This window comes from Citrus sinensis, chromosome 8 (genome assembly GCF_022201045.2).
Source record: "Citrus sinensis cultivar Valencia sweet orange chromosome 8, DVS_A1.0, whole genome shotgun sequence".
NCBI lineage: Eukaryota > Viridiplantae > Streptophyta > Magnoliopsida > Sapindales > Rutaceae > Citrus > Citrus sinensis.
In genome coordinates this window covers 13915395-13985007 of record NC_068563.1, presented here as the reverse complement: position 1 = coordinate 13985007, position 69613 = coordinate 13915395, and the positions used below count along the sequence as shown (strand labels likewise).

The window sequence follows — 69613 nt, the reverse complement described above, 5'->3', positions numbered from 1 at the left end:
TATTAAGTGCAAAACATCGATATTAAGGGAAGTAAACAATGCAAAACTAGTCCATAAATTGCACTCTAACAAATTCCCCCACACCAAGATGATGCTTGTCCTCAAGCATATAACTCAAGCCTAATCCCAAATCTCCACTCAATTTTCATCTCAACTCATCCAAAAACAATCTTAAGCAAGCATACCTCAAGAATTTAAGTTGATCAACAGTCGAGAGACAAGGATTTTAAAGCATAGAATCTCATAAGCTAGAATAAAAACATTCAACCACCAAGAAGATCCATTCAAAATTCAAGTGCAAAAAGAATTAATGGCCCTCTCATTGACTTCACTCCATGCACTCAAAGTGTTTAGGGTGTCATTTATGCACTCAAATCAAATCAAAGAATGCTATTACCATAAGCTTGCTTATATATCACATCTCAATCCACAAAACATGAATTAAATGCAAAAATCTAAGGGTCTTAAAAAGGTTGTAACGGGGTTAAATGGGTTAAATGAAAAAGAAAGGTTTGTGAAAGAAAAAGAGATCAAAATGAGAAGAATGAACTCATTAAATGAACCTTATGATATCGAAACGCTTATTTCTACTCAAGTCACCAAGAATGTAAACATTTTTTCTTTTTTTTCGATTTTTCTTTTTCTTTTTTTTTCTTTTTCCTTTTCTTTTTCTTTTTTTTTTTGAATCAAACAAAAGAAACAAACCTTGCACAATTTAATTCAAGCATAATGCTTGTTGATCTAATTGAGAAACTTTAATACAAGGTAGAAAAAGCAACAAAATATATACAAAATATATCCACACAATGAGTCCAAAAATCTCCTTAAATTGAGGCTCAAAAAGAAGAAAAATGGTTAAGTAGACGGAGAGAATTAGATGGGTAATGGTTAAGGCTCAAACAAAGATAGCAAGTAAAGGTCTTTGGGTAAAGAAAAAAAAATGTGAGAATAGAAAAATGGAAAGTGGTTTGCCTTTATCATTTTAATGCATAAAATCCCGTAATGTGGCTTCAACATGCATAACAAAGTAAGTTCTAGAATAAACAAACTAAGATTGATATTCACATAACAAAAATAATTAGAGCAAAGTGGTTGCTCATAAGTTCAAATCCTCACAAAGTTGGTAAATTTGCCATGAAATCATGTACACTCTTCAAATGAATCAACCATCAATAGTGGTGTAGAATGAGAAGAAGGTATGAGTGATATATAAAAGGAAAGGTAAAAAGGATTATAAGCGAGAAAGATGTATGTAGAAATAAAAAAATGAAAGATAAAATGTGAGTGATGAAAGAATATGGTAAAATAAAAATAGATATGAATAATTTGAGATAGATGGGAAAAAAGTAGTGAGAAAGAAAAGAAAAGAAAAATAATAATATATGAAGCATACTAACTCCAAAATCATTTAAGAATGAGTTGAGTGAAAATAATATTTTCAGAAATCAATAATGCAAAAATTCCTCCCCCACACCAAGAACTTACATTGTCCTCAATGTAAGATAATCAAAGCTCACATAAAAATTAAAGCATAAGGATAAAAGATTAAAGGCAAAAACTTCCCTGAATTGTGAGCTTTGATCCTCATAACATCTATGGGCTTGGCGGAAGTGGTGGGATAAATCCCATACTCTCGAAGTATGCGGCCGAATTCTGCTCCATCTTGTGCTCCATTTTCTCTAACTGAATGCTCAAAGGTGGTGCGGATGTATAAGGAATAGTTGGCGAGGCAGCAGTGTCGTCGTCAAGTTCGTCATCAGAGGTAGCACCACTTCTAGCATAGAGCTTCTTTGGAGGTTAAGTGGGTCATGGTTCAGTAAACTTTCTTTCTCTTGTTGAGTCGTGAATGCGAGGCACCCTCTGAGATTGGATTCCGCAAGTGGCAAAACACTCATGCCTTTTCCATGTTTCGATATTTGTCTCATAGCTTGGCGTGAATCTAAAACTGTGTTCCATGGAACCGTAGTGGGAGCGGCAATCTTGGATTTCTTTGCGACATGTGTCTTTTTAGATGACTTGGAAGTTGATGCTTTCCTCTTCGGCATTGTTACAATAATTTCACTCATGGATTTCGATTCACCCGGCTGGAATACAAGGCGTAGGCTGGTTGTGTTACACTTGCTGCTTGGCTAGAGCTTATTGCGTGGGTTGGGGCTGGTTGTGCGCGCTGGTGACGTTGGTTGTGCGCTGCTGGGTTGATTTGCACTGCGCGCGCGGGCTGGGGATGGTGGATCTGCACGTTGGAGCTTGCTGCGCGATGCTGCGCTTTGGGGCTGGTTCTTCGCTGCTGGTTGCACTGGTTGCGTTGCGCTGCGCGCGCGAGACTGATGCGCTGCGTGATGGTGATGGCTGGAGCTTGCTGCGCGTGGGCTGGCTGCGTTGCAGGTGGGACTGATGCGGCTGCTGCTAGTTCTGCTCGCTGGAGCTGAGGGTTGCTGCGGGAAAACGATAATCAGCAGTAAATTTTTTTAAATTAGGGATTTGTGAACAGTGGTTTGTGATTTTTGTTTTTTTTTTCATTTTTTAAATAAATAAATAAAAAATATATATATATATAAAGAAAGAAAAGAAGGAAAATAAAAAAACATAAATAAATAAATAAATAATTTTTTTTTTAGTGATGAATCACTTTGAGGCACTAAAACTTTTAGAAGCACTTTTCTAATAAGCACGTGGGCACACCTTAAAACTATTTTATTTTAAAAATTAAAGAAGTACTTATTAGTTAAGACGTGGGCACGCCTTATCAAAAAATTTCTTCTGACCAAAATAAGCAAACATATTATTTAAAAAAAATATGAATCAAAATTAAAAGAAGATATAACAAAAACCAAAATAAATAAATCATTTGGGTTGCCTCCTAAAAAGCGCTTTTGTTTTATGTCTTTGGCTAGACACATTTATGTATCAATCTCTATAAATAGGACTCTCGAGAGCCACATCCTTCACAATATTCACTGAAAAACCTTTATAAAAAGTTTTAAGCGATGACCATTAACTTTAAAAACTTTGTCAGATGTCGGACTCCGAATCTCAACTGCACCATGAGGAAAAACATTAGTAACAACAAAAGGTCCAACCCAGCAAGAACGTAATTTACCCGAAAAAAGTTTAAGCTTAGAATGAAAAAGAAGAACTTTTTGACCAACAAAGAACTCCTTTCTCAAAATCATTCTATCATGAAATGTCTTCGTCTTTTTCTTATAAAAAACTTCATGCGCTATAGGGTTAATAACATCCACAGAAAATACCGAATGTTCCTCACTAGGATATTTCATGGCATCATTCATATTGAATTCTATAACCTCTCCATCAAACTCCATAGTGAGAGTCCCTTTATGTACATCCATTTTAGTCTTAGCAGTCTTAAGAAAAGGTCTTCCTAGCAAAATTAGGACAGAATTAGAGGAGTTATCCTCTTCCATATCAAGTACATAAAAATCAGAAAGAAAAACCAACTCATTAACTTGTACTAAGACATCTTGTAATACCTCATCAGGATATGCATTAGACCTATCAGCTAGTTGAATTATCACGCCAGTTTCTTTTAATGGACCAATATTCAAAGATGAATAAATAGAACGAGGCATGACATTAATAGAAGCTCCTAGATCTAACAAAGCCTTTTCAATTCTAACACTACCAATTTTACAAGGGATAGTAAACATACCTGGATCCTTGCACTTAGGAGGTAATTGTTTTTGGAGAACTGCTGAAACATTCTCCCCCATGTGAACTTTTTTATCTCCTTTTAATTTTCTCTTAGAGGTGCAAAGTTCCTTAAGGACTTTAGCATATCGAGGTATTTGTTTTATAGCATCTAATAAAGGAATATTTACCTCAACCTTACGAAATGTCTCAAGGATGTCTTTCTCTTGTTCTTCCTTCTTGGATTTTGCAAACCGGCTTGGAAAATGAGGAGGTATCACAATAGGTAGGGGTTTCGCCCTGGTGGGTTGCGCATCTTAAGATTTAGGCATCAATTCATTCTTCTCAAGCTCATCTTCTACATGCTTTGTCACTTTCTTACTAGGCTCTTGTAACTCCTTCTCACTTCTAAGGATGACAACACTGACGTTTTGCTTTGGATTCACCTCAGATTGTGAAGGCAGTCTCTCTAATACTTGAGACTCCAGACGGCTCACTGTAGTCGCCAATTGACTCATTTGGTTCTCCAAATTCTGAATGCTTGCTGTAGTTGCCTGCTGAAATTGTTGAGTGTTAGTCGCAAGTGATTTAACAATTTCTTCAAGAGATATACCTGACTTAGAGTTTGATTGTGGAGGTGCTAGTTGTCCTGGTGGATACTGTTGTGGGAATCCTGACGGCCTAACTCCATAGCTGAAGTTGGGATGATCCTTCCATCCCGGATTGTATGTTTGTGCATAAGGATCATACCTCCTCTGAGGCATGCCTAGAAATCCTCCAACTGCATTGGCTTGTTCAACAGGTTCTTCTTGAAGTGTAGGACACATATCAGTTGAATGACTCATATTGTAACAAATGCCAAAAGTCTTCACCTGTTGGACATTACCTACAACAAACTTTTCCACAAGAGAAGTAAGTTTATCTAAACGTTGTTCAACAGAAGAAATATTTACCTCATTCACCTTCCTTGAAGTGGGATCTTGCTTGCTGCCAAATTGTTGTGCATTGGCAGCTATATTTGAGATCAACTCTCTTGCTTGAGTAGGGGTCTTGTTCACCAACACGCCTCCACTAGCAGCATCTATCATACTCCTATCCATCAATGACAGTCCTTCGTAAAAATATTGAATAAGAAGTTGATCAGAAATCTGATGCTGAGGACAGCTGGCACACAATTGTTTGAATCGCTCCCAATACTCATACAAAGTCTCCCCAGGAAGTTGTCTGATCCCACAAATATCTTTCTGATGTTGGCAGCTCTTGAAGCAGGAAAGTACTTCTCAAGGAACTGCTTCTTCAAACCATTCCATGTTGTAATCGATCCAGGAGGCAAGTAGTACAACCAGTCTTTAGCTAGCCCATCTACAGAGAACAGAAAAGCACGCAGCTTAATCTGCTCTTCAGTTACGCCTTGTGGCCTCATACTTGAACACACAATATGAAACTCCTTGATATGTTTATGAGGATCTTCACCTGCAAGACCATGAAACTTGGGTAATAAATGAATAAGACCAGACTTTAATTCAAAATTTACCTCAAAGTCTACATAATGAATGCAGAGTGGTTGCTGATTCAAGTCTAGTTCAGCTAACTCTCTAAGAGTTCTTTCTACAGGTGCAGCTCTATCCATCACTTGTTCTTATGAATCGCTAGATGATTCAACCAAATCAGGCACTGTATCTGTTTCAGAAAGCAAAGGCGACAAAGATCGTTGCTTAGCTCGCTTCGTCTGCTGTCTCAGCTGGCGAGTTGTCTTCTCAATTTCAGATCTAACGAAAGTGTACCTATACGAGAAGAACGAACCATACACCAAGTAAAACGTAAAAATGATTAAATAAATGACACCAATCCCCGGCAACGGCGCCAAAATTTGATGGTTGTCGAAGCCACCAAAAATAAATACCTATTCTAAATAAATTGTGTATAGTGATTGAGCAGGGTCGTGTCCACAGAGATCGGTAATTATTTAAATCCTTTTGAAACGTAAAACGTAAAATGGGGGAATTGTTGACAATAATAAAAATCAAATTAAAATAACAAGAATGCAAATTAAAGTTGTAATTCAAATTAGAGAAAGTTCTGGTTGAAGGAATTAACTCAGCTTGATTCGACTACTGATCATTGATTCAAATATAGATTATTATTACTTATGAATAAACCGGTTATAGCTACTGAGACCCTCTAATAGCCAATCTCTCCTTAACTAGTTGATAACCAAGGTACGACTGTTGGTTATTTTCCTAATCAATAGACAACCCTAGATACGATCATAGGATTTAATCAATTGACAGCCTGAAAGACCAGAGAGACCCAAATCCTAATCAACACATACGATGATTCATTTAAATTGGATTGTTTCTTCTCATAACACAACTCACTACTATGTTATTTGTCACAAACATTAAAATCTTCATACGATGAATCCTTTAATTGACAATAGATTAAGTTGATAATTAAATAGTAGCCAGTTATCTAATTAACAAACATAATCATGAAAATAATTCAGAGAATAAACAAATACCCAAAAAGCAATAAAACAATTAAAGCATAAGAAAGATCTCACAATAGTGATGAATCAAAGCTTCATTAACCTTTAACCAGAAAAATAAGTTTAGTTCTTCATAGAGAGAAGAGAAAAGTTTAGATCTAGGGTTTCTTTTTTTTCTCCCTTCTCCCCCTTTTCACAATAGATTCATCCCTTAAATACTCTCTCTCTCTCTTCTCTTTTAGAGTTCTATTTAAAATAAAATACTAATATCTGAAATATTAAATGCGTAATTACAAAAATAACTAAAAATACAAAACACGTTAAACTAAAAACTGCAGGTCCGTAGTTGACAACACGTGCCCACGCCTTATCAATACAGTTCTTCTGACGCTCTAAATTTCTCCAAGAGAACAATCATCTTTAAACATCATCTTATAGCTCAATTTTATCACAAATCAATAGAATTGCACCTACAAAAGTAAAACACATGTAAATCATTATTATTAAGTGCAAAACATAGATATTGAGGGAAGTAAACAATGCAAAACTAGTGCATAAATTGCACTCTAACATCTATCTTATTCAATAATAATATAAAATATAAAATAATTAAATAATTAATAAACAAATATAACGTCCTAAACAATAAAAATTCTAAAGTTAAAATTTGTATTATTATTCTATTTTTTTCAAATTGAAATTTTTCTATTGTCTTACATGTACAAAGATTTTGGGAGTTGACAAGAATATATCTCATGAGGCTTGATAGTATTTGATGGGATAGTAAGTAGGGGTAAATATTTATCAATAATTTTTATTAAACAAAATATTTTTATTTGTTATTTATTTCAATTATATCTATTTTGTTCGGGTTAAAATACAAAATACAAATTGGAGGTGGACATTTTGACAAATCATCCAAGCTCTCAAGTTTCAACTTTTTTATAGACTTGAATTCATAATTTTAGTGAATTCCATATATTGATCAAAACAAATGAGATTTTTTTTTTCTTTTGGGTGTGTTATATTTTGAAAGTTTGAATATATTATTCTAGCAATATTCAAACAATTAATTTTATTTAAATCTTATTCAATTTTGACTTTTATTGGTAGTAAATTTATTTTTCTATTAGATTTTTTATTTAATTAGGTCGTGGATTTTACAAAATTAAAAACTTTTAATTCATAAAATATTCGATTGGATATAAATTGGGTCAAATTTGTATTTAATCTACAAACATATATATTAGATTTTGATTAAATTTATCAATCTGTAAATTGGATTGAAAATTTATAGTCTGCAAAATTATAGATCAACTATTGATTGATGTCCAATCTGTAAAATCCAACCTATAAACAACCTTACCTAATATTCAATGCTCCAAGTATAAGGGATTTTGTTTAGATATAGTACAATTGTACAACCACTGTAGCAATTATTGTACTATTTACTGTCAAAATTTCAAATTAAAATTCACAAACGTTACATTTTAGATTCTCAAATTTAATGTTAAATTTATCAATTTGGAGTTAATTTCAACTCACGTGACCACGTAGAATGCAGTTATTATGTACTAAAACAAAACACTCATGGTATGTTTACTTACAATTTATAGGAATAGAGATTCTGGAATAGAATAAATAATGTGTTTACTTGTAAATTTGAAGTTAGAGTCGGAATAAAATTACTACAGGATCCACAATTTTGATGATTATTATTAGAGTTTCCATTCCCAAAGGGAGATTGGGACTTAGAACTCTATTCTCAGGTTTGTCATTTCTACCCCACTAAATTTTCATAATTTTCGTTTTATCCTCAATTCAAAAATTAAAAAAAAAAACAGATCTAGTTCTTGACGTCGTTGATTCTACTATTTTATCCTTACTATTGCACATGGTCGATTATGTTACTATTGGTCAATGTCACTTTTGTGCTACTGGTCATTGTTGTTGCTACTGCTACTGATTGTTGTTGCTATTGTGCTGGTAGTTGTGCTATCAATGCCACCAACGCTTTCTGCAAACAAGTTTTTTGTGATTATTATTATCATCATCATCGCCGTTGTCGTCGTCACCATCATCATTATTATTAGGATAAATTTCGAATTATTCTCTTGTGAATTGTTTGTCTTCAATTCACTCCCTTACTTTTGAGCCTAAAATTACCACTATATTTGGTCAAACAAGATTGATGAATTTTTTTGGTCTTCCTAACAAAAATGAGGGGTAAATTAATGCTTCAAACGTAAGGGGCCGATTTGAAAATAGTCAATTCACGATGAAGATAATCTAAAATTAATCCACTAGTATAAAAATAGTCTTTGCTGATACCATTTTAGTGTCTGCAATATATTTCGCTGACACTGAACTTTGGTGTCATCATAACCCATACCAGTATCACAATGATACTAGAAAATAGTATCAGTGATTTTATGTCACTATAGTACCAAAACCATTTTTATTCTAGGACACATATATAACGATACTATGGTATCAAACAAATATTGACACAAGGGTATTGCAAAGATAATAATACCATAGTATTAATAGTTATTCGAAAAAAATTTTAAAAAAAAGAAATAGAAATTTAAAGTTGGAACTTGAATTGAAATATTCATTGAATAATCTAAAAATTTATTACATTGTGTAGAACTACATGAAAACATTGTGTCAAACTCGGAAGAGTAAGGAGTTTACAATAAAAACTACTCTAAGAATCAACCATCACCAGCTACAATCTTGTATTTATTTCTGTCATCATGCTCGATCCTGAAAACCTATTAAAAAAATGTTAACAAAAAACTAAAATGTTTTCTAAAAAACCAAATCTTAAAAGAGTGAAAACTCGCAAAACGGGTTTGGATTCATCATCATGACCAGCAACAAAAGCAACCTGTTTAGCGAGCTCAGCTGGGAGCTCATCAGTTATCAAATTATTTTGCATAACCAAATAATCAATACTTGTACTTCATTTAACTCTTTCTTTTTTCTTTTTTCTTTTTCTTTTTTTGGAAAAGAATTCAACTCAACTAAAAAAATTTCATTAATTTCAATGTACTGTAAATAATCTAGTCCATGATTTAAATGATTATTGCAACACTAAAATGCCATTAGCTAATCTTGATGCTGAAGTAAAGAGCAATTTTAAGCATAAAGCATAGTCACAAAGTCATTTACATTAAAGCCAATGCTTGGCAGCAAACATTTTGTTAAGACACCACATACATGGAATATTATATGGATTTAATTTGTTCATTAGATTATTTATTCTCCATCAACATTAATTATATTTTCTAAAGAAGATTCACCAAAGGTCAATTTTTTCAAAAATATTTGTTTTTGTGTTTGATCTTGTTAGGGATTGTTCAATCAGAGAAAATATGCAAAAGCAAAGAATTAGGAATTTACAAGATATTGTGATCTTATTCTACCATTGCCTAAAAACAAAAATGCGTTCAATAAACAAGCCAGCCCCGATTATGCAAATATATTTTCCTGATTATCCAATACTCAGCATAATGGCTTTGGTGTAGACTCATAATATGCAATAAATGGAATCTAACAAAAGAATAAAAGAAAATTCATTCAAAATTTAAGCAGTAATGTTAGTTACCTCAACATCATATGACCTTCAACTGCCCCTGCCATGTTTCCCAAGTATGATGGAATAAACATGTCACTTTCGACAGATACAATGTAGTCAAGTGCAACCATTTGAGATGCATGACTGAGAAATTATTCCAGCTCCTCAGCAGATGCTAACGTTTCCTACAAAGAAAGCAGTCATAAACACAAATCAACATACTAACTAACAAGATAAAAGTCATTTCATCTCTTTTGTTTATTGTAAGCAAGAAAGAGAGAGTCAAGACAATTTGTTAATGATTAGAAGCAAATTGTGAAATTGAACACTACCACAATGACTTCCCCAATTAGCTAATAACTGACGTTGATTATAGAGAGGTCCTTCTATTATAATTGACATTACTTGCATGGTTATGAGACTCATGGGCAAGATCATATGACTAACTGGATTATAATCTCAGATGAGTTGCACATCATGTTTAACAGAGCACACATGAACATTCTAATGCATTTTCTGTTTTGAGGTTTCACAAGGTCATTTTCAGTTTTGAGTAATTTTTAAAATTCTCTCTTGAGGTTTGGGGTTGTTGCTAGAAGATGCCAAGATCATTATATTCGTCAAAAAAAAAAAAACTATGTTTTTCTCCGTTTGGTAGCTATTTGGTTTGTTGGGGGCATTATTGACATTTTACAAATTTATCAAAGACTTTGCAACTTCTGTGGCAAGTAAATGCTAAGATCGTTATATTTAGAAAAAAAAAAACTATGTTTTTGCTCCGTTTTGTAGCTATTTTAGTTGTTGGGGGCATTATTGACATTTCGTAAGATTATCAAAGACTTTGCAACTTTTGTTGCCTTGAGCTTGTCAATTTAGTTACTATGCTTGACAGAGATAAAACCCCAAACTTACAAAAGAAGTTTGGGTCTAAAAGGTGTTTGAAATAAATTTTTTATTTTTAAATAATGCTCTCAATTCCTCTCTTGCTCAAGCTCTTTCGAGAGCTTGGTGCAATATGAATTAGTAAACTATGTTTTGTTTCCAATCTTTATTTCTGCAAAGTTACTTTGTTGATTGTTTTTACAAACCACCGTCTTTATCCTTCACAATGTACCACAATGAGCTTTGTCGTCCGCCTACAAGCACGGATTTCTATGTTTCAAAGGTGAACTTTTTGTAAACTCACTCTTGACTTTCTTTATTTAAGAAATGATAAATATTTTTTAGTCCTTACATTTTGATTAAAGTATCTATTTACTTCCTATATTTACTACCCTTGTCGTTTAATATATTATATTTCTACACTTACTTTTTCTTTTCTTTTATAATAACACCCTTACAACAATATTTTTGGGATATTAATGAAAGAAAAAATGTTAATTTATCAAATTAACCTTACAAGTAATATTAAAATTGTTCAAACTTTTTTATCATTGTTTTATTTTTAGAATTAATTTTATAAAATAATTATTGGTAAGATTATTCTAAGAATATTAAACATTGCTTTGGTAAGATTATTCTAAGAATATTAAACATTGCTTTACTTATAAAAAAAAAACATTGCTTTAAGTTGGTTATAAATAATTATTGATAAGATTGTTACATAGGTGCAAAAATACTAGTTCTTTTCTATTGATATTTATTGGTTAATTTTCTATTTTATTTTTTATAGATAAATTAATTAATGTATTCTTGTTGGAAGGGTATTAATGAAAAAGAAAAGAAAAAGTGTAGGTAAAAACATAATATATTTAACTACAGGAGTGTTTTGAGTTATTATTTTAATATATGTGCGGACTAAACCGGCATTTAAATCAACATGTACGGACTAAGCGAACATTTATTCTTTAGAAAATATCAATGATTTAAAGGGGATAAAGTAGTCATTTTATTTACTTACAATATTGTAAATATTTGAAATTAAAAATGTCAAAAAAATAGAATTGTGATTTTCGCGCTAAGAATCTCCATTTTTTTTTTTTTGTAGTTCTGTCAGGCCTATAAACTATTACTAGGGGTAGTATTATCTTTTTAAAGTCAACTATTGGTTAATAAAAAAATTAATTGAAGATAGGAGATTTTTTTTAAAATAAAACAATCTTGGCCTGTTGGTTGTTTACTTTTAACAGCCTCAAACCTCGGGGAGGTTTTTACAAATCACGATTCACGCGTCATGATTTCACTTTTCAGTCCAGGACTTATATAAAAAGCTACAAAGTTAAAGGCCATATTTACAAATACGAAAAATATGTGGACCCAATAATTTCTCTTCTTCATGTCATTCATGCGCAAGCGGCACAGACGAGCTGCTTTTCCGGGCAGATCGGCACTCACTGGAAAATAAGTCTTCATTTTATCCAAATTAAGTAATTAAACCGGCCATATTGAAACAAAATAATTTTAGGCCATATTATAAAACCAACCATTTATAAATTAGAATTCTTATAAACAGGTCATCATATCATGGCCAGCAACCAAAACAATCCTGTACATCTCAGCAATAGTATCACCTCGATGTCTCGGTATTACCCTCTTAGTTCAGCAAATTTGTGTTGATAACATGTCGTAAATGTATATAAAAATTGAACGTAAAAGAGAATGGCACAGTTTTAAAATTTTTTTAGACTTGTTCACATTTAAAAATTCTGAATTAAAATTTAAATCATATTTCCTTATCTAGACTTTTATGTGATAATATCAAAAAGTGTGGGACTAATTATCAATTTACATCATTTTTTTCTTTTAGTTTTTTAGAAATTCACTAGCGGTGCCATTTGTTAAAAAACAAACAAACAAATAAACTCAACCAAACCTAATTGGTTTAAAACTAAGATTGAATGTCAATATTTTTTTAATGATTTTGCTTTTCTTATTCAAAACTCAACCAAATTAAACTATATTCAAACTGATTGGTTTTAAACTTTTGAAATCAAACTAAAATTGAATTCGAATTAAACCAAATGAGTTTAGTTTAATTCAATAATATCAACATTTTTCCCTTTTTTTTGTTACTTAGGTTCTTTGAGCATCATTAACCGTTAAAGTTGGTAAAGTAAAGATAATTTAACTATTTTATCCTTACAAAATAAAGTGCTCAAACTATTAAAAAAAAGTCTGTTTTTGTACCATAATATTTCAGTTATTTAGTTTACAACTTATATAATTTAATGCTTCTGAATAAATCCTATGATGTTCAACAATATATTTCATGAGATATCACCACCGGAAATAAATACTTTTTAGTTCAATTATGTATTTATAATCACATTTGTAAAGTAGAATTAATAACATTAGGGGTAATGAAATAATTTTATTCATTTACCGGCGTATTGATAACAACTTAACAAGGACCCACTATAATGGGTCTTCCTAAATTACACTAACTGCTAGTAACAAATTAACCCATAAACTCGCAGCATATGGCCTACAGGGGCAAATAAATATACTTGATGAAGGGTTATGATCCAGTATCGGGGTTGGGAATTTTCAAAGGGATGGGGATATTTTCACCCCACTATTTTTGTAAATTCACTCAATTTTAGAAAATAATTATAATGAGTTCACAATATTCTTAAAAAATATATATTAATAAAAAATTTGTACAATTAATCAATTAAATCCTTCTATTAATTTTTTTCTTAGGTTTTTTGACCATTTTTATCATAAAATTTAATATATATTTTATTTTATTATTTTATTATTATAATATAAAAAGATAAAATTATCCTCATAAAACATGAGTTATTGTATCTAGTTATTGTATCTAATAATTTAAGTATATAATTTTGCGACTTATAATCTAATATTTTTAAATGAAACCTAATTATTATTTCACTACCATTATGTGTAAATAACATAAATTTGACAATCTAATAATTGATATGAGAATTGTGCCATAAAAACACTATGTTAATTTAATTAAAAAATAATAATCATATTAATAAAGTAGTATTAGAAACAATGAGTTTGGTACAAATTAGAAAAATATTGAAGTTAAAGTAAATTCTTGATAATTTTACTTTGTAAGAGTGAAATAGTCAATTTAAACTTATATCAAAGCAATCTTTGTAATCAAATATACTTAAAAAATCTAAGTAACAAAAAAGTGAATTAAGATAAATTTGATTAATTAATTCTCCAAAGTTCTTCTTGATTTGAAAATTTTAAAAATAATGTGCAGTTTTAATAATTATGTTTTAAAAATGGGGTGGATTTATAAAAAAAATGTGGGGTGAAGATATCATCACTCTTTTCAAAATCTTAGAACAACAAAGACTAAACTAAGTGAATTTGCAATTCAAGGACGAAATGAGCTTGATTTCATCATTAATTTAAGGGAATAAAAAAAGCTAGATTTCATCATGTATGTAAATTTACAAATTTAAAAATCTATACAAAAAATTTAATTACTTCATCCACTATTATGATCAACAAGTATCTTCTACCTAATAAAGACTTATTTTAAAAACTGATCCATATTATAATTCTTAAAACTCTTAATTTTTTTCTATTTTAAGAACAGATCTACATAGACCAGTGTTTAGTCTTACAGTATGTCATAATTATTTAATTTTTATTTAATTACTAACTCATTACGATCAATAACTTCTAATTCTAATCAAAGCAATTACGTTATAATTTCTTTGATAATATATAGGGAGGTTTGTTTGTTCATTAAAAGGGGTGGGCGTTCGGGTTAAACGCATGAAAACGGCAAAAAGTAAGCACACTGCACTAGGCCACTAGGTGCAGCAGTCCAGCACGAAAACTAGATCACAAAACAATTTCACAAAGACAAAACTAAGCCCCAAACCCAATCAGCTAACCCCAACCCAAATTCAAACCCTAACAGCTGTCGATCATCCTCCACGCATACCGCGTCTCGTTGTCTTAACCCATTACTTCGATCCCCAAATTTCCAAATTCACAAAACAGAACAAACCCTAACAGCCGCATCCTCTCTCGTACGGTTATCCTTCTCGGTTTGGCAGTTCGTCTACGCCGCTCCACGTTAGCTTAACTTATAGTTGCAGCCAACAGCTTCAGCTCACGACTCTCTCTCTCTCTCTCTCTCTCTCTCCTTCTCCCTCTCCCTCTCTCAAATTGCCGTCGCAACCAACGATTTCGGCTCACAACTCCTTTCTCTCTCAAATCACCATCGCAGCCCCCGACTTCAGATTGGCCACGACTTCAGCTCATCGTCGCAACCCGCCGTCAACTCTTCATGATAAGTTAGCTCCTCACAGCCTGTGTATATACTCTATAGTGTGCACGTGTGTACGTTTTATGTAGAGAAACAAAGCATTAGAATTCGGTTGGTTATATGATACAATATTATAATTCTTGCCCAAGAATGACTATGACGTATAGCTAATCGGCTAATCCTATTCTCAATTGAAACTCCAAATTCTACTTTCGACGATTTTGTTGTAGACATTCCCTTACTGCCACAAATCAAAAATAGCACTAAAACAGGAATTTAGTTTGTTGGGGCTGTGTGTTAATGATTTGCAGCAAAGGAATTGAAGAGCAAAGAGCATGTAATTGGGAGGAGAGCAGTAAATTATAATTGATCGGTATCAACCCAAACCCGATTTATAAACCCAAACCATTTTGTAATCCAAACTGTATTGCAACCTGAAATTAACAACCCGAAATTGAACCGAATTATGAAGCCAAGCCAACCGAAATTGAACCCACTGAACTGAACTAAAATAATTTTCTGACCCATTTGGGTTGAATTGTTAAACCCGGATTGCAAACCAAAAACCTTAATGCCCACCCCTTGTTCACTCAGTGTGGTATGGCTTATTTAAGAGTCATAAATACTTATTTAATCGTATAAGTATTTTTTAAAATTTTTTATGGTGTTTGGTTATTTTTTTAGTAGAGTTTTTTAGCTTAAATAAGCTAATTTATTTAGTTCTACTAGCAAAAGTCTAAAATTTGAGCTTTTGGAAGTAGAGGTTATAGAGCTTTTTTAAAAATATATTATATAAAAAATATCACACAGTTTAATGGTTTAAAAGTATTTTTATTTATTGACAACCAAACATCCAATGACTTTTTGTCCAAAAGCTCTATAAGTATAAACTCTACTGCTATAAGCTCTACTGTTATAAGTTCTATTTAATAAGTTGTACCAAACGGAGCCTTAATACGTTATGAATTGCTTTATATATTAGTGCAACCTTCAATCAAATCCAAGATTTTGCATGTTTATATCTGTTTTACATGCTCTTTCATCAAATAAATAATTGAAAAAAATGATATACACTATGATGTTGAGATTTCAAAGAAGAATTAAAAAAAAAAGTGTATATGAATGAAATTAAGGATAGGTCTATTTGCACCATAATTTTGAATTTATTCAAATTTCTACCTTTGTAATATGAATCAATCATCTACCAAAATATTAATACAGTTATGGTGTATTTACTTTGAGGATTGGGGAATCGGAATCTGAAATCGAAATAACTGACGACGTTTACTTCGTAAATATGAAGTAGGAATCAAAATCGGAATGGTGGGGCCCACCACTATTTGGGAATGGGGAATGGGATATTGATTCCAATGGGGGAGGTGGGAATGAGTCTCTCATTCTCAGGATTGATCATTTTGCCCTTTCTCAAAATTAAAAATGCCCACTTTGTCCTCTTTTATAATTAATTAATTTTATATTATAATTAATTAATTAATATATTATGATTAATTAATATATAAATATATTATTAACTATAATTATTAAAAATCATAGTTCTTGAATAAATAATCACAATAATTAATATATTATTATTATAGTTAATTAATTAATATGCTATTATAGTAATTATTAATATTTTTATTATAATTAATTCATATATTATTATTATTAGTAATTAATATAATTGTTACTATTAATTAATATATTAACATATTATTAATAATTATTATTTTTGAATAAATAATCACAATAATTAATTTATTATTATTGTTATTTTAATTAATTAATATATTATTTTTGAATAAATAATCACAATAATTAATATATTATTATTGTAATTAATTAATCAATATACTATTATAATAATTATATTATAATTAATTCATGTATTATTAATAATAATTAATTAAACTTAATTAATTAATATTATTAATTAAATAAATAATATAATTATTACTACTAATTAATAAATTAATATATTATTAACAATAATTATAATAATTATAATTTTTGAATAAATAATCACAATAATTATTATAAAATAATTAATATATTATTTTAATTAAGTAAATAATATTAATATTAATAGTTAATGTATTTTTATAATAATTGTTAATATAGTTATTATAATTAATTAATTAAGTTTTTTTACAATTAATTAATATATTAGTTAATAATAATTATGACAATAATTATTAAGTACTTTTTAGTAATTTGTTACAATTTAACTCATTCCGATTCCGATTCCAAGACAAAGTAAACACATTAATGGCAATCCAGCTCATTCCGATTTCGATTCCTACATTTCAAGTAAACAATTTATTTTGATTCTCATTCTTTATTCCCATTCTAGCCCATTCACATTCCTGCCCATTCCGATTCCAACCCATTCTGATTCCAATTTAGTAAACGCATCATTATAATATGTAACAAAATCCAAGTAAATGACAGTTTTACCCTAAATTCAAGGGCATTTTTAACTTGGTACCAAAAATAATAAAATAAAATATCAAAACCAGACAAAGCCAACAACCTCTTTGCTTAAAAAAAAAAAAAAATCCCCCAACGACATTGATCCTAACCATAATTTGTATCAATTACTTCATCGACCACATCAAATCAAAAACAAAATAAAATACATCTTACAATCTTCTTCCTAATCTTCTTTTGTTATAATTTTTTAGCGTTCACAAGATCAATAAAGAATTTGTATCAAATCGATAATTATAGGCTAGATTAGGCTGCTAAAAAAAATCATTGATACACCCTTATGTTTTATTAATTTTATAATAATATATAGTTTTTATTTTGATTTTAAGTATGTCCCTAATTCAATTATTTTTTTTTTCATTTGAGTTAGTGACTTACTTTATAAAATAATTAACTTATATATTTAAGCAGTAAATTGAAATCATTAGGGGACTAAAAATGTTATTATACTTTAACTTTTTTTTTTGAAAGGAATTTCATTAAGCAAAAAAAAATTACAAATTGTTTAGCAAGGTGGAACAAAACTCCACACTCGAGAATCTGTCATAGAATTTCCTTCCCTCGCAACAGAGTGAGCAGCAAAATTTGCTGATCTACGAACAAACGAGAATTTCACTTCTCCTATAGCTAGAGCTAACTCCCGGCAATCCTCAATGATGAGGCCAAAGCCATTGGGTCCATAAAAACCCTCTGTCAGAGCTTGAAAAACTTGAAGGCAATCCATCTCAACAATAACACATGGAAGCTGGTACTCCTTTAGCCAGTTAAGAGCCTCCCGAATACCAAGAGCTTCAGTCTCCCTCACACTAAATGTTCCAAACCCGCCAACACATCTTGCAGCCAAAAATCCACCATCTAAATTGCGAATGATACAACCAAGCCCAATCCTTCCCTGAGATGCAAAGACAGCAGCGTCTACATTGCACTTAACCCAACCAACCTCAGGCTTTTCCCAGCTCACAGCCCCATGAGCCACCTTATGAACCTCAGCATCTACATAGTACAGTTGCTTCTTAGCTGCTTGCCACTGATAAAGAAACTGGCCAGCTAAATTAAGGACTTGCTGAACAGAGCCATTATTCTGGTTCCAGATTTTATCATTTCGATGGATCCAAATTCGCCAGCAAATCATCATAGCTATGTTACAATCATCTTCACCGCAGCGTGTAAAAATGTGCTCCAGCCAACCTAAGAAAGAAGTGCAGGTACCAACAAAACCAACAGGAGAAGAGAACCAACAAGACCTGGCAAAGCTGCACTCTATTAAAGCATGCATGACAGTTTCCTCATTGGCGTTACACACAGCACATGTGGAGATAATATCCACCATTCTAGATAGTAAGCTAGCTGCAGTAGGCAATACATTCTTTGCTACCCTCCAAATAAAATTCTTAACTTTGCTAGGAACATTCGATCTCCACAGTTTCCTCCACACACCATCAAATGAATAAAATACAATAGGATTTAATAACTTATAACATATACATACCGTATAGCATCCGCAAGGATTGGCCTGCCAGTACCATGCATCATTATCTCTTCGGGAACTGAGAGGGATTTGTAAAATTAACGCCTTATCCCTTGCATTAAACAGGTCCGACACAGCATCATAATCCCAGATCTGTTGATTAGGCATCATCAAGTAGCTAACAGTTGCTGCAGCAAGCTCCTCATTGAGTTTCATAGAAACAAAACCATCAGTACTGTTTGGAAGCCATGGGTCATTTCCAATGGAAATATTGTGCCCACTGCCAACTTGCATCCTACAACCTTGCACTACCACATCCTTGGCTGCTAAAATAGACCGCCACACAAAGCTCAGGTTATGCCCCAAAGAAGCTTGAAAGACAGAATTGCGAGGAAAGTAGCGAGATTTAAGCACTTTAGCCATAAGAGAATCAGGGCGGGTTAAAATGTTCCATAATTGTTTCCCTAGCAGCGCAATATTGAAAGAGTACAACTGTTTAAAACCGAGACCACTATGCCATTTTGGATTGCACAAATATTCCCATTTCAACCAATTAATACCTTTGCCACCCCTGTGATTGTTACGCCACCAATACGAGTTCATTATTCCTTCCAACTCTCTACACAAATCTTTTGGTAGTAGATAAACACTCATAGCATAGTTAGGCATTGCAAGAGCTACCGTCTTCAGTAAAATTTCCTTTCCAGCCCGAGAGAGAATTTTCGAGCTCCACCCTTGAAGTCTCTTCCATACCCTATCTCGAATATACTGGAACACCTCTTTTTTCTTCTTACCAATAAAAGACGGAAGACCAAGATAAGCTCCATGGTTAGTGGTTACATTAACCTCCAAAAGCTCACACATCTGCTGAACTTTGGGCTCACTTACATTAGCACTGAACGAAATTGATGACTTGCTGAAATTAACCACCTGGCCAGAGGCTTTACCATACAATGACAATATATGCTTAACCAACAAAGCTTCATTGTGTGTTGCCCTAAAGAAAAAGAAACTATCGTCGGCAAAAAATAAATGAGATATCATGGGAGCACCTCTCGCAACTCTAACCCTATGCAGTAAGCCACTCCTTTCCTGTCTTCTAAATAAAGAACTTAAACCCTCCGCACATATAATAAACAGATACGGAGATAATGGATCTCCTTGGCGAAGACCTCTACAAGGGACTATTGGCCCAACTTCTCTACCCTCTCGGAGCACACTATATCGGATTGTGGACACGCAAAGCATAACCAAATCCACCCATTTGGTATCAAACCCCAGCTTAAGCATCATCGCTTGAAGGAAGCTCCATTCTATCCTGTCATATGCCTTTGATATATCTATTTTCAAAGCAGCAACTCCATGTTTTCCTTGCCTCTTCCACTTTAAGAAATGCATGACTTCAGCAGATATGATTATGTTGTCTGTGATGGCTCTACCCGGGACAAAGGCACTTTCAGAATCTGATATAACGAAATCAAGAACTAGTTTCATACGGTTAGCCAACATTTTGGATATAATTTTATAAAGTACATTACACAGAGCAATTGGTCTTATGTCTGATAACATTTTAGGCTTTTGTTTCTTTGGAATCAATACAATTGAAGTGTCGTTTAAGCCCGCTGGAAAAGAACAATCATTCACAATTTGTAAACAAGCCGAAACCACATCCTCACCGACAATGTGCCAGAATCTTTAGTAAAAGGCTGGCTTCTTGCCGTCCGGGTCGGAAGACTTGTCAGGATGCATAGCAAAAAGTGCTTCCTTAACTTCCGTGGCAAAGAAAGGAGTCAAGAGCATTAAATTCTACTCATACGTGATTCTTGATTCCACACATTGAATAACCTCAGCACTAGAGCTTCCATTAGATTGAAATAAGTTCTAGAAATAATCAACGATCAACTCATCCACCTCATCCGAATTGGTGCACCAATCACCCTTATTGTTTCGAAGGTTCCCAAACAAATTTTTTCATTTCCGTGTTGAAGCCGAGGCATGAAAATAGCGAGTGTTCTTATCTCCCTCTTTTAGCCAAAGTGATTTTGCTCGCTGTTTCCAAAACACTTCATGACTATGTAACAACTCATTATAGTGGCTTCTTGCCTTCGTGAACTCAGCTATACCCTCACAATCCCTACGACCCCTAAACAAATCCATTTGCTTTCTACACTCCAGCAACCGTTTACGAAAATCTTGAGCTAACCATCCACCACACTCCGTCAAAGCAGACCCACAAGAAAAAATTTTTTGTTGAATGGAGCTACCAGTAGAGGAAAGCCAGTTCTTCCGAACAACATCACAGCAATCAGCCTCCCGCAAACACACATTTTCAAAATGAAATCTTTTTTGTCTCAAAATTGGCACTGTCGGTTTAGGATCTAAAAGAATAGGAAGATGATCCGAGCAAGTAGATTCTAGACTGTATACCTTTGCATCCTTGAATCGGTGGAGCCATGATGCAGACACAAAGGCTCTGTCAAGCCTTTCTTCTACCCAATTATCAGTTCCTCTAGCCCTTTCCCAAGTAAATTGGTAGCCAATAACACCAAGATCAATCAGCTGACAATCAGCAATAACATTTTGAAAACCCACCAGCTTCCAATTTGGGTGTGCAATTCTGCCTCGTTTCTCATTTGCCGCTAGTAAATCGTTAAAGTCACCAATGCAAACCCACAGGAGAGCAGACGACCCCGACAGTAAACGGAGCAAATCCCACGATTCTCGGCGCCGGCTAGACTCAGGAAACCCATAAAAACCAGTCAACCTCCACTTTCCTAGCTCCGGAACTTCCACCTCAATATCAATAAAATTATTTGCATATTTTAAAAGATTAACACTACTAGGAGCCTTCCATAAAAGCGTAAGACCACCGCTCCAGCCCACTCTTTCAACAACAAAAAGCCCATCATAATCTAATTGTCGTTTAATGCTTTCTAATTTGCTTCTACTACACAAAGTTTCAATAAGAAAAATAAATGAAGGTTTCTTATTATTGACCAATTCTGCTAGCATCCGAATTGTCTGTGGTTGGCCTAACCCACGGCAGTTCCAGCTTAAGGTACTCATTGATCTCGGTAGGCCTGATTTACAGCTCCCACCGCTGGTCCATTTTTTGAGCCCACTTGAAAATCCCCAGACTGAAATGTGCCTTCCCCATCAAGGCCCACATTGAGTTGAGTCATATCTTGTGATCTCCTTCTTTTGGCCTCGCTAACAACAAGCCCAATCTCCATTTCTTCCACATTTTCCTTTTCCCCGCTAAAATGAGCTGGCTCCTCTGCTGACTTTCCATTGGAATTATTCCCTTTTCTAAATTTCTCACTAACTTTCAGAAATGGTACTATAATCCCCACATTTTTGCCAATAGCCATGCTACTTGACACGGCAACTCCGGATATATTGGTATTACCCGACTAAACTTGCATGGCAGCTGCTTGATTCATGGAGTTTCCATTTTCCTTCTCGGACTGTGTTGGTAGCACCGATCGCAGCCAACGATCACCGGAATTCAGTGTAGATCTCCTATTCGATGCTTTCAACCAATGCCCATAAGGCTTCTCTAGGCCACCATGCGGGAATTCATACAAATTGGGGCATTGTTTTTCAGTATGTCCCAGTAATCCGCAAATGAAGCAAAAAATATGCAGCCGCTCGTATTTAAAATCAATCCACAACCAATCATCACCTGCCTTCTTCAGCTTCATTCTTCGTTTCAAAGGTTTCCGCACATCAATAGTCACCCGGATTCGCATGTAATTTCTCCAAATACTTATCAAATTATTCTCATCCGACTCCACAAAAACTCCAATGTAGTTTCCAATATCCTTCAAGATTTTCCCCGACATGAAACCAACTGGTAAGTTGTACACTTGAATCCAAAATGAGGTGAAAAAGAGGGGAATATTTTGCAGTTGCTCATTCTCTTCCAGTCGTTTAACAATTAAAATATGTTGATCAAATGTCCAAGGGCCCGGTTCCAAAACTATTTAACATTAATTTCATGAAAAAATTGAAATAGAAAAAGAGTAGGGGATAAATTGGAGATGTCTTGTCTTTGGGACAAGTTTAGTCGTCTTGTCTGCATGACAATTTTTTTGTGAAGTCTCAGTTTCGTTTGGCTTTTCTTTCTTCTTCACGATGGCTGCTAATGACGCCACAATGGAGAACGATATTAATAGAGGGTATGCTAATATATCTATCGAGGAGGAGGAGGAAGGTGGATTAATTGTGGTCGGTGATGAGGAGATTGATGATGGCAATGAGAGAATTGACTCCCACTTCTGTTTGGTAGGTCGTTTCCTCATGGATAAAGTGATAAATTTTTCTGCTATGAAACATACCATGGCCTCACTGTGGCGTCCTTGTAAGGGGGTTTGTATAAGAGATTTATTATTACTTTAACTTATTATAAAAAATTCTAATTTAAAGAAAAATATGTCAATATATTATACTATCGTTAGTAGTATTATAGTAAAACATCTCTAGTGATACTATATATAAGTATAACATCTATATAATAAAAAATTTTCTAGTTCTAATTTAGGTTAGTTATAAATAAAAATATTTCACATTGTTATAAGTTATCATTTTTTTAGATCACATCTTAAGACATTTACCCTCCACTTAGTAATAATTATTTGTATGTTGTAAAAAATATATGATATATTATAGTAACGGTTTAAGATGAAACAATTTTTTTTCAAAAGCTATTTGGGATAATAATTTATTATTTAGAGCCATTACCAAATCCTTATACAATATTTATAGGATTTACATTGAGAGAAAAATATTAAAGAGAATGCAAACATTTAAAATTTTAAGATGACTTTCCATATCCTGATACTACATAAATCCATGTATTAATTTCTTAAAAAATTAAGTACTTCTTTTATCAATGTATACATTGGGTTTGATATGCTCCATTATTTAATTAGCGTAGTGCATGTTTTACCTCTATATCACTTGTACTAAAGATATTTAAGTGAAAACAACAATTTTATTATTACACCTTTATTAAGGTATAACTTCCTCATACTAATTAAAATAGATTAGTTCCAATATTATGACTATAGAGAAGTTTTATCATACAAAGTTTTTTTTTTAAAAAAAACACATGTTGTAACAATTAATATTTTCAAAATTCTACGGTTTATTTCCTTTAGAATCATACTTGCTCATTTTCTTTCCATTATTTATATACCAAATTATTCATAGATTTCACATTCTCAATTAATAAAATTAAAAAGGATTTCAAAAGTAATATATATATATATATATATATATATAGGACAAATGCTTGCGTCAAAATAGTTTTTAGGCAACTTACACAGTAGCATGTCGTGTGGTCATAAACTTAGGCAGTTGTGAGAATGTTATTTTAGAATAAATTGTGACTAAACTAAACTTGAATACATAATCACATCAAACTCCATACAAGCTCACATGGATGAAGAAAGGAAATCAAGTAATGGCAACTAAACATTGCTTAGTTTCTTTATCTATTAGATCACTCTATAAAGATCGAGTTTGATGTGAGATGTAGTAGTTATGGATGCCTGTCATCTATTATTGGGCAGACCCTAACAATATGATCAAAACTTATCTCATGCTGACTCTCAAACAAGAGTTGGATAATTCTCAGTTAAGTAAGAAGCAATTTCTAGATGTTGTAACAAAGACAAAGAGGGCTTGTGTTTTATTAGGAAATGAGAGCCACAATAATTTAAGGGTATCTGAAGCTGTGAAACCTATACCAAAAGAACTTTAAGATTTGTTCCCTAATGAGCTACCACAAGGTTTACCACCTCTTAGGGATATATAACGCCAAATTGATTTGGTACCAGATTTTACATTACCAAATCGACCTCACTATCATATAAGTCCTACCGGACATGAGGAAATGAGATGGAAGTGGAAGAGTTATTATGAAAAGGATTTGTTTGTGAAAGTCTTAGTCCCTGTGCAATCCCTTCTTTATTGACTTCAAAGAAAGATGGTTTTTGGAGAATATGTGTAGACAGTTGAGCTATCAATAAAATTACAGTCCGAAATTATCTTCTAATCCATCGATTCAATGACTTATTGGATCATATTAGTGGAACAATAATTTTTACCAAACTTGATTCGAAAAGTGGCTACCATCATATTCTGATCTGACCTAGAGATAAATGGAAAAAAAAAACCTTTAAAACTCTCAAAAGGTTACATAAGTGGTTAGTAATGCCATTTGCCTTATTTAAAGCTCCAAGTACTTTTATGGGAGTTATAAATTAACTTTTTTGTCCTTTCATTGGAAAGTTTATGGTTATTTACCTCAATGATATACTTATATATAGTACTAGCCATGAATTATATTTGCAGCATCTGAGAGAAGTACTTTCAACTCTAAAGGCAACAAGTTTATATACTGTAGTAAATAAGTATATTCTTTTGACAAAGAAAATATTATTTTTAGGATATGTGGCATCAAAGGATGGTATATCTATTGATCAATTGAAAATAAATATTATTCGAGAGTAGCCACAATCAACTGCTTTATTTATAGTCAGAAGTTTCTATATGTTGGCGTCTTTTTACAGATGATTTATTCTTCATTTCAGTACTATTATGACACCAATCACGGATTGCATGAAAGTAGGACAATCCTCTTGGGCAAGAATAGCTTTTAAACTATTTGAAATTATCAAAGAAACATTGACTAATGCCTTAGTACTTGCCCTCCTATATTTTTCTCTCACTTTTAGAATACATTGTGATGCATTCAAAATAGGGATTAGAGCAGTTCTAATCTAGTAAAGTAAACCTATAGCTTCTTTCAGCGAGAAGTTGAACAAAGTAAAGGCATGTTACAACACTTATAATATGGAGCTTTATACAGTGGTCCAAGTGTTACAATATCAGCGTCGGTGTCTGATTCATTGAGACTTTGTTTTCTACACTGATCATGCCACATTGAAACATCTTAATAGTTAAGATAAGCTTTCTCATCAACGCACCATGTGAACAACATTCCTTTAATAGTTTACTTTTGTGATAAGACATACTTCTGAGATCTTTTTTGTTAACATGAATGCATAATCAAGTCTTTGGATTTGATATATTTCAAGAGTTATATGCTACTGATCCTTTGTTTGCTCCTTTATTAAAAGACATTGTTGTAGAGTTCTACTCAGACTCTCATTTGCATGAGGGATTCCTTTTCAAAGTAATCAATTATATGTTCCTGACTAGACTAAAGATCGTTGCAGAACTAGATTATGACAGGCATATGGGTTGTGATAAAACTTTGACTCTAATAATCAACACTTATTTTTTGCTATTATAAGGTGTGATGTCTATCACTATGTCAGGATTTGTCGTATGTGTTAGGTTTTCAATGGTACTGCAAATAATACATGATTATATATGTTGCTGTCAATTCCAACACAACATTCGGCTGACATTAGCATGAACTTTGTTTTAGGATTATCCTATACTCAGAGGGGTATAGATTCAATAGTTGTCACTGTTGATTGATTCTAGAAAATGACTCACTTTATCGCGTGCATAAAGACTATAGATGTCTTGATTGTTGCTTGGATATTCTTTAAAAAGGTCTATAAATTGCACAGTTTACCAAGCTCTCTATAGTATCTAACCGAGATAGATGATTTTTTAGCCATTTATGGAGGATATTATGGAAGTTGACAAACACTCACCTAAATTTGAAAGTGCTTATCACCCACAAATAGATGGTCAAACTAAGGTTGTCAACTACTTTTTAGGAAATCATCTACATAGTCTAGTTGGCGATAACTTGAAGACATGAGATTAAAAGTTATACCAAGTTTATTTGCTTATAACTATTCTGTTAAGCATAGTACTGGTTTTAAGTCCTTTTTCAGGTGAATTATGGATATACGCCTCCAGGACCTATTGCCTTAGCTACATATCCAAATTTAGTTCGCAAAAGGAGCAAGGCAGGAGACTTTATTGAGCAGCTTAAAAAAAAATCATACAACTACACATGAGTCTCTGAGAAAGAGAAGCTTATAAAACTGAGGTAAATAGAAGGCATCGATCTTTAGAATTTCAGGTGGGAGATCTTTTTTGGGTTGTTCTAACCAAAAACAAGTTCACCTTTTTTGGGCTGTCCTAACCAAAAACAAGTTCATCTTTTTTGGGTTGTTCTAACCAAAGATAAATTCTCAATTCGAGAGTACAACAAGCTTTCTACCAAGAAAATCGAACCTTTAGAAATTATAGTGAAGATAAATCCTCATGCCTACAAAACTGAAGCTTTCTAGTCATATTCACATTGCAGATGTATTCAATGTCAAGCGTCTTATTCCTTTTAGAGGTGATCATGATGGATATTCTGTTACTGACAATTTACATTCGAGAGTGATTTCTCTCTATCTTAGGGGGAATGGTACAGATTAGAAATTCTTATCATACTTGAATTAGTTTCTTTATTGTCTAAAGTTTATTGTTCTTTTTCTTTGTAGCTTAAGACTTTATTTTCTTTTTCTCTATGGTTTAGGATAATTACTAGTAGTATAAATAACCCTCCCTTATAGGTTTTGAAGGTAGATTGAGTTCAATAATATTTTCAGTTTTTGAGTTTAGTTAATTCTTAGTATTCTAGGAAATCAAAGAGTTTTAACACCCTATGTTTACAACATTCTATTGGATCAACATGAATTTATAATTTTCTTTTATTCCGATATTCTCAAGATTAACACAATATGAAAACTCTAAACTTCCACTGCATATATACATAGTCTCCATTTCAGAAAATCAAAAAATCATTCCCCAGCCATCGACAATGTAAGCTAGGCCATAATCACGTGAGATCATTTTCTCACTCACAATCTATCAACTAACAGAGCAATGACAAGCCCCCGATCAATTTTTTCATGAGAACTCAAAACACAACACATATTTGTTTATGTAATAAAAGTACTGACATTGATGAGATAAATTAATCAATTAATAATTTATTAATAAAATGAAAATTAAAAATCTATACCTTTAGAGTTGATTCTTGTGCACTTGACTTTACAAGCATAAGCTTCACTATTCTTTTCAACTTCTTCACTTTCTTCTTTAAATATTTTGCTTTTACTTCCAAATCAACACATTGTTGCAAGTTACTTCCTCCACTTGGAGAAACATACACATCCTTGTCTTTGATACCTGCTCCCTAACCAACAAGACGACCATGCATTTCCTTTGCCTTGGTACTTGTTGATATCCAATTCTTCCCTACATGAAACAATTTGAATAAATCAAGTGGACTAAGTTCAGTCCATGTTTATTACTACAACAAGGATTTAAAATCCCATAAGGTCATAATAAATAAAAATATAAACATTATTGTTGTTATGACCAAAGTCAACCATCTTCATATGATTAAACTATATAAGTCAAAACTACCTTTAAAACCATAACAGAAATGGCAAAATTTTAGAAATTCATTAAAATTAAAATATTCTATATATTGGGATGATATTTTCAAAATTTAGGAACAAATATGAATGAACAACATATTAAAATTTGAGTTCATTTTGAGGTCAATATTTTGGTGTTTTATAAAATCAAAAGTAAGTGAACAGTTCAATCGAAATAACTTGCTGCAAAAGGCAGTAGAGTTTGAAAAATCATTAAAATAAACTACAAGTTTAATTAATATGAAACTTTCCAAACTTAAATTAGACATATAGTGTTGGGATTATATGCTCTTTTAAAGCATATTAATTTATTTTCTGATTAATAAAATATTTGAGATATTTTCAATTGTATAAATATATATTGAATAAGGTCCGTTTAATCATATTATATGTATTTATGTGATCATCATATGGATTCACAGAAGACATAAATACAAGTTATCTTATGATTAAATAAATTTAGTTTGCAGTTGATAAATAGAGTTGGATGCTCTATTTATGTTTAGACTATAGTAAATTCATTGAATGATTTATCTTCATCATATATGAATTTACTGATGTAGTTTGACTACATTGAGCTGGATCACATATGAGATTTAATTAACCTTGAAATGACTGCCAGACTTATTAAATTTCATAGGCATTGATTTTACTGTAATCTTAATCTTGAGTTAGTTATGATTTCATGATTGTAATTGTTATTCCATTTGAGTTACCAATGGGCACGACACACATTTGTGGTCAAGATTACCAGTATCTTGGTGGGAGCAATTATGAGTATTGGAGCTATAGATTAACAATATAGAATTTGTATAACACATCTCTTGATGGGTTTTCGACATTTGATCATAAAATTCTCTTTCCAAAGTGTGTCAACATATTTAGTATGTTGAAAATAATCATTAGAGAAAACCAGTAAGTATCAAGGAATATGACATAATTAAATCGATTGGACAATTAAAATATCGATTTAATTAACGATGTAGTACAAAGGATTATGCAGTAAAGAAATCAATGTGGCTTGGGACGAATTATTATTCGAACATACAATTATGGAGGTCAGTTCCAATCTTTTAGTGGAGTAGACTTGGAATTAAATAATTGGGCTAATTTAATTACATGCCTAATTATTGTAGCCACTATTGTATGTTCTCAAATGATCCCCAGGTTAGCTCATTTAATTGACTGCGCCGATACTGGATTAATAAGTAAGATAACTAGCTATTTGAGTTAAAAGCCTAAATATATTATTTAGTGGGAGGCTCCATGTAATATGTTTATGTGTAAGGGGCCTTGTGTTATTTTACAAGGTGGGCCCCTATAACACAAGAATAAGTAACGTTGCCTTTATTTTTTATTTTTTTTAATTTAAATCAAATTTGATTTAATAGAATAAAAAATAGAAAATATGGAACCTAGGGTTTCCACTAGATAGAAATATAAAATGGTTTATTTTCTCCCAAAAGAAGGAAAGCATCCACTTTATACATATTAGAGAAAAAGATTTTTCTCTCTATTGTTGAGAGAAAAAATTTTTTGTGCTAGTTGCTTTAGTGGTGATAAAGGCACCCACACGTCAAGTGCAAATCAAACTTGAGTCATAGCCTGGAAGATTATTTAGTGGCGGATCGTGATCTGACAGGAGTTGTGGTGACGAATCGTGATCTAACAAGAGTGGTGGTGGTGGATCGTGATCTAACAGGAGTTGTGGGGACGGATCGTGATCTAACAAGAGTGGTGGTAACGGATCGTGATCTGGGAGCCTAAATCACTTCAGCGGAAAAGGCTAAATCGGATTTTCAAGATACGGTTTCTAGATTACAAATTCTTATATATTATATGAGAGCGATCCTAAAAGTTTTTATAAAATATTTAAAAAATTGATTTTTCGCCAACATATAGAAGTTTAGTTCTTAGAAATTTTAGAATATTTCAATATTGTTAAACTATTTATTTACAATAACAAACATGGCACGAGTAATTTCTGATAAAATTGAAAATTCCACTAAAGCTCATATATTAACCCAATTTATTCCAAAAATTTCTAGCAATAAAACACACACATTTAACTTTAGTTGCTCAAAGTTTCAATTCAATCGAACATTATTGCTAAACTACGTCAAACGTATCATCATTATTATCATCAGAAGATATAACAGTTCAATCAAACTAAGTCCCTGTTATTTATCAAAAAGTTTGACCAAATTTTGGTAACCAACAGCAGTTATTTATCAAAAAGTTTGACCAAATTTTGGTAACCAACAGCAAGTAAGAGCTACTTTAAACCATAGCCTGATAAGTAATGTCGTAGAAACTGGACAAAGAAAAATCTTAATCACTGACATTAACATAGACCTAGACTAATGAACACCAAAGACACACTACATTGTAACACAAATTAATAAACAGTCACAACAAATAAGAGATTATTATTTAACTGCTAAAGAAGATACCAGACATCTATAGATAACATAAAAGTAAAGAAAGAAGAGAACATGATTTAACTACTGAAGAAGACTTTTGTTTAGTGTTACCTTAGGCAGCTTCAAACAATTGGATTAAGGCTCCGTTTGGTACAGCTTATTAAATAGAGCTTATAACAGTAGAGCTTATAGCAGTAGAGCTTATAGCAGTAGAGCTTATACCAATAGAGCTTTTGGACAAAAAGTCATTGGGTGTTTGGTTGTCAATAAAAAATGCACTTTTGAACCATTAAACTATGTGATATTTTTTATATTATATATTTTTAGAAAAGCTTTATAACCTCTACTCCCAAAAGCTCAAATTTTGGGCTTTTGCTAGTAGAGATAAATTAGCTTATTTAAGCTAAAAAAACTCTACTAAAAAAATAACCAAACACTATAAAAAAATTTAAAAAGTGCTTATACGATTAAATAAGCCCTTATGGCTCTTAAATAAGCCATACCAAACAGGCACTAATTTACGTTATATAATTATCTTCCCTCATGTATTGGGTTCTTGGGTGCATTTGGCAGCTTATGTTACACTGCACTGGATTGCATTAAAACATTATTCTTACGTTGACCGATATTTAATTGTAATTTCTAGTTGCATTACACTACATTAAAAATATGTCTAATGAAATGAAAAATGCATAACCTGAACTCATTAGCGGGTGGGGTAGGGTCTTAGACTGTATTGCATTAAACAACTATTCATATTTTAAGTACAATCATTTAATTTTTATTATTTCATAAATTACAATAAATTTAAATTTATTAAATATTAATTTATATTTCATTTTTAAATAAAAATTTAATTTAATAATATCAAGTATTAGTAAAGATAAATATCTAATAAATAAATGATAATGCATTAATTTACTTTTGTTACATAAAATCATTTTAATTATTTTACTTTAAATATGTAAAAATATTTTAATTTTATTAAATCATTTATTATTTACTGAAATAATAAATTTAAATTAAAAAATTATATTTTACATTAATAAATAAAAATAAACGTATATTCAATAATATAATATAATATAATACACATTATATTATATAATTATATAATGCTATATTTTTAGAGTATAATATTAAGTTATATTATATCCGAATAACTAATATATAGAAATAAATTATTTTATAGTATAGTGTTATAATAAAATATTATAATAATGTGTTATAATATTATAATTTTTTATTGTTTAATAAAAGTATATTATTAAATTATTTTTATATAATTAAAATTAACATATAAAAATAATTAATTAAAAAATTAATAATGAAAACCTAAAATATGTACAAATTTAAATAATATTAATTTTGTTTTAATACTAATATAATGATAACATTATTTTATATTATATAGTCCATTCACTTAACAAAATGACGGAAGTAACTGGAAGCATAATCGTGGGGCCCACCCATGTTAACATATATGTTTCCATAATATTGATTTTGATGATAACAAATAAGATTAAGAATGATTAATCTTTTAAGCCTAAATTATTTAATATTCTTTTTAAATAAAATCATTATTTTTACATTATAAAGGTTTTATATTTAATGGAAAAATGATTTCATGAAATTGATTGTTTTTATTCTTTTTAAATAAATCATTATTTTCACATTATAAATGTTTCATATTTAATGGAAAAATGATTTTATGAAATTGATTGTTTTTCAAAGTTTATGGTTTAATTGAAAGAATTTTGAAAACTTTGAAATAAACAAGTATTGCTTGAAATTTTGGTAAAGGACTTATTTGAAAAGTGTCATAGCATCTTTGGCAATATCATAATTTCAGAAAGTTTTGGGATAAACAAAGTATTATTTAGAAATTCTGAAATTGGACCTATTTGTAAAATTTCATAACTTTTTGGGCCATAGTATAGTTTTATAAAGTTTTGGGGTCAAACTATAAATTTTGGAAAATGTTTTACTGTAGCAAGCGGCTTACCAGATACTGATAAACGGCAAGCCGGATACGAGGCAGTAAGCACTAGAACGAAAGCGGCTTACCGGATATGGTTAAACGGCAAGCCGGTTACGACAAAAAATGTGCATAACGGCTAGTAACGGCTAGTTTTTGAGTTCAAACTATATAAACTCAAAACCAATTCATTTTTGGTAACTCAAGCAAGCATAAACAAGTGCACACAACATATATTGAGCTTCCATTTCGTAAATCATCATTTGTTGAATCATCATTGAGCTATAATTTGTATATCCACTCTTAAAGAGAGATTCATTGTTGTATTTATCATTTCTCATCAAATTGTGAGAGTACAAGTGTGAGAGACACTTGGGGTGAAGAGATTGGAGAGATAATCTCTTGTTGTAAAGGTTCATTGACACCTTGAAGTCAATTGTAATCGTTTGAAGCCTTGGAAAGGCTTGGATAGTGAAATCCTCAAGCCCGGTGTGCTTGGAGGCGTGGACGTAGGCGGGGATTGCCGAACCACGTAAAAATCATTGAGTTAGCTTTCTCTTCCCTTACTCATTTATTATTGTGCTTTTATTGAATTTATTGTTTTCGAATTTATTAAGGCATTAGATTGAATTGTTGTGTGGTTTGCCTAGAATAATTTTAAAATCCCAATTCACCCTCCCTCTTGGGTTGCCTAGCTAGTATTTCAACCCAGACTTGGGAATGGAGAATAGGAGACTGATTCTTCGGAGGGTAGGAATCAACCTCTCATTTCTTGTATTGACCATTTTACCCCCAACAAAATAAAAAATACTCATTTTATCCTCTGTTCAAAAAAATTAGTATAATTAATTAATATACTATTAAAATTAATTAATATAATTATTCTAATTAATTACTATATTAATGTTAATTATTATTACTATTACTATTATTATTAATGATGAAATTTTTTGCATTAATTAATATATTATTAACAATAATGATTAATAATAATAATTTTTGAATAAATAATCATAATAATTAAAATTCAAAATAAAAATTATGATAATAGTTCATTGAGTACTTTTTAGTAATTTATTACGATCTAACTCATTCTGATTTTGATTCCAAGACAAAGTAAACACATTATAGCAATCCAGCTCATACCAATTCTAATGCGTACACCTCAAGTAAATAACTTTTTTTTATTCTCATTCTCTATTTCATTCCAATCTATTCAAATTCCAAACCATTCCAATTTCTGTTTACTAAATCACCACTAATGCAGTGTAATGCAATATACTATGCCACATGCACATCCTTAAAAAATAATTTACTTTTGCATGCATTATATACAATATGTCATTGTTATTTTGAACTTAATAAAAACAAATCTACCATTTATTTTTCAAATAGAGAGCTAATTTAGCATAAAAAGTCTAGAGAGAACATAAAAAAGCACTTCCAGCACCACTCTTTCAAAATTTTACAAAATTTAAGTTGACATTAACGAAGTCTCATGTTATAATTATGAACATTGTATTACCAAGGGCAAAATTCCCTTGGAAAAGCTAATAATGTTTTCCATGCTTATCCAGCGGTTCTTATTTATCTTTGAAAAAGGTGCCTCTCACCGAAGGTGAATGTGGCCCTCGAAAATATCTTGCCGCTAAAACTGTTATTTGTTTACCATAGTACTAGTAAATATCTATAATTTTTACTAATTGTTTCTCTCTCTATTTTATGTTAAATCTTAATAAATTATTAGTTGTTTCTATCTCTAATTTTTATCAAATCTTATCTCTGTAATAGTTTTATTAAAAACTATTATTCGCAGCAGGCAGCAGCTTCTTCTTTCTTCTTTCTCTCCTTTTTTTCCCCTCATAAAATGCTAGACCTCACATGTAATTAAAGTAAATTTGAATTATACTAAATAACAACTTCTTACAGAAATAACAGTAAGTCTTTTATTTATCTTAATTAATACAGTATGATACATTATTAAAAGGGAAAAGCTACTTACCCCGATTTTAAACCCCGCGCTCCGAATATTATCAAAACGGTGCGTTTTGCTTTGATTTCTTTTTTGCTTTGACTGTTTTTCTTTGGCGTTGATTGATTCTTTGCTTTTTTGCTTTTTTGCTTTGATTGCTTTCCCATTTTTTTTTTTTTTTTGATAAGGACGTAAAGCTTTCCATTAACAGAACTTTGACAGTAACAACGAAACATGAACTGAGAAATTTTCCAGCCAAATACACTGATTTTCAACGTCTAAAGCTTTCTTTGCTACATAATGAGCAGCTATATTACAGCCCCTTGGAGCAAATTGGATTGATGCTTGGCTCTGGATCCTAAGCTTTGTCTGGATTTCTGCAATAATCCATTCTATTTCTATCTTGCTTTCCTTTCTACAATAATCCACCTGTTGAGCAGTTTCAATTTCAAACAAAACAGCTTCAGCTTCCATACTAGCTACAGTGCCTGCAAATGGAACATTTTGAACTGCTACTGCCACAACCCTTCCCCTGGAGTTTCTTATAACTACTCCCAAGCCAGCAATAATCAATTCTACATTGCTTTCCCATTGAGTTCCATTTGTGCAGCACGTGAACATTTTCTTTCTTCTTCTATTTGCGCAAGCGTGAACCACAACACTCCACTTTGCAGACTGAAACTGCAAACTGCAAACTACAAAACTCCAAGTACAGAGCTTCCAAACTGCAAAACGCCAACTGATTCGTGAAAGTTAAAGTGCTGAATTTCTACATTTGTATCAAAACTTGCTCAACCATGAGCATTTGTATCAAGTTAATCAACATCTGCTATCAAGTTAATCAAAATCACAAGCAACAACTGAATCAACGCACGTAAATTAAACCCATCAGAGCCATCAACACACGTAATAATCTTTTGTTTTCTTAATCTGTCTCACGATCATGATTTGCTCTTCCGTGTACGCCAGAGAGGACGAAGAAGAAGCTGAGGCAGACGCGCCGTTAGGTTTTGAAGGAAGCAGCAGCGGCAGAGAGCTTGTTCTTGAAGGAAGCAATAGCAGCAGTGAGATAGGATTAAACGAAAAGGAAGCAAAGGTCCGTTTCTGTGGTTTGGCAAAAGAAAGGAAAGGAAGAAACATAGGTTAAACGCACCGTTTTCAATTTAATCAAAACGGTGCGTTTTAAATTCGGGGCGCGTTTCGGGGTTAAAAATCGGGGTGAATAGCAGCCCTCAATAACTAAAAGGAAAATGCTATATTCCCCGCGTCAAACCCCGGGTCAAACCCCGAATTAGTAAAACGACGTCGTTTTGGCCAGTTTTTTTTTCTTTTTGGTTCCACGAAGCGTCGTCGTTTTGGCTTGTAAAAACAAAACAAACTAAACGAAGAGGAGGGCAGAGGAAGTCAGCAACGAAATCAAAGTTTCAGCAACGAAATCAAAGTTTCAGCAACGAACGAACAGATCAAAGTTTCAGCAACGAAAACAGGTCTTCATATTCGATTTTTCAGTCACCATTGTTAAGTGAGGAACGAACAACAACGAAGACGAACAGCAAGTTTCGGCATTTGCACAAGCTAAGGTACGGATTTCTCAGCACCTGTTGAAGCTCTCATTTTTGTTATCAAGTTTGTATTAAATTTTCTTTTCGATTTTCTGTAACATTTTTGATTATGAAGATATTTGAATATAATGATTTCAGTTTCGATTACGAAAACAAAATTTCTATTCGAATTTCTTTTATGGTAAGTCATGAAATTTTGCTCAAAAGAACAGTCGATAACATGCCCTCTAGTCAATGAATTTTGCTCAAAAGAACCGTGTATGTGTAACCAAAAGGGATGCCTACGGACTTGTATTAGCTAGTTCGCGGCTTGCCATTATTTGACAATTTCAATTTCCAATTGCATGCTTTTACAACAGGCTTGAATTGTTTAAATTTGAATCATGACTACGGACTTCTATTAGCTAATGTTTGCGGCTTGCCGTTATTTGATAATTTCAGTTTCCAATTGCGATGCTTTTACAACAATCTTGAATTGTTTAATGAATTTGCAATAAATAAATAATAATATACTGCATTGTTTAAATTTGCAGCAGTTAATGGATAATTTGGAGCAAGTGGAGGAGGTTGATGAAGTTGAAGAATTGGAGGATTTACAGGGGGTTGATTTGGAAGGAAATAATGAGGAATTGGTGCCGGAAATAATTATTGAGCCAACAGTTGGGATGTTTTTTGATAGTCCTGATGAAATGTTTGAATATTATAAGGGTTATGGCCTACAAGAGGGGTTTCCAATTATGCGGAGATCTTGTAGAAAAGGGGATGATGGGAGTTTGAGATATGTGACATTTACTTATGGGCGAAACGGCAAGTCAAAAGCCAAAGACACTAATGTTTTGCGGCTTCAACCAAACCAAAAAATTGGATGCAATGCTAAACTTGGAGGACGTTTGGATTTGGTTACCGGAAAATGGGTAATTGGAAATATGATTCTTGAACATAACCATGCCGTGAGTCTGAGCAAGAGTAGGTATTATCGATGCAACCGTACCATTAGTCCATTTGTTAAAAAGCAACTTGAGATAAACGACGAAGCTGGAATTAGAATGGCTCAAAGTTTTAAGTCTGTTGTTGTCGACGCTGGTGGCTTTGAAAAAGTCTCATTCTTAGAAAAAGATGCTAGAAATCATATTGACAAGGTGCGGCGATTAAGGCTCGGAGAAGGGGATGCTGTTGCAATTCAGAGATATTTTAAGAAAATGCAAACAGAAAATGATGGGTTTTTCTTCAGTCTTGACCTAGATGAGGAGGGCCGGTTGAAAAATGTATTTTGGGCAGATCCAAGGAGTAGGGCAGCCTATAAAGACTTTGGAGATGTGGTCACATTTGATACCACATACCTTACAAACAAATATGACATGCCATTTGCTCCTTTTGTAGGAGTTAATCATCATGGTCAATCAATTTTGTTAGGATGTGGGTTGATTTCGCATGAGGACATGGAGACATTTACGTGGTTATTTGACACATGGCTATCATGCATGTCTGGCTCTCCTCCCCTTGGAATCATTACAGATCAAGACAAAGCGATGAAAAATGCGATTGAGATTGTTTTTCCAAACACTAGGCACTGATGGTGTTTATGGCATATACTGAAAAAGGTGCCTGAGAAGTTGGGAAGGTACGTTGAATATCATGCCATTAGAGTTTCATTACATTCCGTTGTTTATGATTCATATACTCCTGTCGAATTCGAGGAAGCTTGGCATGGCATGGTAGACAAATATGATCTTATTAATAATCAGTGGTTAAATGGATTATATGAGGAAAGAAATCGTTGGGTTCCATGTTTTGTGAAAAATTCTTTTTGGACTAGAATGTCAACCACTCAGCGTAGTGAAAGTATGAATGCTTTCTTTGATGGGTATGTTAACTCGAAAACAACTTTGAAACAATTTGTGGAGAAATATGAAAAAGCAATGGAAAGTAAAATTGAGAAAGAATGGCAAGCGGATGCTAGGTGTTTTAGCCAACGGATGCCATGTCGTACCAGTTTTGCAATGGAGAAGCAAGTTGAAGCAGTGTACACTATTTCCAAGTTTCAAGAATTTCAGCAAGAGTTGGCGAATAAGATATATTGTGAGGTTTTCAGTTGTGGGGGATCAGAATATGCAGTTATTGAAAACGATGAACAAAGTAGAGAAAAAACTTTGAAAGTCTTTTTTGCCAAAAATGAGGGTGAAATTCATTGTGTGTGTAAAATGTTTGAATATAAGGGCATTCTTTGCAGACACGTCATCGCAGTGTTGTCACGTAACCGTATACAATTACTGCCTGAAAAGTATATCCTACGAAAATGGAGGAAAGATGTGCGGAGATTCTACAGTAAAGTCAAAGTCAGTTATGATGCACGAAATTCAAGCATTGAACATCAGCGGTATGAGAGGAGTGCACTGCTTTTTATGATATTGCTGAGGTAGCTTCAAAAAATGAAGAAAGCCATAAAAATATTATGGGTTGGATCGAGAAAGCAATGAAGGATGTATCTCTGAATGTTCGCAGTGATGGTGACGATACATGCAGCTATGCCTACTCAAAGAAAGCAAAAGCAATTTAAGAGGCCAAAACAGAAATCGAATAATGCTTCGACTAGCACAACTGTGGAGGTAATTACGTTAATACATTCATTTTACATTAATTTAAAATATATATTTTAAATGTGTGTTAACCACATTTCTAGGACTCGAAGATACATGGATTTTCTTCTCAGGTGGCTACTACAGTCCCAACACAAGAGAGCCATATGGTAGTGGTAATAATTTTTTTAATTTGTTGTTTCCATTCATTGTCATATGTTTGATAATTTACATTTAATTTTTTTGTTGGTTGTGTAACAGCTAGCACAACAAGCACCCTTCGAACATGCATTTTTCCCCCCTTACTATCAATCCTGGATGAATTATGGCGGAGTCCATCACGGAAACTTGCAATATTTTCCGCAACAAAATTTGGAGGAGGCCAATCGAGGGGAGTTTTCAAGCAATGAACCAAGCACATGATCAAAGTTAAATGAAGTTAAAGTTAGCTTATGTTTTATGTATTAACTTGGTGTATGTGTATGTGTACTTCAACATTTTATTTTTACACTTTGTAAGTTAAATTTGGATCTATTTGGAACATATTGAAATGAGTTGGGCCATATTATAAATTTGAGAAGTATTATTGGGGTCAAATTCAAAATTCATAGTACTTTAAATTAATTCAAACAATTGAAAACTTATATTTAACATTAAAATGTTATTACATATCGTGAATTTAATGTTAAAAACAATACTTAAATAGAAAACATAAAACAACTTAAAAACAATACTTAAATAGAAAACATAAAACAACAATCACGATTAATTTAATAAAATCACTTCGTGGTGCCTCTCTCTTTCGAAGTTCGTCGTCCAACAATCGCCTCTGCACTTCACGTTCTCGCATGTGCTCAAGTTCTTTATGCAATAATTGACATTTTACGGACAAACACTCAATCTCCAAGGCCAGCTTCCTAACCTCATCTGCTAACAAGTTTATCTTCCCTTCGCTAGGTTTATGATCTTCTGCCCACTGAAAGTTGTTACATCCTCTACAAGTCCAAAATTTACGATTTGGATTTCTTTTTGTGCGTGACGTTAAGATCTCCATCTGATCACCACATCCATTACACATTTGCAATGAGCTTCGATTCTCGCTTGTGTTGGATGACATTATTTGTGAAGCCATAGAACTGCCCAAAAAAAGATACAATTACATTTAATAATCTGTGTGTGTGTGTGTGTGTGTGTGCGCCTGTGTGTGTGTGTGCCTGTTTGTGTGTGCCTGCGTGTGTGTGTGTGTGCCTCTGTGTGTGTGTGTGTGCCTCTGTGTGTGTGTGTGTGTGTTTGTGTCTATGTTTGTGTCTCTGTGTGTGTGTGTGTCTGTGTCTGTGCGTGTGTGTGTGTGTGTGTGCCTGTGTGTGTGTGTGTGCCTGTTTGTGTGTGCCTGCGTGTGTGTGTGTGCCTCTGTGTGTGTCTGTGTGTCTGTGTTTGTGTCTCTGTGTGTATATGTTTGTGTGTGTGTGTGTGTGTGTGTGCTCTGTGTCTGTGTTTGTGTCTCTGTGTGTGTGTGTGTGTGTTTTTGTGTCTCTGTGTGTGTGTGTATTTGTGCTCTCTGTGTGTGTGTTTAAGCACAAACACACACACACACACACAGAGCACAAACACACACACACACAAAGACACAAACACACACACACACAGAGCACCCAGACACACACACAGAGACACAAACACACACACACACAGAGACACAAACACACACACAGAGCACACATACACACACACACACACACACACAGAGCACACACACACACACAAACACACACTTCCAAATTTCCAACTCTCAGATTCAACTTCCAGATTTCCAACTTCAGCACAATTTCCAGACCAACTCAAGCACAAATTCCTGACCAATTCAAGCATAAATTGCAGGCCAATTCATCACAAATTCCATACCACTTCAAGCATAAATTGCAGGCCAATTCATCACAAATTCCATACCACTTCAAGCACAAATTGCAGACCAACTTAAGCACAAATTTCAGACCAATTAAAGCACAAATTACAGACCAATTCAGCACAAATGCAGACCAATTCGAGCACACAAATTGCAGACCAATTCGAGCACACAAATTGCAGACCAACTCAAGCACAAATTCTAGACCAATTCAGCACAAAAACAGTTATTTCGTTAACATTTAATTTCAACCGAAAATTAAATAAAACGGAAATTGATAGCTTTCAAAATTGTCCCCATTTTACTGTAACCTAGAAAAGCTAAAGATCGGAGCATTACCTGAGGCTGTGATAACTGTGACGGTTCGTGAGTTCAACGAGGAATGCGCGTGATGGCTGCCACGTTGACGGTGACCGTGCCTGTGCGAATGCCAGAAACTTCCAGATTTGGGTGGGTTGATTTCGACAAGAAAACGAAAAAGGGAAGACGAAAACGAGAGGAGGGGAAGATGAAAACGAAGAAGACAAAACGAATGGCAGAAAACGAATGCGAATTTCCCTGGTGAAACGAAGAGGGGAAGATGAAATCGGAGAACGAAGAAGGGAAAACGAAATCGAAGAATGAAGAGGAGAGCATTTGTTAGGATGAAACGGCATCGTTTCAAATAAAAGAGAAAACGACGTCGTTTTGCTTTAGTTTTTGGGGTTTGACCCGGGATTTGACCCGGGGCAAATAGCAGAACTCTAACTAAAATGGATGTTTTCATCAGCACAAATTCAGATACAGAGTTTAAATTTCTTGAAGACAATAAAAAAATAAAAACATTGCAAGTCAAAACACACCCATTTTCAAATCTGCGTAATGGTGACTTCAACCCGGCGCCTGCTCGACGAAATTCCTCAATGAGATACATTTGCTTGGAATAGCCTTACTCAGACCCATGTCACCAATAAAGACCCTCATAGTGCTCTCTCTATTTATCATCAAATGCTGCTCCGTGGTGTTTTTCCTGATAAGCACACGCTCCCCCGTTCTAACGGCTCCTCGCTTTTCTGGTAATTTATTTTTTGGCAATCAAGTCCATGGCCAGGCTTTCAAACTTGCGTTCTCTGCTGATCACTGTGTTATCTCCGCCTTACTTGATTTATATGGCCGTCTTGATAGCATTGATTCCGCCAAATGGGTTTTTGTTAAGTCTGTTAAGAGTACGAGTAATTCAGTATGTTGGACTATACTTGCTAGGTTGTATTTAATGCAAAATCAGCGCTCTCTGGCTCTTGATTTGTTTCATCAAATGGTGAATTTAGATGCTTATGTAGATCGTGTAGCATTGGCAACTGCTGTTGGTGCCTGTCGGTTGCTAAAATCAATGCAAGAAGGAAGAAAAGCTCATGGCATTGCAACGAAATATCGGTTAGAATTTGACGTGTTGGTTAGCAATTCAATTGATTGCGGTAGTTTTGCAGATGCTCGTGCAATTTTTGACCGGATGCCTTCTAAAGATGTTATTTCATGGACGGAAACGATAGGTTTGTCTATGAAAAATGGATCTTTTAATGACGGCTTGAAATCATCACGGCAGATGATTAAAAGTGGAATAAAACCTGATGCACTCTCTTAATCTAGTGTTCTCAAAGCTGCGCATAAGCTCCTGCGCGCTAAAGACAATGCTGGATGGTACCAGGTTCGCTACACTTTTCCGAATCCAGGCGCGTCCGGTAGAATTGGGAAGATCCACTTAAAGGGTGGAAACGACCCCGGCCGAGTTGCATTGAAATGAAACTAATAAACCAAATGTTAATTACTGGATTACAAAGTATCCACTGCGTCAAATTCGAATTTGATCTCCTTCCATACTTCACAAGCAGCAGCCAGTTCAGGACTCCATTTGCTAGCATCCTTCATTAGGAGCTTACACACATGCTTCTAGAGCTACTGGATTAGCTACAGTGCTGGGTGCATTTCCCCAAGGGTATCCTAAAGTTCCTCCACCAAATTGTAGTACGGAATCATCTCCAAAGATCTCTGTCAACGCAGGCATATGCCAAAGCTATCATGGACATGTATGTGAAATCAGGATTTATTCAGTATGCTTCAAACTTATTTGCAGGGATCAAGGTGAGGGATGTTATTTCATGGACTGTGATGATACTTGGCTGTAGCTTACATGGACAGAGAGCTAGGATTAAGTTTGTTTTCTTTATTGGAAAAAAACTTGAGCATTGAGATAGATCTGTTAACTTTTGCAGCTGTGCTCCATGCTTGTAGCACTGCTGGCATGGTTGAGGAAGGTTGGTTATGTTTTAACCGCATTAGGTCACCTAAAGTTACACATCACGCGCTTATGGTTTCTGCTCTAGCTCGTGCTGGACTCTTCGATGAGGCAAGGATCTTTATTCAGGAGTATCACATGGAAAGGTATCCAGAGGTACTACGAGCATTGTTGGAAGGGTGCAGGATCCACGTGCAAGTGAAGACAGGCAAACGAGTCATTGAGCAGCTTTGTGAGTTGAAGCCACTTAGTGCTGAGAACTGTATAATGCTATCAAATTGGTATGCTGCTGAGGCAAAATGGGACGTGGTTAATCAAGTAAGAGAAACAATTTGAGACATAGGCTTGGAGCCTAAAAAGGCATATAGTTGGATAGAATTTCGAAACAAAGTTCATGTTTTTGGGACAGGTGATGTATCCTGCCCAAGATCAGAGGGAATATTTTGGGAGTTACAGTCTTTGATGAAGAAAATGGAAGGTGATAGTCTTAGGCCTAAGCCAGATTTTAGCCTCCACTATGTTGATGAAGAGAGGAAGTGGACTCAAATTGGTCACAGTGAAATTTTGGCGCTTTCTTTTGGACTCATCAACACACAAGTGGGGGCAACCATTCATGTTACAAAAAACCTTCGTATGCGTCACATTTGCCATGATTTTGCTAAGGCAATATCTAAGATGGTGGAAGGGGAAATCATTATAAAGGACCCAAGCTGTTTCCATCATTTTGAATATGGATTTTGTTCATGTAGGGATTTTTGGTAGTTCGGTGCATATTGATTCTCTGTTCATTCAGGCCTCGAAATTACAGAATCTCAAGGGTTAATTATCCATGTCAATTCATTATTTGAAAGACATCCCAAGTTGTATGCAAACAAATTTGAAAGCATGTTCTGTGAATGTGAAAATTATTAACACGGGACTCAAGAACCATGAATATGATAAGACATAAGGCCAGCTGCTGTTCTGTTTAATTGTCCTGTAATGGCCTGGTGATAAAAGAAGGCGCAGAGATGAGGTGTATGAAACGGCAATGATGCATATTTTATTGTCTCACAACAAAAATAGATGGCGGGTTCAAGCTTTCTGCGAATAAACAGTGTGGTGCATTCTACTGGTGAATACTTAATAGTTATGGAAACGACAAGAGCTACTTCGAACAGGACGTCAGTAGGCAACAGTGAAACAACAGAGTTTCAATCTATACTAATGAAAGTGCGCTGCAATAGAACTAAAATGGAAAAAATTGAGATGCTTGGTACCCAGCAGCGAAAGTCCCTATTCAGATCAAAATATCATAAAACAACAGCTAGAGGCTATTTATGTGGCGCGTTCAAGCATCTCTTCTGGTAGATTTCTTTCGTGGAGGAGCTGCAGCTGTAGCTGTGGCCTTCTTTGTCTCACTTTCCTTTTCTTTAGTGCTTCGTTGATTATTTGAGGTTTGAGCAGCAGCCATGCCCATTTTCCCTTGAGTGACATTGGCCTGCATGTACAAGCAAGGAAACTCTAAAACTTTGAAACAAGTCTCATGACGTGGTCCCACAAAGTATATAAGTTTAGACTGTAGACATACCGGTGGTTTTTCTTTGCCTCCAAATAGGGTTGTAACGACAATTGTCAAAATAATAAAGAAGATGGAAAAGAGAATGCCTACTGTTATATTAGGTTGCTCGTCTCCTCTTTTAAGCACTTCCTGCATCATAAAATCTCAGTGAAAAATCTTCTCCAAGCTAAATCAAGTTAGGCATCAAATTGAACTGTAATTTTTCGCAGAAACTTTTACATATAGATGACAATTTTGTTCACTCACAATGATCTTGGACTTGTACGCATTCAAGAAAGGTATGTCTGCTATCTTGTAGAGCAGGCCAAAAAGTCCCTTCTGACATAATTATTCAAAATAATTAGTTAGGATACGGAGTAACATGCAACTATTATAATGAAAAGTGATGTAATTATATCAAGGGAATTGATATTTTACCCGGATTCTAGTGAAGAAATCTGAAGAAGCAGCAACTGCTTTCTCAGCTTTATGTTTTGCTTTCTCTACTTCAAACTTCGGCTTCCAAGTGGTTTCTCTGTACAAGGCAGCAACATTCTCATCACAAGTTATCAGAATGTTGTCAAACAAAATACCATCTTGCATTGTCCAAATCTCAATACCAACAGCAGAAATAGGCTCAAAATTGGGTTCTGCAACCTCAAAATAGTGAGGGTTTTGAATCTGTTGAGGTTTCCAAATACCGTTGTAATTAGGATTTTCAATTAACGGGGCATGCCATTTCCCTTTATAAGCAGGATTGCTCTTCATTGGCCTCCTCCACTTGCCACAACCTGGCGCCTCAGCACACTTTGGATTAGCAACTTTTGGTGCCTCCCATTCACCATCCTCCTCCTCATCCCAATCTTCTGGCTTGGAAGCCTCAGGATCCTCAATCTCCTCAGGCTCATCATCCAACCAACCTTCAGGTTTCACAGCTTCATCATCCTCTATCTCTGCAGGAGAATCTTCATCCCAGTCCCCAGGTTTCACAGCTTCAGGGTCCGGAATCTTTGCTCGTTCATCCCAATCCTCTGGTTTTTTATCATCCGGGTCAGGAATCATCTTCGTTGGAATAAGTGGCGGGTCAAAATCTTTCTCCGAAAGAAAATATGTCTTCTTCTCCTCCTTCCCATCTATAAGAATCCGTAATATGTTATCAGGTTGCAATACTGCAGTATACACATGAGAGAACTTGTCGGAAGGCACAGACGGAGGATCCTTCAGATGATGCTCAACATACTCGCCACCCTTTAGATTCTTGTTCTTAAAGATGAAGTGAACCTTGTTTGTGTTGCCACATTTATCAGGTCCAAACATTATTGAATATGGAGAATTGTTATCAAATTCCTGAGGTTTCCAGCCGGTAGACTGCTGCCGAAGAAATTTTAAGTATGCACCACCACATTCTAACTCATTTTGAAGCCTGACATCATATTGTAAGATAACTTTTTGGCTCTTGATGTTCAAATTCTCATTCAAATCTTTAACAATAGCATATTTTCTTGCCTTCTCACTCACAAGAAGCCCGTAATCATCATGTCCCTCGCTCTTTGAATGCTTCCACACTCCTAATTAAGATAAAAATCATACACACACTCATGAAATTGACTATCTCATGCAAGTAAATTATCCCGAATAATTCCCAAATAACATTGTTTGAATGAGATTTTTTACTCATAAAAAGAGCAAGTGATATTTTAGAGGACATCATTTTGGCGGAGTAAGGCTAGACCAAATTTGCTGCTGGTGTTTGGCTTGCCCAGAGAAAATTCCGACAGTATTTCCCAAGCAAAGTAGAGCATTATTGAAGTTGGATATCCCAAATTATATTCTAGAATTTATCTTAAATGATGTGACATGGGATGTGTCATTTATTAAATAGATGATGAATAATGCAATAATTTTTCTCTAAACTCGTGAAAATCTATCATCCATTTGATAAATGACACCCACACTCTCTTATCAATATCATAAAATTTTAAATTACAGTTTGGAATATTTACTATAACTCTTTTTAGGGATAGCACTAGCAATAAAAACAGGTTTATAGCATTAGTTCGTTCATTATTGGAGCAATGAGAGGGAAATTAGGCACCTTTGTAGTCATCATTCTCAGAAACAACCCAGCGTCCATCAAATGGATCATCAAAGGGCTCGTAAAAAATCTGAAAAAAAAATTTGAAAAAAGGGAAAGAATTCAAGGAAATATACAATCAAAAAGTAAAAATTGGCCTAGAAAGAGCAAAATGATTGACTGAGAAAGATAAGTTACAGCATCAGAAGCAGAAGCTTGGATCTTGTAAAAAACGCAGCAACCAAAAAGCAATCCAAAAACTGCATTCACTTGCATCTTTCCCATCAGCTTTTCACCCTCCAAACCAAAACCCTATGACAATTTCATTACTATCGTTTTGTATTTTTACCACGCTCTGCTTTTAGTCAGCGACAATTATGGATCACTTTACACTTTCTGTTTAGTTGCTGTTCCTATTAATTGATTTTTTTTTAATAAAATGAGCCTAAAATTTAATGTCCATTTTTTCACACATCATATCATTCTTATGGTGGCTCACATGGATGAGGCGAGTTTGATTTCCGTCCATGCAATTCTTATAATAATAATAATAAAGTCATTATGAATATGATTTATATGGGGGGGTTGGTATGTAAAATTTAAAATGAAAATGATTCAGTATAATTATCGACTTGCTTAATGTTCAAGGATGAAAGTACAAAAACGATATTCCCAAATGATAAATGCTCAGTCTGTACACTCAACTGCTAATGCTGATTGATAATCCTATTTGGGTTAAATAAAAACGACTCGGTCATAATATCATAATCATCCAAACATCAACTAAATTTCTCAAATTCGCTACAGACAACACAACACTTCTATATTAACATAAATACATAATTAGTAGCAAAGACTACCAAAAGATACACTGCAAAATCCAAGTGAAACTCATACTAAGATAGTTGTCATTGTCTTGCAAGACGGTGTCTAATCACTCCCCGAGCTTCATCCAACTGAAAACCAGCACCAGAAAATTCAGCACTAGAAAAGAATGGGCGCAGATCATAAATTTCGAGTTCTTGTGCCTGACAGAGAGTAATTAATCATTAATATACATTAATATGGTCAAGATTCTTATATAGCTAATATAATTAGGAAATGTACTAAAATCAGCTCAAGATTTTGTTACCCTGTTCAGCAAATCCACTACTTTCACATCAATATGACTAAGCCCTGAAGTTGAACGAGACCCGGAAATAATCTCTTCGAAATGCAATGCATTCTTTACGAGCTCCCGAAGAAGATCAAGAAGCAGTGCATTGTATTCCTTCTTGAAAGTCATATACTTTCTAAAGCTCTGCAACAGTAACATTAATTTTTTCTCAATCTCTTATCCCAGGAAACAACAATAGAAAGAATGCAATAAGCCCAAGAAAAATTATCTATTTATGATCTTCTGGATTAGTCATATCAAACAGGCTAGATGTGAAAATTAAGAGATATTCTGCAGCAATATGACATTTACAGAATTAACAATAGCTTGTGTAGAAGCAGGGATAGAGAAATCAAAGAAGGTTCATGAGAAAAAAATAGGAAGGGGATATCTTGCTATACCCTTTGCAAAGCTTTCTGCACCCCAAACTTTTGTGTTGAAATGAATGAATCAAGTAGGACACGGATGGCCATGTTCACATCTTCTTGTGTTACATGCTGTCTGAGGCGCATTCTGGCATGAGCTTCAGACATTCGTATCATTGATTCTATGTGTCTCACGGCTATGGGGACTCCTTGTCCATGCTAACAGTTACAGTGATGGAAACAACAATGTCCCATCAGAATATCAATCTATATACCTCACTATACAAGTCACCAAGAGAAAAAAAGATGAGGTAAAACAGAAACCTACCGAAGATTCCCTACGCAGCTCAGCATAAACATGTGTGAGCTTTTCCATATCGGGGTCATGCAACCTTGGGAACACATTCAACTTGGCATAAGTAATGTATTTCTTAAGCAAGTCTTGAGGAAGTATCTGAAATGAAAGAGGAAAAATGTTCTAATAATTATCTATTTAAATAATTAGGTTTAAGCAAAACAAGAAGAAACTGGAAGAAAGATTGGGTAGGATCTCGAGTACGTACTTCTGGATCAATTTCCCTATCAGCAACCTGAATATCTTCTTCGGATTCATTCTTAGACTTGTCATCCAAATTAACCCCCTTGGGTTGTGACTTGAAATGACTATCAATTACAAACTTTGCCAGCATCTCATCCACGACGGGGTCAACAACATCCTGAAATTGATTACCAATTGCCTACCCAGTTAAGTCTTCACACCAACTGACAGGAAATTCAAAGAAGAATAAAGAGAATAGCAACCTTAACAACGCATAGAACGTCGAAACGAGAGATGATGGGATCTGTCAATTCCACATTTTCTGAAAATGTTTTTGAGGAATCATATCTGTCAACAGACATACAGATTAGATTGATTAAAATTTTGAGAATATAGCTAAAAGTCGACCTGTCTTGTCATCTCGTTGGTTGAGTCAAGTGATTAAAGGAGGAAGACCTCATTTTATGGCTCAAATTAATGACTTTCAGTGAAGTTTTTCTTGAAACTAAAGTACAGACGTTTTTAGTTTGTCTGGTGGACAGGATCATCTAGTTGGCAGTCAATTACATGAATTTTCATAATTGAAGCCTACACAACAAACCATTGAGCCTAGTCTCCCTATCCCTTGAATAATTACTCTCCCCTCAATAAAATTCATCTACTTGCATACCTTCCTCCAACTGGATTTGCAGCAGCAATCACAGAGCAACGAGCCTGGAGTGAAGTAACAATCCCAGCCTTTGATATGCTAATACTTTGCTGCTCCATTGCTTCATGGATGCTTACCCTGATAATTTAATGCTCATAAATTATTTGAAAAAAAGGGGGCAAAGTAAATTGGATGTGCACACCAAGACAAGATTCATAATGGACTTGTATACACTTACCTATCCTGATCATTCATTTTATCAAACTCATCAATGAGACAAATTCCTCTATCAGCTAGAACAAGAGCACCTCCTTCAAGGGTCCACTCCCTTGTGACTGGATCTTTGTGCACTGCTGCTGTAAGCCCAACAGCAGAAGCTCCTTTACCAGTAGTATAAACAGCTCTCTGCCCAGTCTTTTCGACATACCTTCAAAATCAAAACATTTGCACCGTTGGATGCATGCTCACCATTACAAAGCAATGTCACATTATACTAAACTAAAAATAGCTCTTACTTCAGGAATTGGGATTTTGCCGTGCCTGGATCACCAAGAAGAAGTACATTTATGTCGCCACGCAGTCGGTGTTTACCTTTAACATTCTTTTCCTGACCTCCAAACATAGAAAGAGCTAATGCAGTTTTTATGTCTTCATGGCCATAGATAGATGGCGCAATTGATTTGATAATCTGAATTTTTTAAAATAAAAAACAATTCAAAACAGGACTTTGATGATAACGTAACTAGTATATTGCTGAGAACAATAAAACTTCAGTAACAAACCCTCTCTCCTATCCGTGGGTCTTTAGCCAGCTTCTCAATCTCTTCTTTGTCTTCCTGGGTAAGTTTGTAAGCAGAAAAGAGGTCATGCTTCTTAGTAATATGGTTTGCTTCGACCACAGTGGCAAATACAGGAAATCCATTCTTTGTGTTCAAAGACAAGTCAAAATTATTTGTGTATATGCCTGTGACCTCCTGAAATTAAAAAATAAAACATACAACAGAAATTCCAGAAATACAATAATTGAAGCAAGAAATTTGTAAATGTAACAAACTCTACGGAGAGGATAATACAATTTCTTCGCCTGGGCGGGCACAATCAATCAGGTCATTCAACAGTATCACTTCCTTGTATCTTGGAAGCCGGCCTGCAGGCACAATTCCTGGGCTCTCTTGAAGTGTTAATTTCTGGTAATTCCTGTATATAGTCTGCATAGGGCATGGAGGACGAAATGAAATTGTTTGAAATCCTTTTCCATCAAAAGTTCAATTCCTTACAGAAGTAAAACAGAAAGAAATTTCCCTAAATTGGACTTTTATCGCATGTTTGGTTTTAAGAAATATAAGGAGAGGAGTGGAGAGGAGAGGAAAGGATGAGAGGGGAAAGAAAGAAGGGGAGAAAGATGAATTCCATGTCCAACCAAACAATAAAAATGAGATTGATCCTCTTTTTTACTGATTTTCTCTCCCACTCTTTTCTTTCCATTTGTTTCCATAAATAAAGGACACGTGCCTATTAAACCAAAAGGTTGTGGTAGGCATAGAATAGTGTTGCATTTTCCTTCATGTCAAGATTAGCACCTATAAGCCCATATTTGGTTGGAAGAAATGGTAGGAGAGGAAACAAATGGAAAGTAAGAATTTCCCATGAAGAAAAGGAAGACTAAGTGAGCAATAACATAAGCTCACCTGTTCAATGTTGATAGTGAATGGTCCTTTTGATTGGCATTCAGGGCAAGACCCAACTTTGACTTCTGAATATGAATTCTGAAAGAAAGGCCCCAAGATCGCCCCACACTTGTTGCAATCATATTTCACTTGCTGCAACTGGGGAAAGACCCCAGTACGTCTAGTCACAACTCCCCCTATGCGAATCATGGTGTTCAAATGGATTTGTCTGCAATGCCAAATGCATATCTAGTTTAAGACCATAAAATACTTTAATTTCTTTCTAGAAGTACGGACATCTAAATTACCTGATGTTCCGAATCTGATCATAAACTGGTAAGTTAGTGATGCGAACATATATCTTCTGATGAATACGTTTGTAGTTTGGATGTAAATTAAACACAACATTTCTGGCAACATCTTCCATGACTTCTAGAACAGATTGAGGGGCATCAGCAAGCCATATAGCAATATTGGGATGGATATAGATAAACTGTTTGTAATCGATCTCCAGACTACACTTATTAGCTGCAAGTGCAACATCAACATATGCAAATTTCAACAATCAACAACTGGTTTCTCAGTACTATTTAAACTTCCAATAAGTTTCTAAACTTAAATCAATCTGGAATTATAAGTTCTTTTACCTGAAACAATCTCATTGATCAGCCGTACATATTCAAAATCACCCTGTTCGCTCTTAGGACTAACATACGTAAGTAAAAACTCTTTGAACTTTTTAGCAATAAAACGGCGCACTTCATCTCTGGTAACCCATTCTCTCAATGTTCCCTGAACACGATACATTTCAAACTCGGCTTCATCACCATCATCATCCTCATAAGGATAATCATCAGTTGCATCAGTCATGGGTACATCATCTCTAGATTGTCGTGGTGAACTTTGCATAGCATCATTATCAATCTGGCTTCTTCTCGGCCTAAAATCAGCTCTAGACCTCTTTGAAGGTCTGTAACTATCATCATCAGTGTCTGAAACCCAAATGACCAAAACCCCCACACATTATGACATTATTGATCTTTTTCCTTCGCCAATCATTAATAATTACTAACAGCTGTTAATTATATCATTAGTATACCAACAAAATTGGGGAATAACATTCTAAACCTAATTCAGGAAGTGGGATATTAAATTAAAATAAATAAAAAGCCAAAAAATGCAAAAATAATAATGAAAAAAATAATTTACCCTGGTCATGAAGAAGCTGAGGAAGCTTTTTGCGACTAGGATTGATAGACATTTGACCATCGCGCGCTTCAAGTTCCAATTCAGCGGCTCTTCTATCAGCGATGATCTGATCCAAATCTCTCTCGTCTTCAAGAGAATCATCAAGTCCAAGCGATTCATACTGATCATGCTCATCCAGCCTCCGATAATCACTGCACATTTTTTTTAAATTAAAAAAATTAATTACACAAAAATGGTCGTAAATATATAAGTAAAATAGAGAAGTAATTGGTGGGGTGGGGATATTACTCCATAAAATGGTCGTTGAACAGGTCTTCTCCTTCCTCCTCATCCTCAGGTTCTTCAGGCTCGTCTCTAATAATATTGGGATCCACGGCCGCCTCATCGTCCGTCGAGTAATTCTGGCTCGTGTTTGGTGGAAGCTGGTCGGAATTGAATCCCGCCGACGTCGGTGAATCTGGAGTCGATGGAGTGTCAGCCATTTTTCGAGTACGAATTAAAATTGATTTTGAGGTTTTCGCCTGTTAGGGTTTGATTAGTTGCCACGTTAATTTTAAGTGCTGTGATTCCAGCTTTTTGGCGGGAATTTTTGCCGCCAGTGTTGCCACTTATTGGGCTTCGTTATGGGCTGTTTTATAAACCAGCCTTCTAAACAAGGATCTAAGGGGCCGTTTAATCATGTTTTTTATTCAGTGTTTTCCGTTTTACAGAACAGAAAATAAGAAAACGCATTTGCACGTGGTTGTTTTCGGTCTTGGAATAGAGCAAGTACTACGCATCTTATTCTTCTTCTGCTTCTTATTATTATTATTATTATGTTTTAAATATATTTATCTTTTAATAATTCTGTTGATGTACTCCTAATATGTTTTTCCCATTATGTTAATTAAAAATAACAATAATTAATAAATTAAATAGATAATATGAATTATAAAATTACTTGAAAACAAAGTTTTGCCATGAGATGTGTATGGGTTTAATAATATTAATAAGGTAAAAAAGTATTGTTATATAACTATTATTGTTTTAAAAGGAAAATAAATAATAGTTATACCTATTTTTTTTAATAAAAAATAATAAAATAATAATAAAAGAGTGAGAAACTCACTTGACAATATTAAAGAGTGATAAGTATAATTTATTTAAAAAATATTAATTAAAGTATTTTTTAAAATATTTAATATTAATATAATTTTTTAAATTAAAAATAAAATTTTATTTGAACAATATTTTAGTGATGTTAGGTCATCGCAAGCTATGCCTATCGTTTCCCCTCACGAACCTATGAGGTTATGCCACCACAAATGGGTAAGGGATTGAAACTCTCGAGATTTTCACTATTGTCTGGTTCTGCCGTTCGCCGATGATCTGGTGTGCTTTTCAAAACCCATCTTTTATGCCCACGGGAGATGGAAGCAGCTGTTTTGTTAGGATGTGGCAAGAACGGTCCTCCTTTTTCAATTGCAAAGCAATCATTACTATGTTATCGCGAGAAGGGCCTTCAGTTCAACATGTATAGTGTTATCAATGCAGTCGATCTGAGCGCAGGATCCTCCCCTAGTTTGTTCGTAATAGATCTTAGACTAGACAAGTAAAAGAATAGGAATGTGACGTGCGTCGTGGAGGAAAGAGGTATAAAACTGTAGATGTCGGTTAATATCCGGTATGAAGGAAACTAAATACCGCATGCCTGCCGGTTGCAGAGAATTTTTTTTATATGAAAATGTGAGAAATGAAATTAAATCTATTCCTAGAATCCTAGCGAACAATAACGTTGGGCAGCTACGTTTTTCCAAACGATAGCCATGGTTGTTCAGAAAAATAGCAAATTGATATTACAACTTTGGTTTGGCTTCACCAAGAAGCAGGACTGGACGGAGTTATATGAGGCTTGTAATTTATGGATTGGCATAAATTGAAGTATGAAGCTTGTAATTTGCAGAGTTAAAACTATGAAACTGCATGGCTAAGTCCATGCTACTTTAATGTAATTATTGTGTGTTATATGAAGCTGATTCGGAATTGAGTTTAAGTGTTTATTGATAAACTTAAGCTCAAATTAAAGTGTTCTACATTATAGTTACATGCACATCTTTTTTTTTTTTTTTTCAAATTGTAAATGTCAAATTTATTCAACACAATAGATTTTCTATTCACATATTATTATTTATGCGACACTGTTTACGATTTACCATTTATATAATACTATTCATAATCATTATTCACATAATTCTTGTGCTAAACTGTTTTGGAATTGAGCCGATATGAAAATTAAATGAAGATAGATGTGAAAGGAGATATACTAGTTTGTTTGTGTTCTTCTAAATCTGATTGTATTTCATGATTTGTAAGGAAAATTATTTATTTTGGTTCCGGTTATATCACTATAGTTTGAAATTGATTGGGTGTCATTGCACATTGAGAGATTGAATAAAGATTTTGGCAATTATATGTTTTGAGCCATATTGGTAAAGGTTGTAATTTTTTGGATGATAAATAGGCCTAGATGGCTATTAATAGGCATAATTGTGTGTGCGGGTTCAACACTTCACGGCGAATGTTAACGCTTGGTTAAGGGAGGAAATGGTTGGCAAAGACAGAATGAGAGTGAGAATGGGCCGAATGAGTTAAAAAATAAACTTGATTGGGCCGTTTAGTGGTATCGAATTTGATTAGAAGCGGTGAAATTTAACCCTCTTATGTTTTCTTACCATCCTTTAGATTTTAGTAAATTCCATTGAAAATTTTTTAAAAATATTTATCTCTTGTTATATCTGTAATGCTTGAAAATTAAATAAGCAATTAATAGTATTATTTTAATTGCATTGTTGTGATTATTGATTTGTTTTTGTATTTGATTATTAATTTTCTTTTATTTTATTACATTATTATTGTTATTGCTATTTTTTCTACTATTAATATTAGTATAAGTAGTAATATTATATTGGTGTTTGGACTCATTTGTTATTGGGCCTAATTTTAGCCCAAGTTTATTTTAATCATTTTATTATAGCCCATTAACTAAAATAATGTGAGCAAAAAGCCTAGGTCAGCCCAACCCAGGCCTATGGGCTTGAAGTCCAGCCCGCATTATAAAACTGTGGACATGAGCTGTAAAATTTAAAGTCCGCTGCTAATGAGCCTGGATAAGGCCCTATGGAAAAAGCCCGGGCTTCATAAAAAAATATTAACATCAAATTAAAAATTAAAAAAGATAAAAAAGGCCAAATTTCAGTATTTCACAAATCACATAACAATCTAAAATTTAAAAGCACCAGTCGACACCTCATAGTGGAACCCAAGCAGCCATCACTAATTGAAATTTATCCATTCATCGCCAATTGAACATTTGAACCCATTCATCTACACCACCAGCGAGCTAAACCAGCAGACACGTGACACGACGCAGCAAACTGTAGCCACGAAATGCAGAAGGCAGCAGCAGCGAAGCAAATGCAACACGAGTAGCTGGACCTGCAACAACGCGATACAACAGCGGCGGCCAGCAAACCCAGCACCAACCACTCGAACTCACGTGATGCAGCAGTAGCCACTAGAACTCAGGAGACACAACAACATCGAACTCAGCACAGCCACTCAAACCCCCGTCCTAAACCAGCATCAAACCATCACCAACTCCACCTCAAGTAATCTATGATTTTTTTTTATTGTTGAGATTATTCTCAAATTCTGAGAAATTTTAAAATTTTGAGATTTTTATTCTATGATTAATTATTATCTTTATATGATATTAGAATTTCAAAGTTCAAACTCTCTTACTATTAATGACATTCAAATAACTTCTATGTTATAGATATAAAATCATTCATTACGGTGCAATTGGTGCTTGCTGTTCATTATTTATTTCCAAATGCTTTTGATTAATTTTTCTACCTAATGCATATGCCTTTATTCCATTAAATTCTTTTAATTTTGGCCGAGTGTTTTATTCGCCATTTTAATAATTCTAACTTCCCATTTCAAAAACAAGTTAACTGTTTTGAAATTAAATTCTTTTATTAAAACTTTATTTAGAAAATTAATTGAAGCCCAAGCCCAGTCCAAGCCTAGCCTAGGCCCGTCCAAGCCCGACCCAGGCCTTGGACATGCTTTTAGAGGGCTTGGGCTTGTTTCCAGTAATATAAATAGATAATTAAGAGAGAAAATGGGAGATAGCTTCTTCTTCTTCTTCTCTTGGTCGGCAACTTTCATGGTTTTTATCGTTTAAGTGCAAAAATTGTTGGGACATTGTGGCGGTGATTAAGATATGCATAATTTTAATATCTAAGTACTCTATTTCTTGTATAATATTAGAATCATTAGGTTTTATCTCTAAGATTAAGTTTTGGAGACTTATGATTCTTGAAGTTATTATATGATTTTCATGGGTGTTATGTGTTGGGGAAATATTGATTAAATGAAAACCATGAGAATTAAGGAAATATTGTGGTAGATTTTTATGACCGTGACCCACTCCAAAAATTATTAAAAAATTTTCATTTTGAGCTAAAAAAATTGTTTATATTTGCATCATTAAAAAATATCTTGATTTTATTTTTAACAAAATTTTGAATGATGCCCTGTGATTTGGAAAATTGACATTTTTGTAGTGTTGTAACATGGGAAAAAATGTTTATACAAACCAAAATTTCTCAAAAAATTATAAAAATTTCGAGATCTATTCTATTCTTCTATAGTCTAGTTTATCATATTCAAAATTGGTGTCCTAATTCCTTATATTTTAATTGTTATAAATTGATAATTAAAGGATACTCGATTCTAGATTCTGGATTTCAGGACATAATAGTCCTAAAATAAAATTTATTTGCAGTAGATTTTAAATGAATTTGACTTCGAAATTTTTACTACCCATATATTAATGTGTCTATTTAAGTCCTAAAAAATTTCATAAGCTTTTATTTTATAAAAATCAAAGATTAAGGACTGGCCATTATGTTTCTACATTGTGAGAATAAAACCTATTGATTCATCAAGTTATAGGAAATAGTTCTTGAGGGGAATGGATTATTACTACCTTCTTATATAAGTACAATGTTCATGGGAGCTCAATCTTCAATGTTAGGTTATAGTGGTTAGATTATGACTGATGTTAAGCTTATCATTGTGATCACGAAGAGATAAGTAAACTACACTTTAAACTGAGATCATAATGAATATATATATTTATGTGGATTTTGGAAAGATTATTTTGATATGTGCATTGTAGAATCAGGTCGGGCTTGCAAACTTTGTTTTGTGAATTTGGGATGTTTGCTTACTAAGCGCACCACAATTTACTAATTGTACGAGGCGGCTCATTGCTGACCGCATCCCGCCTTTGAGTAGACTTTTTCTGAGCGTACCTATGTGAGCCAATTTAGCCTCCATTGGTGGTAAATTTGAGTGGCCCGTAACATTCCTCCCTTACCTATGGTCGCAGCGTCCTCATCGCTTTTTTGTGCTTATACCTTTGGATATGCTCCACGAATTGCCATAGGTCTTCTTCACATTGCCAACTGGCTTCACTATCGGGGAGGTCTTTCCACATCACCAAGTACTCATTGTAAGCTGGTACGCTCGTTCTTCGAATTACTCGGTCGGCAAGGATGCATTCTACATCCTTGTTGAATATAGTGACAACGGCTATTGGGGCACGTCTTGACTCACTTCGCCTTTGGCCTCATGTGTCTTCGTAATACGGCTTAAGTAGATTCATATGGAAGACCGAATGAATCTTGGGTCTTGGCAGAAGTCAGGGTTGGTATGAGACGTTGTCTACATGTTAGACAATCAGAAAGGGCCCTTAGTATCACCTCACTAACTATTTATAGACTTTTCACAAAGTCTTGACTGTTGGAATAGGAGCTTGATCATCACATGATTGCCTTGTATTTGAGGTGGTGTTTCTTTGAATCAACCCTTTTTTTCATATTTTGCTCGACTTTGTCGAAATAAGCTCGCTTGATGTCCGCTTCCTTTTTTCATTCGCAGGCGAGCTTGTGAGCCGTAGGACTTTTTTCTCTATATGTTAAGGCTATAGCATTGGGCGTCATTAGCTAAAATCTCATGATGATCTCGACTGAGCTCTTACCTATAGCCTTGCTCCATTGAAGAGTGCGTGAGAAGTGGGCAACATCCAACAACTTTGCCCAATCTCATTTATGAGTGCTCATGTAGTGCCTCAAATACATCTCAAGGAGGCTGTTGATGTGCTTGATCTACCCATTGATTTGCAGGTAAAAGCTTATTGAGAACTTGAGGTCGGTTCCCAACAACTTGAAGAGCTCCGTAAAAAAGCATCTAGTTAATCGTGGGTCTCGGTCGCTCACAATTCTCTTCGAAACTCCCCATAGCTTCATAACATGCTTGATAAAGTGACAGACTGCTTAATTGGCATTGCAATTGGCTAGTACGGCGGTGAAAATTACGTACTTGTTGTAGCAATCGACTACAACCATAATGCTTTTGCATCATTCGGACTTAAGCAAGGCCTAATGAAGTCCATGGAGACATTCTCCTACAACCTTGATGTAAGTGGCATGGGCTCCAACAATCCTATCTAAAGTTGGTGATCAATCTTGTCTTATTGGCACACAAGACATGTCCACATATAGGCCTCGATGTCGTTCCATATATGTGGCCAAAAATATGAGGCTTGGACTAGTGCAATCATGCACTTAACTCTGAGATGGCCAGCCCACTTTGAGTCATGGCATTCCTTGATGACTTTCTTTCACAAAGTTTCCCAACTAAGCACGAACAGTTGATCTCCTTTGGTGAGGAGGATGCATATATCTTGCCAAAATCTCCTTGTCTTGCCTTTGAGTACTTTCCCCAATAAGTCTTTCACTAGGGGCCCTTGTTGGAGACCTTCCTTGATCTATGAGACAAGGTCAGACTTTTGCTAGCTCATACCAAGTGTTGCTAATTTAGCCTTACAGTTTAGAGTGTCAACAACGACGTTGGCTTTCCCGGGCTTGTACTCTAGCCGATAGTCAGATTCTACAAGAAAGTCTTACCACCTTGCTTGCTTAGGACTCAACTTCTTTTGCATTTGGAAGTAGCTTATGGCTACATTGTCTGTTAAGATCACGAAGTGTGGGCCAAACAAGTAGTGTCACCACAATTGTAGGCAATGGATGATTAAAGTCATTTCTTTCTTTTGCATGGTGTATCAACATTCTATGTCATTGAGTTTCCAGCTCCCGAAAGCTATTGAGTGGCCTTCCTGCATGAGTACTTCCCCAGTGGCAAAGTTAGAGGCATCCATTTGTACTTTGAATGGCTTTGTGTGGTCTGGAAGAAAAAGGACGGGATCCTTGGAGATAGCCTTCTTTAAGTTTTTAAATGCACATTAGCATTCTTTGGACAACACCACGTTCGGTTCTTTCTAATTAAGTCGGTCAAGGGCGCCACCTTGGCTGAATATCCTTCGATGAAGGGATGGTAATAGTTCACCAATTTGAGAAATGATCATAGGTCATGCACTTTGGAGGGAGGAACTCCATCGTTAGCTTCTCATCTGCTATCTTGTGGCTGAAGAACTCCACCTCTCATTGCTTAAATGAGCACTTTTCAATTTTGAGGTAGAGTTCGTTTTCTCGTAGTACTTAGAGAACTTGTCGCAAGTGTTGGGCATCTCTTTGAGGGTGGTGTTATACATCACGATGTTGTCCAAGTATACCATAATGAAGCAGTCAAGAAATGGTGGTGCTATACATATTTATTCGTAACTAAAAGAAGGAAGTAAAATTAATCAAACCATTCGTAATAAAAAATATTAGTCTCCAAAGTTAATATGGTTTTGATTAATTTTAAGACCCTATTTTTTTCACATATAATTAACCATTGTGACAAAGCTAAAAAATAGTAGTTTAAAAGCTTGTCTTGAGGAACGTTATATTTCATGACCAATTTTTTTTAGAGGAACATTATTTAGTATCTTATTCATTTTTTTTATGTGACGAACTTTATAACACTAGAAAAAAAAAGAATAATAATCAATAGTTTTCTTAATTATATTATATTTTGTGACCAACAATTTTTTTATGTATTTGATTAAATAGTTGATATTTTATCTTATTAAAGTGTGAAAACATCAATTTACCTCCATTTAAAGTTAAGAAGATTTAAAAAGAAAAAGTCATCACTGTGCTGCTCCATTTTTGCCATCATCTTTTGAACGAAAATGAGAGTAAATAGAAGTTTTCCTACTTTTAGATGGTAAATTTATGATTGTCATTCTAATTAGTGAGTAGATCAAAGTTTATTTTAAAAAATATTGAAAGACAATTCTCAAATTTTAAATTAAAACTTGAACTTGCTCTAATGGGAGCTTCCCTCAAGACTAATCAGTTAAATATCTTTTTCTTGAAATTAGTTACCCACATTATTGTTTATTATTTAGCTTCATAGAAATTTTGTTCAACCATGTTAGATTAATAAAAATTAAAATAAAAGCCTTAAAATAATTAACTTGGATTAATAAAAATGATACTAGACTCTTTATAAAATCAATAATAACAAATTTGTAAGTGCTTCTTTTTTATTTTTAAAAGAACCTTATAATAGTCAAATTCATTGCATTTATAAAAAAAATATATGCAATATATTGGATAAATATTTAAAAAAAGAAAAGAAAAACTAAACTTAAATAGAACCTATATTTCTCACTTAAATTTCTCTAAGTGATATCATGAAACACAAATTAATCCAACAAAACAAATTAATTCCCTCCCACTCCCACCCTGGCCACTTCACTTTAATTGGTTTTGTATTAAAAAACTACCCATTTTTATCTTTTTGTCCTTCCAATTTGTGCGTATGTGAGTGAATGAACAAAAAACGTGCGACTAGGGAGGCAACATCGTAACTAATTATGTGAGTGAATGAACAGAAAACGTGCGACTAGGGAGGCAACATCGTAACTCGACCTCAGCCGCTGCGAGAGCCATTAGAATCACGCCTCAGCCACTACCCAAAAGCATGCCACCCTCACCAGTCCACTCACGCATGCCAAAATAAGCCACTCAACAATACTCACTCTCATCTCTCCCTCTACTTTTAAATTGTGAGTATATATAAACTCAGCCGTTTAGTTTAGTTGAGATTGGATTTGGTAAATTCATATTTTTGTGTTTGGTGAAATTAAGGATTGAAATGCTTAGATCTATTATTTTATTATTTTTAAGCTTATCAATTGTTTGATAAAATTCTTAAGAGAATATAGTAAAAGAAAGATAGAAAATATATGCAAATAAATGAAGGAAACGCTTAGTAGGTATTGAGAAACTTTTGTAAAATCAAGATATTAAGATAAATTTTCAATTTGGGCAATGGGTTTAGGTGCGATGACATTAGATTTTTTTTTTTCTATATTCCTTCATAATAACTTTAGAAAATTGGGATCTCCCTATTATTATTAACTTCAACTTGGTAATTGGTATGCAATTAATCATTTTTTTTATTTTTTAAAATAAAATTGTAGCTAGTATTAAATAATGAAAAGAGTTAAAAAGTTATTCAAGTCCAACCAATATAATTAGAAGTTAGAGTTACAGAATATCTTAGCTACAAATTTTAAATATAAAATATTATGTAACTTTGATGTATTGGTTCGAAGGATGGTGTTGAAGCTTGGGTTGCTACAGTTTGCTCAAAATGTTGTTAGATTTGCTGGGAAGTGTATATGAAGTGACTAAATAAAGGTCAAGAAGCCTTTTTTTCCCCCTAATTAAAATTAGTGTACTTATCATCTTTTGTACTGGAATAACCAAAAAGCATGGAGAGTCTTTTGGATTACTTTGTTTCAGAAGATGCATTGGAGTAAGCGAAAAAGGTTAAAGTAGTCTCCATACAAAATCTAAATGTGTAAGCGATTTTTTTTTAACTTAATCTTTTATTTCTTTCAACTTTATATTTATTGAATTGTAAATGTTGATTAACTGACTGCTTTAATTTAGTTCAAGTTTGACACCAACTATTTAATAGATCAACTTAAGAGTTTTGGATGCAAAATTTGTATAAGTGAATCGAGATGGATTATGTGCTTGTAATCTTTTGGTTATACTATTAATTTGAACTAATATGAAAGCAAGTACATGCTTGTAATCTCTTGGTCTTTCATTTAGATTTTTTTTTTACATATTTTTATTGGATGAAAGAATTGATTGCGAATATGTTTCATTCAGAAATTTAATTAACATGGCATTGTTACTTAAATATTTTTATTTATAGCTATTTGCCTTGATATTTACTATTCTTTTATGCATTGGCAAAAAGACTTTTTTTTTTTGGGCAAGATTATTCTTCTACACCAATTAAGTGCTTTCTCAAGGTTTTTTTTTTCATTATTAATATTATTTTTTTTAGTAATGTAAGGCCTAATGATAGATGGAAGAAAATGATGTACCAATAATAGATGATCAAATTGTGAAATACTTTTGGGAAAAATCTTTAATTTTATCAAGATCGAAAATAACAAGTACCTTCAAAGTCATCATTTGCTACAACATTGTCTTAGCAAAATAAGGATAAAAAATTAAAATCAAGGAACAAGATAGCAAATTTAAGGAAGTTGAAGCATTCATGAAACAACAACCGATATTTACTTAATTATCCTTTCGAGTAATGTTTCTTTTATTTTTATTTTTCAATGTAATCTTATTCTCAGACTATTGCTTTTTTTTTTTTAACTTTTTAAATTTTAGATCTCTTTGTGACGGATTATATTGATGAAAATATTGTAGCAAACCTAACAAATTTGAGTAATTCGTATTCATTTATGTTAGATGACATGACAACATACTTGGCATTCGTTAGTGTTCTAGAAGTTTAAAGTGGACAACCTTATCTCTTAGTTTATTATTAACTCAAGCTTTTTACTTTTGCATTTATCAAGATCAAGATAAAGATAACTATTATGTTAGGCTTGATCTCATTCTTGGCTTATTGTGATTCCTGTAAATCACTATACATGTAATGATTATGAGGTGAATAAAATACAACAAAAAGGTGATTTATTTCTTCTCCAAGCCCATCTTTATAATTCAAGTTACATTTATTTTAATAATATTTTTCACTTTAAAATTCTTTGTCGTTAAATTTTGAATTCTATGACTACAAATTGTTATTAAAATTTATGTGAGACTATATAAATTGTTCTTAAAACAAATTTCAGACTAAATTAACTACCATTTGTATTTGCAAAAGTTGTCATAAATGACAACTATTTGAGACAATTATGTAACATTGCGATATGTAAAAAATAGCATTGCTAATTGTATTTTTGAACCTCTAAAATGAAGATTTCTAGTAATTATTGAGACTATATTTACATACTCTTGAGACACATATTATAGTCAGTATAAATTACTTATTGTGACAAATATGAATGATCATTGATTGCATTTATAAATATCTAATTTGACCATTTTGAGTACCATTTGTGACAATTTTAACTTAATTTTAAGGCAATGATTTTTGTCACAAAAATAATTTTTCAACATGGCAAAAATAATTTTAGTTGCTAGAACAAATTAAGATAATCTTTCTACGACTAACGTGTGACGATTTATTTTTCGTCATAAAAAGTATAAGGTAACTAATTTGTTATCTTTAGAGACTAAATTTTTGGAAAATAAATATCATTTTTCTTGTAGTGTTAAAGGTCGTTGATGTGCTCATAATTTATATATTATTTTAATACTTTCATAATTAATTTATGTTAAATTATATTTTATTATATTAATTTTTATCTTAATTTTTATATTTATTCTTTTTTTTTACCTTAATTTTTATATTTATTCATTGTAGGAATATTGGGAATATTAATGAGAAAAGAAGCTTAAAGAGGAAACAAATTGGAGTATAATAGAAATAATGTGGAAGCAAGAGGGAAAGAAAAAAAAAGCCAAATTTAATCATCATGCATGCAACACCTGGGAGAAGCATTGAATATTTGTTGACAAATATGGCCGCAAATTGGGAAGCATTAAAGAATTAATTTGCAAATTGGACAATCAAACTTTACAAGTCACGTGGATGGGCTTAAAAGGTGGCTAGAATTGTTTTGTTTGAAATCCTTTTCATTTAAGGATTCGTGGGCTGGATTTGCAATCCTTTTCCTTGAAGGATTTGGAAGAAACCACATCATTATAAAAGAGAAGAAAGGCAGCCGCACAAGAGGGGGGAAGCCAAGAGAAAAGAGAAAAATAATAGAGCAGCAGCCGCAAGTTTTGAGGAAAATCGAGAGCAGCGGGAATAATTTAGAGCAGAAGGAAGACACATTAATTCTTGAGTTTTTTTCTTTCTCTCTTCTCTATTATCTTACTTGAATGTTTCCAATTAAATTAATGGATTCTCTTTATATTCCCATGAACTAATTTATTTTATTAGGGCTACGATGTAGCCTAACTATGAAGATTTAATTCCATAAATCTATGTTATTTTTAATTAATTATTCCATGATTGAGTGTTCATTATTGTGCTTAATGCTTTTAATTATTTGGCCAATATTTGAATGATTTGAGGATACATAATGAGACCGAGAGGAGATTTATGTATTTTTGCTCTGTGTAATGGATGCCATGAATTGAACGAAAGACAGAGATGTGCCAACGTGATTCGTGCAGTTTTATCTAAGAATTTCCATAGAACTTAATGAATCTTTGCATATTTAAATTCACATAGAGATATAGTGGGTTGATATATGGAGATATTTTTGATATTACTCGAGAGAGGATATTGAATAAATTAGGGAAATTCACTGTCAACATGGGTAATAAACTTTAATAGCATAGATGGAGGATTAAATTGGATTGGTTATGGTGAAATCGAATGTCCTAGTGTTTTAATCTCTTGGTAATTTTCTATTATTGTCTGCATCTTTGTTTAATTCTTAATTATTTTATTTAATTTAATTTTAATCTAAATTCGCTTATTTGATTGTTCATATAAATTAGGGTTAGAATAATTTCGGTAACTAATAGGGTATACAATCTCTGGGAGACGATACTCTACTCTTCATTATATTACTTGTGCCGACTAGTACACTTGCTAATTTACGCAACAAGTTTTTGGCGCCGTTGCCGGGGATTGTTTGGATTAGTATCGATACCAACTAACCTTAGTTTAATTTGAATTTTATTTTCATTGTTTTTATTTTATGAGATGTTCAAGAAGTTTTGATTTATTGCCTTTTGATCCAGAGATTGAACGTACGTGTAGAAGGCTTAATAAAGAAAGGAGAGAAGCTTCACAGGAGCAACAATTAATCATGGCTGACAAAGCATTACATGGAAATGAGGATGCAAAACCCTTAAGAGATTATGTTGTACCTACAGTTAATGGTGCCCGCTCAAGCATTGCACGTCCTGCCATTCAAGCCAATAATTTTGAAATTAAGCCAGCTATAATCCAGATGATTCAGACGTCAGTACAGTTTGCTGGGATGCCAAATGATGATCCAAATGCTCATATTACAAATTTCTTAGAAATTTGTGATACATTTAAGCAAAATGGTGTTTCAGACAATGCTATTAGGCTAAGGCTTTTTCCGTTCTCACTAAGAGATAAAGCAAAAGAGTGGTTGAACTCACTCCCTGCTGGAACAATCACTACTTGGGATGGTTTAGCACAGAAGTTTTTAGCAAAGTACTTTCCTCCAGCAAAAATAGCCAAATTGAGGAATGACATCACAACCTTTGCTCAATTCGAGATGGAATCATTATATGAAGCGTGGGAGAGATACAAAGACCTACTAAAAAAATGCCCACATCATGGTCTACCAGTTTGGCTTCAGGTGCAGACATTTTACAATGGTTTGGGATCCAATACTAGAACAATGATTGATGCTGCAGCAGGAGGAACGTTAATGGGAAAAACACCAGAAGCAGCTTATGAATTATTGGAGGAGATGGCATCCAATAATTACCAGTGGACTTCAGAGCGATCAATGCCAAGGAAAATTGTAGGAGCCCATAATGTAGATGTTGTCACTGCTTTAGCTGCACAGATGACTGCTTTATCTAATAAGCTGGAGCACCTAAATGTTAGTGCAATTCAAACACAAGTGTGTGAATTATGCGGAGGGAACCATACCAGTGTCAACTGCCAAGTTGGAAGTCCTTTTGCGTCGTCATCTGCTGAACAAGCTCATTATGTGTCAAACTTCCAGAGGCAACAAAATAACCCATATTCTAATACCTACAATTCTGGCTGGAGAAACCACCCGAATTTGTCATGGAACAACACTCAAAATACATTGAAGCCACCTCCAGGGTTCCAACCACAAGAGAAGAAGTCAAATTTGGAAGATGCTCTTACCCAACTTACAACAAATATGTCTCAATTCATGACCAAAACAGAGACAACTTTTCAGAATCAAGCTGCATCAATCCGGAACCTCGAAGTACAAATGGGTCAGATTGCAAACTTGTTATCCAGCAGACCACAAGGCTCTCTGCCGAGCAACACAGAGACAAATCCAAAGGAACAAATGAATGCAATTATGCTTCGGAATGGTAGACAACTTGAAGATCTGCCAAAAGAAGTAAAGGAAGTTGAAGAAGATAACATGGAGCAAACTAAAGACACCACTAGAACATATGAGACAGCAAGTGCAGAAATTCTACAATCACAACAATCAGCACCAGTCAAAGCTTATGTCCCTCTAATCCCGTTTCCTCAGCGCCTTCGGAAAAACAAATTAGATAAGCAGTTCTCTAAATTTCTTGATGTCTTTAAAAAGTTGCATATTAACATTCCTTTTGCAGATGCATTAGAACAAATGCCAAGCTATGCTAAATCCATGAAAGAAATTTTATCCAACAAGAGGAAATTAGAAGAGCATGAAACTGTGTTGTTAACTGAAGAGTCAACTGCAATTCTACAGAATAAATTGCCACCGAAGTTGAAAGATCCAGGGAGTTTTTCTATCCCATGCACTATTGGAAATACTTATTTTGATAAAGCTTTGTGTGATTTAGGTGCAAGTATTAATTTGATGCCTCTATCTGTTTTCAGGAAATTAGGACTTGGTGAACCAAAGGCAACAACTGTTTCTCTTCAATTGGCAGATAGGTCTATAAAGTATCCTAAAGGAATGATTGAGGACGTACTTGTTAAGGTTGACAAGTTTATATTTCCTGTAGATTTTATTGTTTTGGATATGATTGAAGATCGAGAGATACCAATCATTTTAGGCCGACCATTCTTGGCCACAGGAAGAACTCTTATTGATGTCCAAGAAGGAAAACTAATCCTTAGGGTGCAAAATGAGCAAGTCACTTTCAATGTATTCGAAGCAATGAAATATCCATCGGAGATCGACACGTGCCTTCAAATAGACACCATTGATAAGGAGATAATTGAGAGCTTTCGCGATACAATGCCAAATGACACACTAGAAGGATGTATTGTTCACTCTGGGACTACTCAATCTACGAATACAAGTATTCAGGAGTATGCACGGTATTTGGAAGCTTCACCATTTTACGTGCCCTCGAAAAAGCCAGAATTGGAAGAGCTTGGTAGAAATCCTTCTAGACCAAAACCTTCAATAGAAGAACCTCCAAAACATGAGCTTAAGCCGTTGCCCTCTCATTTAAGGTATGCTTATTTAGATGATAACTCTAAGCTACCAGTTATTATTTCTTCTGCCTTGACAGATCTTGAAGAGGAAAAGGTACTTCGAGTTTTGAGGGATCACAAAGCTGCTCTAGGATGGACTATTGCCGACATCAAAGGAATAAGCCCTTCAATTTGCATGCACAAGATTCTAATGGAGGAGAGTTATCAGCCGACAGTACAGCCACAAAGGCGCCTAAATCCAAACATGCAAGAAGTGGTTAGGGCAGAGGTGCTTAAATTATTAGATGCTGGGATAATTTATCCAATCTCTGATAGCAAATGGGTCAGTCCAGTGCAAGTGGTACCAAAGAAAGTAGGAATGACGATCGTGAAGAATGACAACAATGAACTTATCCCAACAAGGACAGTCACAGGTTGGCGGGTATGCATGGATTACAGAAAACTTAATGCTGCTACTAGAAAAGACCATTTTCCACTACCTTTTATTGATCAAATGTTGGAGAGACTTGCTGGCCATGCTTACTATTGCTTTTTAGATGGATATTCAGGCTATAATCAAATCCCTATAGCACCAGAAGATCAAGAGAAAACCACCTTCACATGCATATCATGGATTACATTATGAAGAAGATGTTTCAAAAAATGAATTTATGAAAAATAGGTGGTTGTATTACCAGGTGGAAAAGTTTTGAAGGAGGACAAGCCCTCAAAGCTAAGTAAAAAGAAATTTTTTGGGGACGATGATAGGTAACGCCCAAAAGATCAACTAATGAGGCCCAATGGCATAATGTTTAAAGAGTAAAAGTGCCAACGTTGTAGTGCAACATACCTAGGGCCCTAATAAAATTGTTTTGTAAGTTTCTTTTAAAAGCTTAATAAGATCATCCACGTGCATAATAAGTTATACATGCATTCAAGTGTTATCTTACTGGGCATTAGCTCATAAAGTCCTTACATTGCAAGTAACGATAAATAGGGCAAGTCGGCACTAAGTCCTAGTCAAGACGAAGTGTATATGGACATAACAGACCTTGGGATTTTATGATGGGCTCAGCTTTGTTTTAATCGAAAATAAATATCTTACCTTATGTAATAATCAAGTTTTGAAATAAACTATGAAATCTCTATGTGACTTTTACTTTATGTAAGAAAGTTTTTGTTTGTTGTGCGATTTTTTTTTAATTTGTATTTATAAAAGCATAGTGTTTTAAACATCTTTAAAATGAAAATCTAAGTGGAGTGTTACACTCACTCTGTCATTTATGGATTTTTTTTATTTTGCATTTAATAAATTTTGTATTGTAGGTAATAAATTTTTTAGTGAAAAAAATTTGTAATTGAATTTATTGTACAATGAAATAATTAATGAAAAATTATTTAAATATTAATAAAGAAAATAGATACATCATGAAAAATAAGCAGTAAATAAAAAATAATTTAAAAAATAATATTCTAAATAAATTACAAATAAATAAGCAAGTTTTTTTTTCATTGTATATTAAATATTATACTTTTGAATTTCATTGACCAAACATCCGTAGTAGATTATTTGAAAAGTGATTATCAAATAATCTTCAATCCTAAACATACCCCTAATACCAGTTTAAGTACTAATAAATATTGTTTTCTAAATATATAATGTAAATTGATCAAGAAAAAAAAATTAGTACAATGCAGTTGAACACCAAACATAACATAATTAAAAACTAATACAGTATAATGTGGCATCAAATGTTGCACAACATGAATATAATGCAGTGCTAATGTAATACATTATAATACAACACACTTATATTAAAAGAATGTAATATAGTATAATATAATACA

At 33.7% G+C, this 69613-nt stretch overlaps 7 protein-coding genes, 1 long non-coding RNA gene and 1 other non-coding gene across 11 annotated transcripts; 4 read left to right on the top strand and 5 right to left on the bottom strand.

Annotated features, from left to right (window-relative positions):
• Window positions 1–20851: 20851 nt before the first annotated feature.
• LOC127899329 (uncharacterized) lies at window positions 20852–21946 on the bottom strand. Its single transcript, XM_052432685.1, has one exon. The coding sequence runs from the start codon at window positions 21944–21946 to the stop codon at window positions 20852–20854; it is 1095 nt and encodes a 364-aa protein (XP_052288645.1).
• A 13681-nt stretch (window positions 21947–35627) lies between these two features.
• Window positions 35628–38666, top strand: LOC107177541 (protein FAR1-RELATED SEQUENCE 5-like). The gene is made up of 3 exons (XM_052432684.1): window positions 35628–35780; window positions 36780–37796; window positions 37848–38666. Exons 1-3 carry the CDS (start codon window positions 35628–35630, stop codon window positions 38664–38666), a joined length of 1989 nt encoding a protein of 662 aa, XP_052288644.1.
• A 103-nt stretch (window positions 38667–38769) lies between these two features.
• On the bottom strand, window positions 38770–41419 carry LOC127899328 (uncharacterized). The gene is made up of 3 exons (XM_052432682.1): window positions 41065–41419; window positions 39616–39958; window positions 38770–38775 (listed from the first exon to the last, which is right to left on the bottom strand). The coding sequence occupies exons 1-3, from the start codon at window positions 41379–41381 to the stop codon at window positions 38770–38772; spliced, it is 666 nt and encodes a 221-aa protein (XP_052288642.1). The 5' UTR covers window positions 41382–41419.
• A 246-nt stretch (window positions 41420–41665) lies between these two features.
• Window positions 41666–42346, top strand: LOC107177131 (pentatricopeptide repeat-containing protein At5g27110-like). The gene has a single exon (XM_052432681.1). It carries the CDS (start codon window positions 41666–41668, stop codon window positions 42344–42346), a length of 681 nt encoding a protein of 226 aa, XP_052288641.1.
• A 434-nt stretch (window positions 42347–42780) lies between these two features.
• On the top strand, window positions 42781–43820 carry LOC127899327 (pentatricopeptide repeat-containing protein At5g15340, mitochondrial-like). The gene is made up of 4 exons (XM_052432680.1): window positions 42781–42883; window positions 42975–43259; window positions 43407–43628; window positions 43747–43820. Exons 1-4 carry the CDS (start codon window positions 42781–42783, stop codon window positions 43818–43820), a joined length of 684 nt encoding a protein of 227 aa, XP_052288640.1.
• Window positions 43821–44077: 257 nt separating this feature from the next.
• Window positions 44078–47050, bottom strand: LOC102629392 (calnexin homolog 1-like). 2 transcript variants are annotated; one of them, XM_015530455.3, is made up of 6 exons: window positions 46810–47050; window positions 46633–46702; window positions 44976–46105; window positions 44805–44876; window positions 44568–44687; window positions 44078–44477 (listed from the first exon to the last, which is right to left on the bottom strand). In XM_015530455.3, exons 1-6 carry the CDS (start codon window positions 46894–46896, stop codon window positions 44328–44330), a joined length of 1629 nt encoding a protein of 542 aa, XP_015385941.3. In that variant the 5' UTR covers window positions 46897–47050; the 3' UTR covers window positions 44078–44327. The 2 variants fall into 2 exon arrangements, with proteins under 2 accessions (XP_015385941.3, XP_024954972.2); XM_025099204.2 differs by having other exon boundaries at window positions 44078–44687.
• A 256-nt stretch (window positions 47051–47306) lies between these two features.
• On the bottom strand, window positions 47307–52756 carry LOC102630547 (DNA replication licensing factor MCM2). Of its 2 annotated transcripts, none has more exons than XM_025099203.2 (16): window positions 52484–52756; window positions 52196–52386; window positions 51634–51978; window positions 51295–51514; window positions 51008–51215; window positions 50393–50527; window positions 50102–50155; window positions 49835–50007; window positions 49558–49746; window positions 49341–49457; window positions 48934–49018; window positions 48696–48848; window positions 48461–48586; window positions 48169–48351; window positions 47744–47911; window positions 47307–47639 (listed from the first exon to the last, which is right to left on the bottom strand). In XM_025099203.2, the coding sequence occupies exons 1-16, from the start codon at window positions 52675–52677 to the stop codon at window positions 47520–47522; spliced, it is 2661 nt and encodes an 886-aa protein (XP_024954971.2). In that variant the 5' UTR covers window positions 52678–52756; the 3' UTR covers window positions 47307–47519. The 2 variants fall into 2 exon arrangements, with proteins under 2 accessions (XP_024954971.2, XP_006478586.2); XM_006478523.4 differs by having other exon boundaries at window positions 50102–50293; window positions 52484–52755.
• Window positions 52757–60838: 8082 nt separating this feature from the next.
• On the top strand, window positions 60839–62305 carry LOC112498216 (uncharacterized). Its single transcript, XR_003065270.2, has 2 exons — window positions 60839–61265; window positions 61818–62305. It is a non-coding gene; the product is annotated as an uncharacterized LOC112498216 (long non-coding RNA).
• A 3568-nt stretch (window positions 62306–65873) lies between these two features.
• On the bottom strand, window positions 65874–65980 carry LOC127899474 (small nucleolar RNA R71). The gene has a single exon (XR_008051351.1). It is a non-coding gene; the product is annotated as a small nucleolar RNA R71 (small nucleolar RNA).
• Between the last annotated feature and the right edge of the window lie 3633 nt (window positions 65981–69613).

Excerpts from the sequence above, each read along its gene's own strand:
- LOC127899329 (XM_052432685.1), bottom strand. The coding sequence starts at position 21,946 with ATGAGTACCTTAAGCTGGAACTGCCGTGGGTTAGGCCAACCACAGACA.
- LOC102629392 (XM_025099204.2), bottom strand. The coding sequence starts at position 46,896 with ATGGGAAAGATGCAAGTGAATGCAGTTTTTGGATTGCTTTTTGGTTGC. Across the intron at positions 44,877-44,975 it reads ATTTCTTCACTAGAATCCGG|AAGGGACTTTTTGGCCTGCT; the intron begins GTAAAATATCAA and ends TAATTATGTCAG. Across the intron at positions 44,688-44,804 it reads CGTACAAGTCCAAGATCATT|GAAGTGCTTAAAAGAGGAGA; the intron begins GTGAGTGAACAA and ends TTTATGATGCAG.
- LOC127899328 (XM_052432682.1), bottom strand. The coding sequence starts at position 41,381 with ATGCCGTTTCATCCTAACAAATGCTCTCCTCTTCATTCTTCGATTTCG. Across the intron at positions 39,959-41,064 it reads CACAGTTATCACAGCCTCAG|TTCTATGGCTTCACAAATAA; the intron begins GTAATGCTCCGA and ends TTTTTTGGGCAG.
- LOC107177541 (XM_052432684.1), top strand. The coding sequence starts at position 35,628 with ATGATTTGCTCTTCCGTGTACGCCAGAGAGGACGAAGAAGAAGCTGAG. Across the intron at positions 35,781-36,779 it reads TAAACGAAAAGGAAGCAAAG|CAGTTAATGGATAATTTGGA; the intron begins GTCCGTTTCTGT and ends TTAAATTTGCAG. Across the intron at positions 37,797-37,847 it reads TGAAAAATGCGATTGAGATT|GTGCCTGAGAAGTTGGGAAG; the intron begins GTTTTTCCAAAC and ends ATACTGAAAAAG.
- LOC107177131 (XM_052432681.1), top strand. The coding sequence starts at position 41,666 with ATGTCACCAATAAAGACCCTCATAGTGCTCTCTCTATTTATCATCAAA.
- LOC127899327 (XM_052432680.1), top strand. The coding sequence starts at position 42,781 with ATGGACATGTATGTGAAATCAGGATTTATTCAGTATGCTTCAAACTTA. Across the intron at positions 43,260-43,406 it reads GCCACTTAGTGCTGAGAACT|GTGATGTATCCTGCCCAAGA; the intron begins GTATAATGCTAT and ends TTTTTGGGACAG. Across the intron at positions 43,629-43,746 it reads TCATGTTACAAAAAACCTTC|GGATTTTTGGTAGTTCGGTG; the intron begins GTATGCGTCACA and ends TTGTTCATGTAG.
- LOC102630547 (XM_006478523.4), bottom strand. The coding sequence starts at position 52,677 with ATGGCTGACACTCCATCGACTCCAGATTCACCGACGTCGGCGGGATTC. Across the intron at positions 49,019-49,340 it reads GCAAATCCAGTTGGAGGAAG|ATATGATTCCTCAAAAACAT; the intron begins GTATGCAAGTAG and ends GTCTGTTGACAG. Across the intron at positions 48,587-48,695 it reads ATAGGGAAATTGATCCAGAA|ATACTTCCTCAAGACTTGCT; the intron begins GTACGTACTCGA and ends CTTTCATTTCAG.